Source organism: Adiantum capillus-veneris, unplaced genomic scaffold (assembly GCF_014529385.1).
Source record: "Adiantum capillus-veneris isolate H3 unplaced genomic scaffold, ASM1452938v2 Hic_scaffold_461, whole genome shotgun sequence".
Taxonomy (NCBI): Eukaryota; Viridiplantae; Streptophyta; class Polypodiopsida; order Polypodiales; family Pteridaceae; genus Adiantum; species Adiantum capillus-veneris.
Window position 1 is genome coordinate 99,900 of NW_028221547.1, and position 60,948 is coordinate 160,847.

The window sequence follows — 60,948 nt, forward strand, 5'->3', positions numbered from 1 at the left end:
CTTTCGTGCGCCATTGGCTGCGCACGTAGGAAGGCCCGCTTAACCCTTGCAAGTGCAGTTTTCTGTGCGAGCAGCACGTGGACAAACAATGACAGCCGACCGCGGCCGCCCTCAATAGCGAGCGACCAAGGCAAACTCGATCGGCAACTCGACAGCACCGAGGCTCCGAAGGCTTCCGTTGGCGCTGTTGGTTGCGTACGTAGGAAGGCCCGCTTAACCCTTACATGAAGGAGTGTTGAGCCCCCCATGAGGGTAAGAGGCCAACACTTTACCATCAAGCTATTGGCCCTTGTTGTGTATAACAAGGAAAGATAGTCTACTTGGGTTGAAAGGAAAACTAAAAGGAAAGGGAAAGCTTCAAACTTCAAGGAAGTAGCTTTACCCTTCCTTTTCACTTCTTGGAGAAAGGCAAGTTTTCCTCCAAAAATTCTTTTTTCCTCAAGGAGGTAGCTTCAAAGTGAAGAAAAAGCCTTCATAAAAACGACGAGTTTTTGTGAAGAATCATCAAAGGTGTTCTTACAAGGAACGACAAGTGAAGCGCTCAACTTCCCGCAAGGCGAGGTTTGCATGCAACGCAAATCGCAGAGCATACAAAAAACAAGACTTCAATTTCTCAAGGTACAAGTTGTCGTTTCTTTTTCTCTCTTTGCATTAGTGTGTGTTTACCATGGCCATTGAGGATATCCCACCTACACACACATTTTGACTTTGAGCACGTAGATCAAAATCAGGGCACCACAGGTACTGCTGACACTAATATGCATGATAATGATGATCTAGGAGATCATGGGCTTGTAGATATGGCTTCTTTCAAGAATTTGGAACATCGCCCAAGCATACTTGAAAGAAACCTCTCTGCACTCAATGCAAATGTTACCAATCTTACAGAGTTACTTGTGAAATTTATGAATTCATAGACAACTCAAGGAGCCACAAGTAGCACGGTTCAAGGGAACCAAGCTCGCACGACTCAAGGAGTCCAAGAGACAAGTGTTGCAGAAGATGCAGAAGGTAGCAATGAATTACTTAAGAATATCACCATTCCTGAGTTTCTCAGGGAAGAGCGTGATCGCAACAAGGATGCAATCAATACATTCTTACACAAATGGAGTGATATTCATAGATTGAGACACACCCGGATATAAAGACGGCTGTGGAAACAAGTCTTTCTCTTAAAGGCAAGGCCTATAAGTGGTGAATGACATTTCCAATAGATGCTCGTCCTCCGTCTTGGGCTACGTTTCAAGCTTCTTTCTCCAAAGAGTTTTTGGACTCCAATGAAGAAGATAGAATTGGTTAGCATGGGATGCATGCCGCATGTCTGGCCTCTCTCTCACACAGTACCTTTCAAAGTATCGGGAAATCATATTAAAACTAGAAGGTCTAGATGAATTCCAAAATATACGGGGTCTTGACAAATATTATCGTCTTCATGTTAAGACCCAACATCCAAAAACTTTGGAAGAAGCCATTAGTCATGCACAAAGATATGATGATGACCAAGAAAAGAAAGGAAATGTTCCCTACTCTAAGAATACTTTTGCTAAGAGCAATGTGGCTAAGAGCCAATGGTGAGGTAGATCTCCCACACGTTCCAAGATCCAAGAGGAATAAGAGACAATCTACCTCTCCACGCCCACAAGAGGCTAAGAAGCCTAAGCAATCATGAGATACTCCGCGTGGGTCTCTCAGCACTACTGATTTTGAGCGTGCAAAGAAACACAATTTGTGTTTTAGATGTCTTTCGGACGAACATAACAAGAAAGATTGTCCTCTTTTGCAAGGCAAAGAAAAGGCCATGCACACGGTGCAACGCCTTACATTAGCTTCATCTCCTAAATATTGTGTTGTAGAGGTTCTTCATATGGAGAAAAGCACAAGTGTTGTGTGCCTGCTTCAATGTGGCAGCCCACCTTTGGCCCCCATGATTTGATTCGCATGCATGGCACTACCAACGGACAACGTGTTCGTATTTTAGTGGATGATGGTGTGCAACTCATAACTTCTTGAACTATAAGCTAGTCAAGAAATTGAGCTTACACAGACTCCCTCCTCTCACAAGTATGTGGTGGAGCAGATGTCTGGGAATGATAAAGAGTATGGGACATGGTAGTTCAAGGGGTTGAGCTTATTGTTCAAGATCATACGATGACCCTTGAATCCAAGTTATGAACATGGAATGTGATGATGTAGTAGTTTTAGGACGGGAGTGGCTGCATGGTTTAGGAAACACATTGCACACTAGTTATGAACACAACTCCTTATCCTTTATGGCCAATGGTAAACATGTGTTTTTGCTTGGTGAGAAAAATATACCATTTGCACCTCTTATATGTACAACTGAGCTTTCTATTTTGCAGAAGAGCAAATTTAATAGATGAAGTCTTTTTGTGTTATTGCTTGTCTCCAAGTCTTGTGAATTCAGGAGCAAAGTGCGGGGAATTCTAGTAATGGTATGCAAAGTGCAATGAATTCTAGTAATGGTATGCAAAGTGCAATGAATTTACTGAGATAAACAAGTGTTAACAAATCTTAACGAGAAAAGTGCTCTCAGTAGTTTTAATTCTATAGAGCCAACGTGCAGCTGTTGTAAAACAAACATTACAGGAATTACAAGATTCTCCATCCCAGCATAACTCTGTTTACTTTCTGTTTTTTGCACGGGAAAAGCTGCTCACTTACTCACGGAGTAGTGAGTGTTGTGTCTCAAGTGATCTACACCGGGTTTTACCCCCTACACATGATGTGCAGCATGGCATAGATGTCTTGCCAGCACTAAACCGGTGAGTAAACCACCTTATCGTATGAGCGCTAAGAGAAGCCAAGGAGGTTGAGAGTTAGTTGGCTGACTACCTCGCTCGTGGTTTCATTAGACCTTAGCACTTTCCTTGGTCATCACCAATTCTATTGGTAAAAAAGAAAGATAGTAGTATGTGCATGCTGCGTAGATTATATCTCTCTCTTTTCGGCTCCACCGTGGGGGGGGGGTGAGTGTGGGCGAGGAGGGTTTGGTTGACATTAGGCGTTGGGGTATATAGGTTGGGGTCCTTAGGGGCGCGGATATTAAGAGGGGGTAAGGTAAGGCACCCGGGTAACTAGATGACCAATAGGCATAACAAATTAAGCCGACCTATATACGATTTCGGAGGGGAGGAATGGAGAGGGGGGCGGGGGGGGCGAGGATTAGCGAGGGTGGAAGCAAGTTTAGGGCGGACGGGCGGGGTACAAGGCGGGGGTATTCAGGACAGCTACTCAGAGATTCGCGGAAAGGTGCAAGGGGAGAGTAGGTGGGAAGGGCCAGGGGGGAGGTGGGGGGGAGGAAGGAGGCTATAGGGTCGTGGTCGGGGGGGGGAGGGGGGGGATGGCTGGGGTGTGGAGGACATATGGGGGGGGAGACGGGTAGACGGAGTGGGGAGGGGAATGGGAGGGGTTTTTACGGAGACGGTATCTTATCGGAACGGTATGGCTGCTTGTGTATAATTTCTTTCTTTTTTCATAAGGGTTGGGGGAGAATGGGAAGGGCAAAACGGAGACTAAAGAAGAGAAGAGAGGCCAACGGGAGTACGGGGGTTGTGGGGGGCTGGAGCGGGTGAGGGGGGGAGGGAGGTGTCTAAAGGAGCGGAAAGGGCTGAGAGGCCAGGTGCAGGGGGCCACCCATTTTCGCGGTTGAGCGGGGATTGGTTTGGGGGGTCGAGGGGGGGGACAGTTGGTAGTTTGGGGTGAAAGTGTTGGTACGGGAGGGGTGATCGGTATTGGAAGGCGTTGGCCGTTATCGTGCGGATTAGGGGTAGGGGCCTTTTTTTTTTTTATTTTTTTTTTTTATTTTTTGTTGGAAAAAAACAAGAGGAAAAGAAAAAGTGAAGTTAGTTTTAAGTGGGGGGAGGCCGGGGGCATTGAGGGGGGGGGGGGAGCGGGCGGTCGGGGGGGGGCGGGGAGGCGGCGGGGGGGAAATGATGGTACCAGGGGGGGGTGGGGGGTTTTGGTCAAGTTTTTTTTTTTTTTGTTTTTTTTTTTTTGTCTTTTTTTATCCAATTTTAAAGATATTTGTATTTTTTTTGTTTTTTTTTGCATTTTTTTTTTTTTTTTTTTTAATAATATTAAATTAAATCATTCCCAGTTTTTGTCGGGGGCGCACTTATTAACGCCTAAGGGCTCGGTGCCATTGTCGGTAAAAGGTGGAGGTTCAGTTGGGTGGGAGGAACAAATAGACGAACCGGGGGGCGGTTTACATTCTGTATTTACTTGCGGGGGTGGGGGTGGCGGGGGGGGGGTGGGGCAGGGGGTGGGGGTGGGGGGGGGAACCGGCGGGCCTTTATTGTCAAGTGGGGGGTGGGGGGGGGGGGGTGGGGGTTTTGCCCGGGGCGAGAGCAATGTCCTGCGAGGTTTCGAGGAAATGTCTAGAAGCCCGAATGCGGACGGGTGGTTGGGTGTTCGTTTGGGGGTTGGGTGGTGGGTTCGGGGGGCCTCTGGTTGGGTGGGGTTGGGGCAGGCTGGGTTTTGGTTGGAGTTGGAAAAGGATTGGTGGGGTTGGGGGGGTTGGTAATCGGCTTGGGGTTGGGGGGGGGACTTTTAGCCTTGGGGTTTTAGGGCATTGTCGTTGGGTGTTGTATTGTTTCTGGCCACCAACGAGGTTTTTGGGTTGGAGTGTCAGGTCTTTTTATGTTGTTTTGTTAAGGATAGTTTGTATGGGGTTATGATAGTTGCCGCGTTGTTATCGCCACTTAAACTTGTCTTTTTTGTTTTTTGTGTTTAATCTAAGGTCTAAGTCTAAGTTAGTTTTAATAGGGATGCCTAATGCGAATGTACACGAAACCTAAAAAAAAGAGATAATGCAATAGTTACAGTTATTCTCTTTTAGGAAAAGATGCCCGTTGACGCTTGTACATAGCGAATGCCTGATTCAGGGAAACTAAGGAAAGTCTGCAGTTATCGTTGCCGGAAGAGGATTAAACCTGGTGGTGCTCGAAATGTAAATTTTTTCATCTAGTGAAACAAGCACTAATATCTTGATCAAGCCAGTAAAAGCTGATTTTTCCTATTAAAGTGCTTTTCCAATAGCTTAGGAGATACTTTGGGGACCAAAAAAAAAGAAATCATTTGTATAAATTTGTACATCTATATCTTGATGGATTGAAAACTGCGAATGTGTGAAGGGAATCTGTATTTGTCGTCTAGGTTGATTGAATGGCGCTTTAATAGCTTAAACTGAATGTATGAAATCTGGTTCAACATCCTTACATGTCTTTTCTGATTATATCAGTTACGCGAGGACAGAAACATTCACTCGTTATGGGATTCTGGGTGTCAAAGTGTGGATTCCGTATTCCAAACATGTTTCAAAGAACAAAAAGAGACTCAATTCGGATGCTGTATCCAAAACGTACAAAGTTTTGGAAATGCTAAAAGGGCAAATGTAGAGGTTGCAGAACGGACGGTACATGACTTAGTTTCGGAGAATATGGCATTAAAAGCTGTTCAGCGGGTCGTATTCTATATTAAACCATTGAGGCAGCGCGTCGCGCTATAAGCAGACATTTCTAGAGAAATGGTTGAATATGGGTAAGAATCTTCGCAGATATTCCCATTACCCGTAAACCCACGGAAGTAAGAATGGGAAAAGGAAAGGGAAATCCTACAGGTTGGATGGCTCGTGTGGTGACAGGATAGATCTCATTTGAAATGGATGGTGTGAGTTTGTTAAATGCTTGAGAGGCTGCGACATTAGCAGCGCATAGACTATGTATGTTGACTAAGTTTGTTTAATGGTTGTAATTGCTTGCAATGTAAAGAAAAAAATAACTGCCCGCTTCGCGAAGCGAAGGAAGTGGGCGCCCAGCCCAAGACCACGGGGCGGAAACGATTCGACCACCAAATGATGAACACGGGATATGATAAAATGATGCCTCTTGATTGGAGCGTGATGTTATGCAAGCATAACAAAAGCACCTTTTGCACACAATAAAGATACTTTATAAATAACCAAAGGCAAAAATAGCGTGGGGAAAAAGAGAAAGCAGAACAGACCCGATTAGGGGAATCAGTGCAGATAGCAAAAATCAAAAGAAAAGTAGGCAGCACTGGGGGCTTATGTATGCCAGTAGGGCACTCAGCATGTACAGATGAGAGCTGAACTATGAGAGAACGCTGTGCATTGAGTTCACAGGTGTACTTAGCTGAGGAACCTGCAATGTATGCAGCATTTGTGGATAGTTGAGGGAAGGAAAGGCCTGTAATGTATGAATCTATGTGGCTGACTCGATGTATTGAGGCTTGTGGGTTACTGGTCAGCTAAAGGGCTGTGTGCGTGTGCTTAGATATGTTGTATGTGCATTTATGGACTCGGCCATGCCGCTTATAGTGTGTTTCACTTACGGTCACGCATACATATAAGTGGCTTGTTGGCTGTACTTTTCCCTACCGTTGCGGAAGCGGTTTAGCTAGAATCACAGTTGCTAGATCATACAGTCGTAAAGACAAGGAATATTATAGCCACTTGATTTACGTTTCCCATCTCGTCAAAAACAATGTCTTGTTTCCTTTTGCACTTATGCGCAGAAAAGGAGCCAATTGATTAAAGGTTCTATCCTCTAATCTCAACACGTCAAACACCCACTCATGAAGTGGTTACAATAGGCGCGCGCATGATATAAGGAATCTAGCAATAATCCCACTTCTTCAGCCGCCTCTAGCTTAATTCCTGACTTATCAAGCTCTACATCTACAGCTGGTACCACATTGCTTAATCGCATAAGGACAGACGCAAACACAAAAGAACCTTTTTTTAAGTATAAAAATCCTTGTCGTGTGTTGCAAGCGTGCATGCTTTGAGCAGGCTTACAAGGCTGTCTAGTAAATAAAGTTGTGGTTGCGTAGAGGTAAGTTATCTTATTAGGTGTGTGCGTGTTGTGTGGTGTCGAGGGAGATTCGCTTTGCTTGCAGGTTTGAGAAAATAAAGGAGCTAGTGTGAAAACGTATAAGGCAGCAAGCAGTTATCACATGTAAAATTGGCTTTGCTAACTGTTAGGATCGTTACAGCAAGAAGGCCCTTTAGTAGCTTACCGCTTGAGCCACTATGGAGTTACTCGCGACATGATGTCATGAAGCACTGCACTTGTTTGCCTATTGGGCCCTAGGAACCTTTCCTTTCTCCAATTGAGTTTTTTAGTAATGGAAACGGCAGCGGTTCTTTTGGCTCACGTAGCTTAAAGGATAGAGCATTCCTATGTACCAGGAAAGGAAACGGCACCGGTTCAAGTCCGGGTGTGGGCTGGTGGAAGGAACAAGCAAGAATGGTTCAATACGGCGTCTAACAGGTAAATCAAGAATTTCACTTCGAATTCTGGACCTTAACACCTTGCTGCTTATGGTGTTTTATGATTAGTATCGGAAACGGATGGAGAAGCAATAGAACGTGCGGAACCGCATATTGGATTACTCTAGTGCGGCATGAAGCTGCTTAGCCGAGTCGGCATATCCCACTTAGCCGTTAGCGATGCTTCGCTTGTTTCTTGGCCCGGGTGGTACGCGAAGGCAACTTCCGCATCATAAGCACCGAGTCGGTTTGTCAAGCAGGTAAGGCGAACTGCGCGCGGAAAGGAAAAGAGAAGGTCGTAAAGATGGCCTCGTTACCTATATCAGAAGTCAGAATAAATGATGGAAAGAAACTTAGTCCTCTATTTTAGTTATCTCACGGGCCAACCATCGGGGTTTCTCGGAAATGAGAACGCGTTGGCGGGTCCTGGAGTGCCCGTCAAAAGCACACGCACATACTCCGCGAGGTAACTATTACGACCAGCACCCTTTGCATTTCGGCACAGTGGAACGTGTAACCAGCCTGGAGTTCCGTTTCAACCTACACTTGTTTCATGTTGGGATGGGCAGGCTAACCGTAAGGGACAAACCAAATCCTCAGGTCAGATAGGATGGCACTACTAGCAAATACTGTCTGGCAAAGACATAGGCGCAAAGCGTGGTAGGCCCGCTAGCTAAACCGAAAGCATACAATAAAAGCAAACAAAAACCAACAAAACTACAAAAGCGTAACTAGGCAAACAGTTAAGCCAGGAAGGCCGGGTCATTTGACAGGAATGGAAAGGCCGATTTCTTTTGTTCAAGCTGGAGAGAGGAGTGAGAATAAGAAGCCAGCCTTGCCGCTTAGGCTAGACCTATGCGCCGGGCCCGAGGCCAGGGCCTTAGCAAGTTTACAGTGCAATAGACGGCGCTGCCTACAGCAAATTTGCTTTCCTCTTCTGTATCCTCAGGGGGACCTTGGAAGGGAATTACAAAACAAAGAGACAGCAACCATACACACATAAGCTACTAAATAAGATACGTTTTATTAGCGCAGCGAATAAAGGCGCCTCTACTTGTCAAAAATGACGCGAGCCGTATGCAGGGAGACTTGCACGTACGGTTCAAAGAGGGGGATCCGGCCAACAAAAACAAAGAACCGGCGCCTACCCAACTAGAGGCACAGAAAAATTAATCGAGTATAAAACGTATCTTTAAGCTTTACCTCATTCTGATCGTTTGGAGGGCGACCGTGAAGTCACCGAGTGAAGCCCTCCTTAGAGACAGAAAGGGATACTGCAAAAAAACACCCACGGCAAAACAAGTATTACTAATCGATGTGTAAGATATGACGACAACAACAGCATGTCATAAAAAGAGATAACCAGAAATAGCCAACTCTTGGCGTATCTCTAACTACGCCCCTAAGTGGCAGTTCAGTTGAACGGTTTCGTGAATGCGAGATGCTAGCGGAACGATCAGCCAGACGTGTTGGGCAGCTAAGGCTTTTTCCTTACCGCGTCTTTCCCTGTGTGTTGAGGATCCAAAGCGAGTGCACTGGAGATAAGGGAAACTAGGATTCGATATGGGTATAGCAAATATCTGAAGCGTAACCGTACACTCACACGACCTTTGCTGGGCGGGGCAAGAGATAGGAGCATTCAGTGAAACCGGTAAACCACACTTCTAGATAGATGTGTGGGACAGAGGACTCGTAATACCTGCCTACCTTTCGCTTCAAGAACCATGTAAGCATAGGGTGCTGTTAGTGTCGCAGAAGGAAAGGGGCCTAAATCAGCGGACAGACCAACGCCGCACACTTAAGCAGTGCCGGGCAGGGTTTGTGCCAGTCAGAACACCCAGATAGGGAATTGGCAATCCCACACCAAAGATGTTGCTAGAATGCACGACTTCCAGGGCCAGGGTCCTTTTGCCTTGGCCAGAGCACGACTCGATGCCTTATCCTCTAATTATGTTTGCGAGGTAAAGGAGAAAAGAATCCTTTCCCTATTAAGAAACAAACAAACCCTCGATCCACATGCTTTGTTGACTTTAGAAAATAAAATAAATAAAGGCTCTAGTCCTGAGGTCACCTAAATGCTCATGGATGATAGTTATTTGGCGAGGCAAAAGAAAACCAAACCATGATAACGAATTTTAACCCTTTTCCCTAAGGTAACTTAAGTTGGAGAGCCGTGTGATGGGTAACCATCTTGCACGGTTCGGAGAGCACCTGTGTATGTAACGCAAGTAAACGTATACAATACAGCAGCAGCTAGCATCAAGTAACTTTTAACCCTATTTACGTTTTCATGATGGCTTAAGAACACGCTTATCCCTTGGCTGTAGAGAGACCTTGTAATTGCGAGGTACCGTTATGAGCTTAATACATATGAGTGTTATTCTGCGAAATAACTTGAATCCCAAATCATTTACCTGCTTTAACTACTTATGCCATGGATGTGGGAGCATTAACTTTGTTTCCGTGGGCTTTTGAAGAGTGAGAAAAACCTTTGGAATTCTATGAAAGGGTCTCGGGAGCTAGGATGTATGCCAGTTATATATGATCAGGTGGAGTGGCATAAGATCTGCCTTTGGGCTTGAGTGGAGACACCTTTTCATTTACATAATAATTTGCTTCTCGTATTGACGAATCGGAGGAAACGCCAACCAACAACCGTATCTGGAAATAATGATTAGTGGATATCGGTACCGTCACTGCATAGTAAGCTTTGGATCGGGGATTCAGTGGTGTAATGTTAAGAGGTCGTGCGACATGAAGACATCGATAGCAATATGGGGAAGGTTCCCATCAGGCAACGGTTCTGCCCGACCTTGCTCAAGCACGCTTTGACTGTAAAGACTTGGTATGAAGCCTTGAAGACGACGTCTCTTAATCCAAAATAGAGGCTAAGGTGAGCTGAGGAAAGGGCAGCGTAAGCAAATGTGTATAAGCCCAGTAAAGCATAACCAAGGCAAGGCTAGGGCCATCTTTGACTGGTTAGTCTGATGGGCCAGCCGTGAACGGATTTACCCTTGGCCTCTAGGTATATTGAAACTGCATGAGTTCACTGGAGTAGAGCACGGTTCGCTGAAATCGGCATAGGTTAGATGCCATTGATGGAACATGATAAGCCTGTATTTATCTGTGCGTCCGTAAGGGCTAAGCATGTAACAGAGTATGGGTAAAGAAAGACCTGAGAAGCAAAGGCTGAGTCTGCAAGTACGTGACCCGCTTTAAATCGAATTAAATTAAAGAAACACAAATCGATTAAAGAAGGAGGCGGCTTTAAGCACAGAGTTTAATTGGGTCGGATAAAGGGTAAACAGCCTGTCTTTCGTAAAATTGTGGCGGTATGGAAGTATGGAGATCTGGAAATAAATTCCTACAAGCCAGGCTCTGTGGACTGGTAACTAGTCTTGGCCAGCTTAGCATAAGCCCTTAATCTATGCGTGCATCGGAGCTATCTCTTTTTTGCTGCGAAGCGGATGTAGCGTTTTGACTTTACTGGTTACGGTTGCCTGCTTTTTGCCGTAACGTGGGCCACGCGGTAAGTGGCCTGAGGCAAGCAAAAAGCTTAGGAAAATGAACCGAACTCTCAATCCAAAATCTGGTGCTATGGACGCTTACGCATAGACTATAAATGCCCCTCATCCCTAAGCGCCTGCAGACGCGTTACAGGGGCGGGCCTCCGGAAACGCATTCGAGCCGTATGAAGGGAAACTTTCACGTACGGCTCCGTTGGGGGGAAAGCTCGACAAAGGGGCCTATCTATCCTAACCGGGAGTATGCTGGGATTTATGAAAAGCAGCACCTTACGATGTTCATGACTAATCGGATTCCGACATACTAGTGGGTACTAGGGGAGATTGCTACGATCGTTATTGTATCTGTATTGAAGAGATGTGAGAAAGTATTTGAATCATCGTACAACGTCTCAATGAAATGCCCAGCGGCACAATTAAAGCTGATGATCGTAAGCTATGTCCTTTATCATGACCTTAAATGAAAAAATCCATGGAATCTCTAATTCACCATTTTAAACCTTATACAGAAGGGGTTTTTGTACCAGCTTTTTCTATTTATACTGCAGCTGAAGCACCTAAAGGAGAATTTGGTGTGTTCTTAGTCAGTAATGGAACCAATCGTCCCTATCGTTGTAAAATAAGAGCACCTGGCTTTGCTCATTTACAAGGACTCGATTTTATGTTCAAAAATCACATGCCAGCAGATGTGGTCATCATCATCGGTACTCAAGATACTGTGTCCGGAGAGGCAGATAGATAATACAATACACACAAAAAAGAAGAAAAAAAGACAAAGATGAAGGTGACGGAGGCTCCAGTGCAGGTAGTAGTAGTATTATGGTAAGTACGGGTTTGAAGGAACTGGTTCCTGAACCAGACACGGTGATATGTGAAGTTATCTATTAGTTCCATTTACAGGGTGTAGTCAAACCAATTACTGTCGATCGACGCGGTGTCGGTCGACACGGCATGATCAAATCCCGTGGTAACCCTAATCCTGTATCACCTGTGCCGGATTCTGTATCTAACGTTTCCATTCCTATATCTAACGTATCCGATCCTATATCGTCTACGTCAGATAGTTTATTGCCTGTACCTAAACCATTATCATCGGACAATTCTTTATTTGCAGCTGAGGATCAATCAAAAGAGAAATCCTCAGCCCTAAAAACAAATACATTTCAATTTTCTTCATCTTTACCCCAAGCATCGAAACCAATTGCTTCTTTGCCAATTGCTTCTTGTTTTTCTTCTACAGCTTCTTCGTTGAGTATACAAAGTACTCCTCCTATAGTAAATTCAGTAATAAGTACTAATTTATCAAGCCTAAAACTATTGTTATTAAAAGTAGTAAGTTTATTTTCATTAATATTTCATATAATAAATAATAGTTATTTAAGTTCAATAAATGAACTTAGTTTAATTAACAATTTTAATAGTGATTTAATTACAATTAATATACCTATTATTTATAGTATAGTAATAGCATTAATAGTATCATACATATTAAATTATAAAACAATGGCAAATAAGAAGTTACTATTAAAAATTTTACTTCAAGTGTTAATAACTTTTGTTTTTGTATATTTTGTTTTTGATTACTACAATATAAACTTTTTTAATAAGATTGAATCAATACCGTATCACGTAGATGAGCCTGAAACTTCTACAATAAAGCTAGACGAATCATCAGTATGGTATAAAAACCCAAAAGTTATTGTTTTGTTAGGAATAGTAGTAGCAGTAGCTGTAGCAGCAGTTGTTTACTATTTTAATGGAATTGATCCCAGTTCAACAGTATCTCAAGATATTTCAAGTTACACGGAATCTCAAGTTCTTGAAAATGTTAACTCTTCACAAGTATCATTAGGTGAAATAATATCGGAAAGGGTAAATTCTAATGAATTTCAATTATAAATAATAAATAGAACCTCAGAGGAAATATTATCTGATATTGTAGCTGCAGGAGATGTAGCCCGAATACAATTAGAACAATTAGGTAGAAATTCTACAGAAGTACTATTTAATATTGCAGCAGCTCAAATGCAATTAGAAGTTTTAGGTAGAACTTCAGATGAAATGCTATCTGATATTGCAACAGCAGGAAATGCAGCCCGGGTACAACTAGAACAAATAGGTATTGAACCTAACTACAACCAAGTGCATAATAATATTGATAGGATAATAGTTTTAATGAAAGGTATAGTTTACCTTATTAGTTTAAAATGGATATTTAATCACAATTTAACACCTAATGTAAATTCAGTTGTAAATTCAGTTCTTTCTAATGAAAGGCCACTTTTGTTTAATTCAAATATATCTACTACAAATTCAATATCAACTCAAACTGAAAATTCAATATCAACCCAAACTGAAGATTCAATATCTACCCAAACTGAAGATTCCTTTCATCAAGCATATAATATAGAAAATGTCTTAGGGAGAATGCACCAATTCTATAATGAAGCTATGTCATTAAGCGAGGATTCAGTTGAAGAGATACAGGGACGTCGTGATCTATTGGGTATTTCGGAGATACGGGATATAGACTCTACAACGCTATCTTTAGTAACTGAGGTTTCAAACACCAATAACTCTTTAATAACTTGTACAGATCAATCTCCAGTAACAGTAACAGTAACTGAGGTTTCAAACACTAATAACTCTTCAATAACAACTATCCCCTACAGTTTAACCAATCAAACTCCAGTAACAATAATAGAGAATCCAAACACCGATAACTCTTTAGTAACTTGTACAGATCAATCTCCAGTAACAGAGGTTTCAAACTAAACTCTTCAGTAACTAATGTACCCTACACTTTAACCTCAACTGAGATGTCTACCCCGATACAATTAGATGATGGCGAAAATGAAGAATAAATGATAGTTTCATTGTAATACAGTCTAGGCCCAGCTGTCCAAAACGCTATCCACTCGCAAGAGTGGATACGCACCGCTCTAGACGGCAGTACCAGGAAACCGGAAGATAACGTGGTTTGCTTGCTTGAAATCAACGATTCGACCACTAAATGTAAATGATTTCTCTATCACGGGATAAAGTGCCATTTGTCCTTGCTTGCAGAAAATGGCATATTTGACATAGTTGAAGAAATTCAAGCATAATAAGCTATCTATTTAATGCTAGACTGACGGAACCGCGAAGGCTATAGGTAGTCTACGTACTGATGAGCGTATGAAAATAAGTCGTATTACTTCATTCTCAGGGCGTAGTGAGGCAGGCCGGGCAATTTCACCCAAGTGCAAATATATTTTCTATCCGTCCCGTCCGTACGGCGTAGAGTCGGGCATGAAACGATGGGCACCGAAGAGGAGTTGAACCTCTAACTACCTGATTGCCAGGGACTCTATCCAATTGAGCTATCAGTGCGGGGGGGTTGGGTCGATAAAAGCCCAACTGCACCCTTTCCTTGTTGCAAAGCAAATCTTCTCTGCGCTACCTTCTTTTGCCACAGCTACACCACTTTCGAAGTTTTTCTCAAAAGCCATCCCAATAGCCTGTTGAGCGCTTTTCCTTCTTTTCTTTGGGAATAGGTGGAAGGGCCTTGTAGATTATGAATAAAATCAATATCATAAACACTAACCCTATAGCAGCCACAGCTACGACTATTGCTAGTGCAGACTCAGGGAATCTGAAAGGGTCAAGCAGGCCGACTGGGAGTGGGAGTAGGATTAAGTAGCTACTGAACTCTGAACGGAGATAACTGGCAATTCTTTTTTTATAAGTTTACGTAATCAAAGTTACAAAAAGGGTTAATTCAATTAAAACATAAAAAAATAAACAACCAACAATTTAATACCAGATATCTAGAGGTGTAAATAGAGCTACCATGAAAAGCAAACGAACCCTTAAAATACGACAATTGTTTAGACAAGTTCTTAAAAAAAGAGCTTTTAATTCTAGTAAACAAATAACCATTACTAGTAAAAAAGAGCATACTAACAAGATAAACAAAGCGCGGATAGTCAACAATATATAATCGGAAATCTTAGATTATGACTTAATTATGAGCGAATTAGTGGATGTGATACTTAGGCCGTAAGGGAAATGCCAGATATTAAAAACTATCCAAACAAAAGTAGCAGATAAAAGCAAAAGGAGGCAAAAACTACTTAAATAAAACTTTGTTTTATATCTTTTTTTCCATTTTTCAGAACAACTAAGGATCAAAAAGCACCGAGTTTAATAAATCATACAAGGAAAGGTAAAATAGAGACGTGATATTAAAAAAATGGTCAAATGTGTGCTTAAGGCCTCTGTCAGTTATATACAAATAAAAAACAAGTCTAGATAGGGCAAAAGTTTAGCTAATAAAAAAATGAGCTCTTTTAAAAACAGATAAAGCGTGAACCGTATCAGACTGAAGCGAATCAATATCCAATAAACGCAAATCTTCAGTTCTTCTATAATTGTTTTCGAAACAAAATGTTTCATTTTACTAATTAATCAGTTTTATTTAATTAAAATAAAACTTCTTTTTTTAGTTCTTTTCTTAATAATCATGGCTTTTGTTTTGTCTTTACTTTTTAACTAGAGAACAAAAAAACCCTTATCTGCTCCATAGACACAAGTTGTATCGTAGAAAACAAACTTAAAAACACAATAAATATTCTCTCTTATATTAACAAAAGAGCTCCTTTCAAAGCGTCGCCGCATCCTTCTTCTTTTGACGCCGGTGAGGCCGGTTTACTAATGTTATTCTTATCTTTTTTCTTTACTTCTTTTTTTGCTTTTTGATTTTGTAGCTTATATAGATAAAAGCCTCTGTCTATGCTAGCATTAGCTTAGCTTTTAGCCCAGTTAACGGAAGATCTCAAGAGTAATTGCCTGTCCACCGAGCTGGCTGTATAGCATCTTTTGAGACAAAATCGCATTGCCCTTGGCGGATCTGCGACTGACAAAAATGAATCACGCGCCAGCTCTGCACAGACTTGGCCCCAGCAATTATAACCATATACACAATTACGGTTGTGTGTACTTAGCGCGGGGCGCGGAAACAAGCATAGGCTTTTGCATTGGCTTGGTTATGTTTCTATAAAAAAGAAAATAATGATTAGTTTCCGATTAGCGTTTTGCCGTTTCCTAATCAACGTAAATAGAGCTTGATGGGTCCTTGGCCCACTCTAAAAGGAACTGCTAAGGTAGGCAAGAAGGTAATCTCGTCTATGTAATCGTTTGAGCCGAGCCCCTCATCTCAAGAATGTTCGTTATCAACTTGACTGCGTCGGTATTTAGTAAGTCTAATGGTGTACTAGTTGGTTTAAAGTCGTTAGGCAGGGAAAAGTCAATCCAACGAAAAAGGTGGGTGGAGTAAGGGGAAGCAAGACTGTCTAGTCATTGCTGACGGTGTGGGTAAAAGAGAGAGATTTTGTGCACGCAGTTAAGGCCATTGTATAGTTATGTTGGTTTTTTTTAGCCTAGGCAAAGCCTTAAATATACGTTTCGCTATCTATAAAGGCTAACATCTTTTTTGAACTGCCACTTATTGGGATGGGAGAGGCAGGATTCGAACCTACGTAGAAAACCTTCAACAGATTTACAGTCTGTCGCTTTTAACCACTCAGCCACTCTCCCTGTTTTTTCTCTTGCGTGTCACTTAATTGCCCACTGGAGCACTAGGCACTGTTAATGGCGGGTGGGATATCCGGTAAGCAGGTCTTTTTTCAATACTCTTACACATGCATGCCCTTTGATATGCTTTTAAATTACACGGCTGACTTGGATTTGATACTCTTGCTTAAGCTTTTGCTAATGGCTTTTTTGGTTTTTTTTGATTCATAGGTTTGTTTTTTTCCTTAAACTTACGTGTAACTCCTTAAGAAAAGGAAACAAATTCGCCTACTACTTCATCTGAGTCAGCCATCTCAGACGACGTTAAAGAACTTAGTCTTTATCTATTAATTCATTTACGTTACCTCCACTTTAAGTACCTAAGGCTACTTTATCTTCAGCCCCTGCTAAAGGCTGGCTTGTTGAATACCCGAAGAAGTTAAGATCAAAAAGGAAGACAAAACTACGTAATAAACAGCGTTATAGCTTTTTGGCCTTGGATTGGGTTAAAGGCAATTATTCTGGCCCTTTCTTTATGTCGAAAAGAGTTTCTAGCAAATACAACGATTCTGAATCTAAAGACAAAACGGAATCCTACGGGCCTAACATAGACCCTGAAGACTTTATTTTCATAAAGTTAATAGAAAATAGTAAAGAACTTTGAAAAGAAAGCCGACCTATAGTTTACATGCTATCATTGAGATCACCCAGCGCGTCGGGATTGCCTTTTGGGACTGCACTTCGGGGCTCAACCAACTAAACTCTCGGTGTCTACGGCGTTAGAATGAACTTCGTGCCCAAACGAGCACGCAGACACGAGGCATACCCTGATTAAATAGGGTGTTGTTTGTGTTGGCTGGAAACATGGTCAACGTGCTATTACATGCGATGCAGGGATTTTATCAACGTTCATTTCATAGGGAATTGGTCGTGGGTTAAAGTGCCCCGCTCACCGGCCAGCGGATCAAGATTCTTCCATAATTCTTCCATACTAGTGTGTGCTGTGCGATTCTATTGACTTAGATCACAGGTTGGAGATAAGTAAACTTGAACCGCTGGCATCTGCTATAAGGTAAGCTGCCGTTTCTTAGTCCTATCTAAAAGATTTTACCATACAGGCAATAGACAATGACTCCTCTCTAAACACGGCCTACGACTTTCATCGTACCGCATTCTCCAACTACCCTTGAATCAAGCAAGCAAGCAAGCAAGCAAGAGGGGCCTTTGAAAGAAAAGGAATAGGCTAGGGACGGAGTCGAACCGTCATTCTAGGATTTGCAGTCCAATACATTGCCATTATGTTACCTAGCCAGTAAAACGTTAGAGGTGACCTTAGTAAAGGCCAAGGCCACCCGTTGAAATGATCTCAAGCTTTTTTTGCCTGCAATGCCGTTTTATGTAAACCACATAGTAGCAAAACAGTAATTAGTAATTAAGGAAGACTAACCCAACTCCTCGGGACTTGTAAAGCCAACTAGCTACCAACACGACTTGTTTATGCCTATTGAAGAACCTTCTAATGCTGATTCGCGGAGAACTATACAAGACATACGAAATAACTAATATACGAAACGAAAGCGACCAATGGAAATACGTCAGTTTCTTACTCATGTAAATAAACTATTTCTTAGCGACGGCGACGACTTTTCTAAAGCCTTATTTCAGTTATGGTCGATCAATCGGGTTGAGAGTTCCCTGCCTGACCGCCGATTCAGAACCGCCCGTGACAGTTTCCTGTCATACGGCTCCCCGCATCCCATCAGGTAGGGGTTCTGGAATGCAAGCTCCCCTGCCCTCTTCCGATCGTAACAATGCCCATATAGCAACTGCCGCAGGTTCTTTTAGCAGCTCATGCCTCCCAAACAACGTAAAATGATGCAATCTCTTTTTACTTATAATGTCCACAGGCAAGAAAAACACACACACAAAAAACACCTACGCCGGCCGCGGGTTCTACTTTCTTGTCGCTTTAGCCTTATCGACTAGCTAGAGCCATTGCTTAGTGGATAACTCCCAAAGAAAACTTAAATAGGGGGCCATAGGACCATTAGCGTATCTGAAAATTAAACCTTCGTATCTTCTTCATTTTCCCTTTAAACGACAATTTCCTTTATCCAGCCGGCTTTTCTGTTGCGTTGATAGATATGTAGATCGCTTTAGTAGCGTCATAGCGAAATCAACTCAAGCAAAAGTAGCTATTGGGTTCGAACCTCGCTTCCGGTTCACCTTTAGGCCATAAGGGCCTATGCTCGTTTAATCCGATCCCTACTACTAGAAACCCGCCTTGAGAGGTCACGGAATCAGGCCATACTTTCACTCCCACTCTTACTTTTGCTTTTGCTTTCATTTTCAGAGGTATGTCTATTCAGCAAATTGGATCAGATTGTCTATCCATAACAAAGCAAGTGCTACCTGTGGTTTAAAGGCAAGGCAAGGTCTTTTATACCTTGCTAATCCTAATTTGCGTGCGCTTTCTATCAAAGAATGTTGAAGTATAGTTTATTGGCTGCTTTCTTTTTTTGAAAATTGAATGCAATGCGGGGACATTTCAGCATGTCCCGATAATTACTACGGGCCTTTGCTTATTGTCCCATCCTATTCCTGTTCACCGTACGGTCGGCTCTTTTGAGTGCGACTTCAGAGGTGTGCAGGGTTCTCCAGTTCCGGGATTCCATACTTCCTTGAACCGGGCCGTAAGGCTTCCGCTCTACGCCGGAGGCGCGCTCGAGGAACGGGAAAGGACAGACAACCCCTTTCCCTTGGCCTCTGTTCCATGCTTCGGGCGCAGGGGTCTCTCCTGCCTTCCCGTTTCGACGCTTCAAACGCTAGGATTGTGGTTGCCTGCTGTTCAGTTTAACTTAGGCTTAGCCTTCAGGAATGCAGCACCGCCACTTGGCACTTATCTAGACACCTTTTATTCCCACCCTGTCTCCCAACGAAGACAAAGAAGAGATGGATATCATTATGCGCGCCCTTGCTTGAGATTTCAAGTTCCCCATAAAGGGTTCTAAATCCCTTTCATGCCCAGCTTCATGCTTTCGGATGCCATTCCCCTAGCACATAGGCACGCTGTTACCCCGTTCTCGAGGAAGAAGGACTTTCACCTTCATGGAAACTCAGTTCGCTAACTCCGCCATCCGAGCGCAAATGAATGCAAAATGAGCGCACAGATACGACTCAACGTCTTAACCTATGAACAGGTCACGCTACCTTATCGGAAAGATTTCTATCCTAACAAATGGCTTTATAGGGCATTCATTTCAATTCATATTTAGCCGCAAGCTTTCACAGTTTTTAATCTCATATATTCTTATTAGACACCCACATAACCTTCTCTAATGACGTATGATTAAACCCCGACACATAACTTAACCTTTTTTCATGACCCTTCCACCTGCCCTTTTCATATCTCTAAAATTTCGTACATTTTGGATATGGCGCTTAAAGTAAGTCCCTTTTAAAATAAAGAAAAACTCATATTAGTGGCGTTGGCATTTTTAATTTTATCCCCTGCGATGTGCGTGCTTTAAAGGCACAAAGAATCGATCGTACACTTAAGCGGTTGAAAGATCTGGGCTGCACGCATAAAGAAAAGCACAGATTGCGAAATACGCCTACCATAAATTAATTGCTTCGTCATTGTAGAAGAGTAAAACGTCACAAAATACGTACTTGAGCTTTGAATTAACGTCTCTAAAAGTTTGGGGTATGCCCGCGTGTTTCGACAAGAACACTAAAAAAACCCAATTTAGCTTTATGCAAGATAGCCAAGGCACGTTTAAGCAATTGAAGGAATATTATTGCTTACATCCTTGGCGAGGGTTATAATTCATAGGAGCACCCCGCGGTTATGGCTAGAGGAGGTAGGGTAAAAGATTTGTTAGGTGTCAATTATTATTGTATTCGAGGAGTTAAAGATTCGTAGGGAATCCTGGATTGAAAATGAGGCAGATTAAAACATGGTACAGAAAAACCTAAGAATTCGATACGAATAAAAAGGTCAAATCAAAGAATGGTTGCTTTTTTCGCTTATTGCCTTCAGATCGATTTAATTTCTTGGGAAGACTTTCAAAATGACCGGTAAGAACTTTCGGAACGGAAAGCCATCCGCTTTGATCCCATTGTAAATATTCATGCGCCCATCTAGCAGGGCTTATCTCATCTAGACCCAAGGGAGGCTGTAAAAAAAGCACATATAATTACTCAGATAAATTAAGCTACATTTGGAGGGTAGATGATAGAGAAAAAAGATTAATCAATAAATTAGTCCACTTTTGTATGATTGATGGTAAGAAAACAAAATCTCGTGTTATTGTTTCCCAAACCCTTTCTTGTCTTTTCTGAACTGAACCCGATGTTCATGTTATTCTACTTTTGGCGTTAGCCACAGAGAATGTCAAGCTTACTTGCGAAGTCAAGAGAGTGAGAATTGCAGGGATTACTCGTAATGTACCCAAGATTATTGCCAAAAAACGTTAAGAAACCTTAGCTTTTCGTTGGATTATGGAAGCAGCTATCAAATAACGTACTATAAGCAGAAATAGCTAGAGTCTAGATTAATGTTTATCTGCTGAGATACCGGATGCTTATTAAAAGAAGGGAAATGTTCGTAAGAGAAGGGATGATCCTCATAAACCGGCAGAGGCCAATAGAAGTTTCGCGCATTATAGGTGGCGGCGCAGTAAACAAAGTAAAGTAAACAAAACAAACAAAAAACAAATAACAGGGATGGGGGCTTAATGAAGTCCATCCCCCCGCACCGATAGCTCAATTGGATAGAGTACCTGGCTTTGAATCAGGTGGTTAAAGGTTCAAATCCTCTTCGGTGCCAATGCCACAAAGAACACGCTTCTAAAGGGCAAATGCAGTTATTCAATCCTATTTGTTACTTACCTGTTGCCATTGCGTGTCGCCAAACCAAAAAACACCCACGGCACGGTTTAACGTTAAGGAAACATCTTGTTGTAACTGGCATGCATTTTCAACAAGATGTTTCCTTTACTATGGAGATACCTATTAACTATATAACTTTGGGCCATTAAACGATTCTACTCTTTTTAGCTTAGCTACAAACAAAGGCAAGTCACTTTTCGGCTAAACGGAAAGGCAAAAAAACCAACCAATAAAATTTATGGCTAGCAATCAAATTGCAAGAAAAGAGGTAAGCTACGCTTTGGCTTTCGGAAAAGTTATGAATACAAAAACAAGAAACTAGCAATAATAGCTACATCAACAAAAGAGAAAACCACCCTTTACTTCGGAACGACTGCCAAGGTATGCATTATGATTAAGTCTTTCGAAAAACCACCAACGGGGCATCTGCATAACACATGCTAGATTGGGTTGTCTAGAAAATGAATCTTATATACAGTGTTGTGATTGCTTCATATTGATAAGAAGTCTAGAGAATAATTCGAAATGAGAATACATAAATAATTACCAGTCATAGAAACAGAAACACATAAATTACGCGAGAAGGTGCTTTGGTTGAAATTTTACCATCCACTCGGGGTTTAATTAAAAATTATATTTCATTATTGAACTGGTTTAGAGTTAATTGCCAAACCCTAGTCAAATCAAATTAGGCCTTTATTAAAAAAAATACATAATTACACGCATAAACGAATCCAGACCAGACGTGATGAGATCGAATCAAAAGCATAACAGAAAGGCACCATGCGCTACCCTTAAGAGGACAGGAAAGCACATAACGCTTCCCCCATCTCCCACTCGGCCGGCGGGGGACACTTAATCAAAAAAGGAAAAAATGATAGCTACCCTTTCCACCGTGCCGTATTGTTATGCATGTAAAGGGACAGGATCACACGCACTATCTGTTTGGCTATGCTGAATTCTGTCGAAATTTGCTTTTGTTTGGTTTATGCTTTTGAACAGGCAACACCTTAGATTGTATGAAAAAGCAGCCACATACACGAACATAATGCAGTGTGCCCTTCGTATGAAATCGCAGCACCTATATAGATAGTTGATCAAAAGAAACAAGAAAGAACTAACCACGAGCCGAAAGCCTACTTAACCACGCCAGCCTACTGCCTACTCACAGGTAACATCAGCTATATGGTATATTCTATGCGCAAAGCAATCAATCATCGTATATATGATTGATAACGTTGACACTGGGGCATACCCATGACACGGTACCATTTTTCTCTGATGTCACAGACGCTTTGAGCAAGGGAAAGAAACTAAAAAATCCACGGGAATAAAAAAAAAAGCACTAAAGAGGTTGACTAGTAGTAACAAGAGGTCCGTTGGGAGGAATCCATCAGGGCGTATCACGGTTTTTTACTGGGGAGGTGGATTGAAGTGATTGTAGTGAAGAATCGATTGGAAATGAAGCGCTTCGTCCTTGGGCATTGTGGAAAGGATCGAATATGACCTAAATTGTTCCTTCCGGATTGCTTCAGTATGATGGATTGAAAGGGTGCCACACTTTGAAAAGGGCAAAGCGCTTTCTAAAACTAAAGCGAGGGCGCCGTGAAGATGGAGAACGCATAGCGTTCTCTGGGCGCAGAGAATCAAACGTAAAGCGCAGGAGAGTTTTCGGTAAAACAAAAAGAAAATTCTTAAACCTAAGCATAGCTTTAAAGGACGGCTAAAGGCAGATGAAAGGCCGAAAGATAGGGCGTGTAAAGTAGATCGTACACCTTCCGTGTGACCCGTTGCGTTGGTCCTAAGCAATGTCTTTTGCAAAGCGACCCACGTAGGCAACGATAACTTTGACTGGATGCGGGTACCCAGTCCCGCCAGTAGCTGAAATGCACGACTGCCTTGATAAAAGAATGGCCACCTTTAAAGTTGCAAAAGCAAAAGGCCCGGGCCGTAACAGGATGAACCAATATAAATGAGTGTAAGCTTCGTAGCCTAAACACGATCAGTGCTAACCACGCATACCGAAGGCCTGTTATTATAGTAGCAAGAGAAGTCAAAGCGGTGACGATTGAAAGGTTGTCACTGAGCAGCGTTCCCAGTCGTACGAGAAGAGGGGTTAATCGGCGAGGCCATACGCTCGTGGAGCTTCTCGCGAAGTATAGCTCACATCCAAACATCTGATTGAGGAACGGGGCAATGCCCATGGAGCTCCGGAAACGGAAGGCCTGCCAAGCCATATGCCCGTGAGTGCAGCGGGATTCTTCAAAAAGAATAGGCTGACTTGAGGACTTAGGACCTTAGCCACGAATAGCCAGAGATGCGTGCAGACAAAACAGAAATTATAGCGTCCAACCCAAGGCCTCGACCAAATGTTCAGGCCCTCCAATCGAGCAGGGATTGCAAGCAAAGTGGAGGATTTAAGTTCTTAAGAAGAGCCGTGTGAGGCCTATAGCTCATGCACAGTTCAGAAACCGAGCCCTAACAGTAATGGTGCGGTTTAGGCTAACACTTATGTATTAGCTAGTTATTAATTGGAAGCAGGCAGGATGGTGATGAATTATGATTAGTCTAAACCTTCAACCTCATTTAACATAGCAAATGAAGGTTGAAAGTGGTTAGAAGAGAAGCTTCTATGGGGGAGCCGTTAAAGTGGTTCCTGGCTACGCCCTGGAGGAGACTACGCTGACCCTTATAGCGATAGAAAATACGTACTCGATTCATATTTTTAAATGGTGGGAAATTGTATACCATTAGCCCATATAGCTAGGGGCGCATGGATACATAATATCGAATGGAAGCCAGGTTAAGGCGTAGGGTTAACTTGAGCTGCAGGAGTCAAAGCTAAAATAATTGAGAAAGAGAATACATAATGTATTGCGCGGTCACCCTTAGGTGTTCACAAACCTATAGATTTATAATGCTGAGCTACTATTGGTATGGTGTCTAATCCCAACCATGGCATACGTAGGCTTAGCAAAGCAGGGTAAAGTCGGTGGTTAGGCAGACGCCCCATTGTTTGAGGTGTTGCTATGAATCTGGTTGATTATCCCTATGGAGGAGGCGAAGGGCGCATGAAAGGAGGTAGACCTTCAGTGTCACCCTGGGGAAGGCCCACTAAATGTGGATTTTGAGCAATAGTGAGGAAACACAGAAATTAGTTTATGGCATGATTCGTATGGAAAGGCCCTTTTGTTGATGCTTGCCTGTTAGAAAAGACGAAAAAGATCAGGGGGAGAATCTGGTTATGTAGATTTTCCATTTCGCCGTTATTTAAGGGTTGCTATGCAGAAATTCATAACGGGCGATCTTTTATTCGTTTGAGGGTTATAAACGAAAAGGTTGGTCATAAATTTGGAGAGTTTGCTTCTATATGAAAGGCCTCGAGAACAACTAAGATCAAGCCAAGATAGAAGGTACGATAATAGGATACGGCATAAAAGGTAAATCCGATTTCAGTCAGACTTAATCCAAACTACCATTCAGATTCAAGTCGGTTTAGTGAGGGCGACCGCGGAGTCACCGAATGAACTGCCTGCTGCATGTCGGTCGAGGCATTGCAGATGTCCACAACAAAACAGACACAACTTATTCTAACGCTAGGAAACCGCAAGCAACAGCGGAAAGCACGCACCTCAGGAAACAAAAAGAGAAAACCAAAGCATGTCGTAAAAAGAGCACACTAAGCCTAACCAATCCTTAGGCTTCGACCGTGTCTCTGAAGCACAGTTGAGTGTAAATACCACGAACGCGAGGTGCGGGAGGGATACCAAGCCTAGCTTTTCAAAAAGAAAAGCAACACCACGCCTTCTCTGTACATGCGCTGATCGCTGGCGCATGTACCCAGACAAGGAGGGCTCAAGCCCTTCAGGAAGCCCTGCGGCTTAGGCCTAAAGCGCACTATGCTTCAACAAGTGAGAGTATTCGGTAAAACCGGTGAACCACGCATCTAACCTGCGGGCAGACGCGTGGGGCAGAAGGCTCATAGTACCCGCCTACCTATCGCGGATCCCACAATAAAAAAACGCAGCCCTGCGATGGAAAGAAAGGAGCCTAAATTAACGCACCCACCCAATAGGGACGTTGCACGCTCAAACAGTACAGAGATATCGTTTGGATGAAACTGAACAGCTATGAATCGTTTTGACACATGCCGATTGGCTTTGTGTTTGCCCTTCGGCAGAGCAGAGATTAAGTCATCATTGAAACAAGGGAAGGAAAAACAAACCTCAAGACTTTAATGCCTGAGCCGCCTGATTGAAGTGAAGCTAGTCATTAGCAGGCACCTCATTTGGATAGAATCATTTTAAACTCTATGAAATAACGTAAGCCAAGGCCGAAGGCTTTGACTGAAGTGTTTTTTCTTTCTTTTTACTGACCCACAACCAAAAACACATAAGTAAAAAAGCTTCACGTTTTCGAAAGGCAGGGTGTCAGAACTGTCAGAATCAAGCAGCATCATTGCTAGCAGAGAAAAGCAAGTGCACAGCGTAAGAGGCTTGGCTTGCAAAGAATCAAGCGCTTCTTGGATTATAAGTCCCCGAGCCAAGCCAGGATCTACTGCATGCAATATAGGTAACTTGGGTTAAAAAGCTGTGTGATGGGCAACCATCTTGCACGGTTCGAAGAGCACCTGATTTAGTCTGCGTTGGTAAATGAAAGTTCTTTACACGGCTTTTTTTACAGCCAGACAGAGTAACTCTTGACTCCATCCACTGTTATGGAAAATCGTTGTATTAGGATGTAGATTCTAGATATCTTTTCTATTCAATTTTTCCCAGGATTTTTTCTAAAGAAGAAAACAAAAAAACTAAAGAAGAGAGAGAGAAAACCAAGGGAAAAAAAAGGAAAACTGAAGGAAGAAATCGCAAAGTTGACCTTCGTCTCGGTAGGTGTATTATTCATCATTTCCCTAAAAGGACATTTATTCATGTATTCTTTTTTCCAGTTTAATGACGCCCACCATTATTTCCCGGTTGACGACACCGTTGATGACGCTAATCGAGAGGGCGACCGGTCTAGTTCCTGCATGAAAACATTGTACAAGCTCGATTATGTATTGTATAAAGGCGTTGCACTTACTCTTGCTCGGTAACGAACACGGGGACCAAAGCATGTGCGGCAAGGAGGTTAAAGTTTGAATAACTTTACGCGTAAACTAAAAAGTCTACGCAACTTAACAGCATAAAGCAAGCCTGCTTTTGGTATTGAGATGAGGGCAAAGCTTAGCGAATCGAAGTTCCTTTCGGGGCTGGCTACCTAGCGATAGTTAATCATTGACACGCTTTGCGAATGGGGAACGCAAACACACGCTACCTTGCTTTATGCCTACTGAGGGTTTTGATCAATTGGGCTAAATAATCTTCCCTTAACCCACCCATTGCACAAAAAGGAAAGGATAAAGCAGGTTACCTATGTTACTGGGGACAAGACACTAAATGACATCCCAACACAGGGCATTCGATCAACAATTGGACAAGCCATGTAGGAAACAACGGTGAGATCTTCTGGGAGGAAAGCCCCGAAGAGAGGTCAGAGGGCCCATACTACCTGCCTACCTTTGCCGGAACCGGGAAGCACACATTTAGCGAATGCCAAGTAAAAGGGAAGGAGCCTATGTATTTGTTACGCTTTGAGAGCCGGAGGGAAGAGGGGTAATTTCCTATACCTGGCCTCTCATCCGTCAAGTTAGAGAGCCGTGTGATAGGTGACTATCTAGCCCGGTTCAGAGAGCATTTATGTAGCCTGCACTAGTTACGGGAGGGAAATGATACATAGAAAATGCAACAAAATTTGCCGCCTTTCCTATGCTTTGCCCTCGTCAAGCCGATGAAACGGGGCTCTGCTTGCCTTTTCTCATTAGGCGCAGGCGGACTTTTAACCCTATCTCACAGACCGCAAGGCAATAAGAAAAAGAAAAAAACGAAAAGGATTACTGAAGGAAAATTACGAAAAGGCCTCCGAAACCGAAAACTTCCGTCGGGCACTTATTACGCCTCTGGCCGTGTAATACTTTCCTCGTATGAAGAACTAAATTTATTCTGACCCCACTACGGTTAACATAACTGATAACAATCTTTTGTTTTTTTCTTCTTCTCTATTATCTTTTTTTTATGGTAAAGACGTCGCCTGACGCTCTGCCTGGGGTAAGTTTGCAAAGAGAAAACTGCGTAGGTATATAGGGAATGCTTTACGTAAGAAAGCTAAGAATCCGCGTTGTTAGTCTAAGTCTAAGTCTAAGTCTAAGTTTAATAGGGATGCCTAATGCGAATGTACGAAACCTAAAAAAAAAGATACATGCAATAGTTACAGTTATTCTTCTTTAGGAAAAGATGCCCGTTGACGCTTGTACATAGCGAATGCCTGATTCAGGGAAACTAAGAAAGTCTGCAGTTATCGTTGCCGGAAGAGGATTAAACCCTGGTGGCCTGAAATGTAAATTTTTTCATCTAGTGAAACAAGCACTAATATCTTGATCAAGCCAGTAAAAGCTGATTTTTCCTATTAAAGTGCTTTTCCAATAGCTTAGGAGATACTTTGGGGACCAAAAAAAAAGAAATCATTTGTATAAATTTGTACATCTATATCTTGATGGATTGAAAACTGCGAATGTGTGAAGGGAATCTGTATTTGTCGTCTAGGTTGATTGAATGGCGCTTTAATAGCTTAAACTGAATGTATGAAATCTGGTTCAACATCCTTACATGTCTTTTCTGATTATATCAGTTACGCGAGGACAGAAACATTCACTCGTTATGGGATTCTGGGTGTCAAAGTGTGGATTCCGTATTCCAAACATGTTTCAAAGAACAAAAAGAGACTCAATTCGGATGCTGTATCCAAAACGTACAAAGTTTTGGAAATGCTAAAAGGGCAAATGTAGAGGTTGCAGAACGGACGGTACATGACTTAGTTTCGGAGAATATGGCATTAAAAGCTGTTCAGCGGGTCGTATTCTATATTAAACCATTGAGGCAGCGCGTCGCGCTATAAGCAGACATTTCTAGAGAAATGGTTGAATATGGGTAAGAATCTTCGCAGATATTCCCATTACCCGTAAACCCACGGAAGTAAGAATGGGAAAAGGAAAGGGAAATCCTACAGGTTGGATGGCTCGTGTGGTGACAGGATAGATCTCATTTGAAATGGATGGTGTGAGTTTGTTAAATGCTTGAGAGGCTGCGACATTAGCAGCGCATAGACTATGTATGTTGACTAAGTTTGTTTAATGGTTGTAATTGCTTGCAATGTAAAGAAAAAAATAACTGCCCGCTTCGCGAAGCGAAGGAAGTGGGCGCCCAGCCCAAGACCACGGGGCGGAAACGATTCGACCACCAAATGATGAACACGGGATATGATAAAATGATGCCTCTTGATTGGAGCGTGATGTTATGCAAGCATAACAAAAGCACCTTTTGCACACAATAAAGATACTTTATAAATAACCAAAGGCAAAAATAGCGTGGGGAAAGAGAAAGCAGAACAGACCCGATTAGGGGAATCAGTGCAGATAGCAAAAATCAAAAGAAAAGTAGGCAGCACTGGGGGCTTATGTATGCCAGTAGGGCACTCAGCATGTACAGATGAGAGCTGAACTATGAGAGAACGCTGTGCATTGAGTTCACAGGTGTACTTAGCTGAGGAACCTGCAATGTATGCAGCATTTGTGGATAGTTGAGGGAAGGAAAGGCCTGTAATGTATGAATCTATGTGGCTGACTCGATGTATTGAGGCTTGTGGGTTACTGGTCAGCTAAAGGGCTGTGTGCGTGTGCTTAGATATGTTGTATGTGCATTTATGGACTCGGCCATGCCGCTTATAGTGTGTTTCACTTACGGTCACGCATACATATAAGTGGCTTGTTGGCTGTACTTTTCCCTACCGTTGCGGAAGCGGTTTAGCTAGAATCACAGTTGCTAGATCATACAGTCGTAAAGACAAGGAATATTATAGCCACTTGATTTACGTTTCCCATCTCGTCAAAAACAATGTCTTGTTTCCTTTTGCACTTATGCGCAGAAAAGGAGCCAATTGATTAAAGGTTCTATCCTCTAATCTCAACACGTCAAACACCCACTCATGAAGTGGTTACAATAGGCGCGCGCTGAGATAAGGAATCTAGCCAATAATCCCACTTCTTCAGCCGCCTCTAGCTTAATTCCTGACTTATCAAGCTCTACATCTACAGCTGGTACCACATTGCTTAATCGCATAAGGACAGACGCAAACACAAAAGAACCTTTTTTTAAGTATAAAAATCCTTGTCGTGTGTTGCAAGCGTGCATGCTTTGAGCAGGCTTACAAGGCTGTCTAGTAAATAAAGTTGTGGTTGCGTAGAGGTAAGTTATCTTAGGTGTGTGCGTTTGTGGTGTCGAGGGAGATTCGCTTTGCTTGCAGGTTTGAGAAAATAAAGGAGCTAGTGTGAAAACGTATCAAGGCAGCAAGCAGTTATCACATGTAAAATTGGCTTTGCTAACTGTTAGGATCGTTACAGCAAGAAGGCCCTTTAGTAGCTTACCGCTTGAGCCACTATGGAGTTACTCGCGACATGATGTCATGAAGCACTGCACTTGTTTGCCTATTGGGCCCTAGGAACCTTTCCTTTCTCCAATTGAGTTTTTTAGTAATGGAAACGGCAGCGGTTCTTTTGGCTCACGTAGCTTAAAGGATAGAGCATTCCTATGTACCAGGAAAGGAAACGGCACCGGTTCAAGTCCGGGTGTGGGCTGGTGGAAGGAACAAGCAAGAATGGTTCAATACGGCGTCTAACAGGTAAATCAAGAATTTCACTTCGAATTCTGGACCTTAACACCTTGCTGCTTATGGTGTTTTATGATTAGTATCGGAAACGGATGGAGAAGCAATAGAACGTGCGGAACCGCATATTGGATTACTCTAGTGCGGCATGAAGCTGCTTAGCCGAGTCGGCATATCCCACTTAGCCGTTAGCGATGCTTCGCTTGTTTCTTGGCCGGGTGGTACGCGAAGGCAACTTCCGCATCATAAGCACCGAGTCGGTTTGTCAAGCAGGTAAGGCGAACTGCGCGCGGAAAGGAAAAGAGAAGGTCGTAAAGATGGCCTCGTTACCTATATCAGAAGTCAGAATAAATGATGGAAAGAAACTTAGTCCTCTATTTTAGTTATCTCACGGGCCAACCATCGGGGTTTCTCGGAAATGAGAACGCGTTGGCGGGTCCTGGAGTGCCCGTCAAAAGCACACGCACATACTCCGCGAGGTAACTATTACGACCAGCACCCTTTGCATTTCGGCACAGTGGAACGTGTAACCAGCCTGGAGTTCCGTTTCAACCTACACTTGTTTCATGTTGGGATGGGCAGGCTAACCGTAAGGGACAAACCAAATCCTCAGGTCAGATAGGATGGCACTACTAGCAAATACTGTCTGGCAAAGACATAGGCGCAAAGCGTGGTAGGCCCGCTAGCTAAACCGAAAGCATACAATAAAAGCAAACAAAAACCAACAAAACTACAAAAGCGTAACTAGGCAAACAGTTAAGCCAGGAAGGCCGGGTCATTTGACAGGAATGGAAAGGCCGATTTCTTTTGTTCAAGCTGGAGAGAGGAGTGAGAATAAGAAGCCAGCCTTGCCGCTTAGGCTAGACCTATGCGCCGGGCCCGAGGCCAGGGCCTTAGCAAGTTTACAGTGCAATAGACGGCGCTGCCTACAGCAAATTTGCTTTCCTCTTCTGTATCCTCAGGGGGACCTTGGAAGGGAATTACAAAACAAAGAGACAGCAACCATACACACATAAGCTACTAAATAAGATACGTTTTATTAGCGCAGCGAATAAAGGCGCCTCTACTTGTCAAAAATGACGCGAGCCGTATGCAGGGAGACTTGCACGTACGGTTCAAAGAGGGGGATCCGGCCAACAAAAACAAAGAACCGGCGCCTACCCAACTAGAGGCACAGAAAAATTAATCGAGTATAAAACGTATCTTTAAGCTTTACCTCATTCTGATCGTTTGGAGGGCGACCGTGAAGTCACCGAGTGAAGCCCTCCTTAGAGACAGAAAGGGATACTGCAAAAAAACACCCACGGCAAAACAAGTATTACTAATCGATGTGTAAGATATGACGACAACAACAGCATGTCATAAAAAGAGATAACCAGAAATAGCCAACTCTTGGCGTATCTCTAACTACGCCCCTAAGTGGCAGTTCAGTTGAACGGTTTCGTGAATGCGAGATGCTAGCGGAACGATCAGCCAGACGTGTTGGGCAGCTAAGGCTTTTTCCTTACCGCGTCTTTCCCTGTGTGTTGAGGATCCAAAGCGAGTGCACTGGAGATAAGGGAAACTAGGATTCGATATGGGTATAGCAAATATCTGAAGCGTAACCGTACACTCACACGACCTTTGCTGGGCGGGGCAAGAGATAGGAGCATTCAGTGAAACCGGTAAACCACACTTCTAGATAGATGTGTGGGACAGAGGACTCGTAATACCTGCCTACCTTTCGCTTCAAGAACCATGTAAGCATAGGGTGCTGTTAGTGTCGCAGAAGGAAAGGGGCCTAAATCAGCGGACAGACCAACGCCGCACACTTAAGCAGTGCCGGGCAGGGTTTGTGCCAGTCAGAACACCCAGATAGGGAATTGGCAATCCCACACCAAAGATGTTGCTAGAATGCACGACTTCCAGGGCCAGGGTCCTTTTGCCTTGGCCAGAGCACGACTCGATGCCTTATCCTCTAATTATGTTTGCGAGGTAAAGGAGAAAAGAATCCTTTCCCTATTAAGAAACAAACAAACCCTCGATCCACATGCTTTGTTGACTTTAGAAAATAAAATAAATAAAGGCTCTAGTCCTGAGGTCACCTAAATGCTCATGGATGATAGTTATTTGGCGAGGCAAAAGAAAACCAAACCATGATAACGAATTTTAACCCTTTTCCCTAAGGTAACTTAAGTTGGAGAGCCGTGTGATGGGTAACCATCTTGCACGGTTCGGAGAGCACCTGTGTATGTAACGCAAGTAAACGTATACAATACAGCAGCAGCTAGCATCAAGTAACTTTTAACCCTATTTACGTTTTCATGATGGCTTAAGAACACGCTTATCCCTTGGCTGTAGAGAGACCTTGTAATTGCGAGGTACCGTTATGAGCTTAATACATATGAGTGTTATTCTGCGAAATAACTTGAATCCCAAATCATTTACCTGCTTTAACTACTTATGCCATGGATGTGGGAGCATTAACTTTGTTTCCGTGGGCTTTTGAAGAGTGAGAAAAACCTTTGGAATTCTATGAAAGGGTCTCGGGAGCTAGGATGTATGCCAGTTATATATGATCAGGTGGAGTGGCATAAGATCTGCCTTTGGGCTTGAGTGGAGACACCTTTTCATTTACATAATAATTTGCTTCTCGTATTGACGAATCGGAGGAAACGCCAACCAACAACCGTATCTGGAAATAATGATTAGTGGATATCGGTACCGTCACTGCATAGTAAGCTTTGGATCGGGGATTCAGTGGTGTAATGTTAAGAGGTCGTGCGACATGAAGACATCGATAGCAATATGGGGAAGGTTCCCATCAGGCAACGGTTCTGCCCGACCTTGCTCAAGCACGCTTTGACTGTAAAGACTTGGTATGAAGCCTTGAAGACGACGTCTCTTAATCCAAAATAGAGGCTAAGGTGAGCTGAGGAAAGGGCAGCGTAAGCAAATGTGTATAAGCCCAGTAAAGCATAACCAAGGCAAGGCTAGGGCCATCTTTGACTGGTTAGTCTGATGGGCCAGCCGTGAACGGATTTACCCTTGGCCTCTAGGTATATTGAAACTGCATGAGTTCACTGGAGTAGAGCACGGTTCGCTGAAATCGGCATAGGTTAGATGCCATTGATGGAACATGATAAGCCTGTATTTATCTGTGCGTCCGTAAGGGCTAAGCATGTAACAGAGTATGGGTAAAGAAAGACCTGAGAAGCAAAGGCTGAGTCTGCAAGTACGTGACCCGCTTTAAATCGAATTAAATTAAAGAAACACAAATCGATTAAAGAAGGAGGCGGCTTTAAGCACAGAGTTTAATTGGGTCGGATAAAGGGTAAACAGCCTGTCTTTCGTAAAATTGTGGCGGTATGGAAGTATGGAGATCTGGAAATAAATTCCTACAAGCCAGGCTCTGTGGACTGGTAACTAGTCTTGGCCAGCTTAGCATAAGCCCTTAATCTATGCGTGCATCGGAGCTATCTCTTTTTTGCTGCGAAGCGGATGTAGCGTTTTGACTTTACTGGTTACGGTTGCCTGCTTTTTGCCGTAACGTGGGCCACGCGGTAAGTGGCCTGAGGCAAGCAAAAAGCTTAGGAAAATGAACCGAACTCTCAATCCAAAATCTGGTGCTATGGACGCTTACGCATAGACTATAAATGCCCCTCATCCCTAAGCGCCTGCAGACGCGTTACAGGGGCGGGCCTCCGGAAACGCATTCGAGCCGTATGAAGGGAAACTTTCACGTACGGCTCCGTTGGGGGGAAAGCTCGACAAAGGGCCTATCTATCCTAACCGGGAGTATGCTGGGATTTATGAAAAGCAGCACCTTACGATGTTCATGACTAATCGGATTCCGACATACTAGTGGGTACTAGGGGAGATTGCTACGATCGTTATTGTATCTGTATTGAAGAGATGTGAGAAAGTATTTGAATCATCGTACAACGTCTCAATGAAATGCCCAGCGGCACAATTAAAGCTGATGATCGTAAGCTATGTCCTTTATCATGACCTTAAATGAAAAAATCCATGGAATCTCTAATTCACCATTTTAAACCTTATACAGAGGGGGTTTTTGTACCAGCTTTTTCTATTTATACTGCAGCTGAAGCACCTAAAGGAGAATTTGGTGTGTTCTTAGTCAGTAATGGAACCAATCGTCCCTATCGTTGTAAAATAAGAGCACCTGGCTTTGCTCATTTACAAGGACTCGATTTTATGTTCAAAAATCACATGCCAGCAGATGTGGTCATCATCATCGGTACTCAAGATACTGTGTCCGGAGAGGCAGATAGATAATACAATACACACAAAAAAGAAGAAAAAAAAGACAAAGATGAAGGTGACGGAGGCTCCAGTGCAGGTAGTAGTAGTATTATGGTAAGTACGGGTTTGAAGGAACTGGTTCCTGAACCAGACACGGTGATATGTGAAGTTATCTATTAGTTCCATTTACAGGGTGTAGTCAAACCAATTACTGTCGATCGACGCGGTGTCGGTCGACACGGCATGATCAAATCCCGTGGTAACCCTAATCCTGTATCACCTGTGCCGGATTCTGTATCTAACGTTTCCATTCCTATATCTAACGTATCCGATCCTATATCGTCTACGTCAGATAGTTTATTGCCTGTACCTAAACCATTATCATCGGACAATTCTTTATTTGCAGCTGAGGATCAATCAAAAGAGAAATCCTCAGCCCTAAAAACAAATACATTTCAATTTTCTTCATCTTTACCCCAAGCATCGAAACCAATTGCTTCTTTGCCAATTGCTTCTTGTTTTTCTTCTACAGCTTCTTCGTTGAGTATACAAAGTACTCCTCCTATAGTAAATTCAGTAATAAGTACTAATTTATCAAGCCTAAAACTATTGTTATTAAAAGTAGTAAGTTTATTTTCATTAATATTTCATATAATAAATAATAGTTATTTAAGTTCAATAAATGAACTTAGTTTAATTAACAATTTTAATAGTGATTTAATTACAATTAATATACCTATTATTTATAGTATAGTAATAGATTTATAGTATCATACGTATTAAATTATTAAACAAGGGCGAATAAGATAGGTACTATTTAAAAATTTTACTGCAAGTGGTTAATAACTTTTGTTTTTGTATATTTTTGTTTTTGATTACTACCATATAAACTTTTTTAATAAGAGTGAAAGCGGTCCACTGAAGCACTCAAAAATATTCAATTAGGTGCATGCCTTACTATATACCTTGGGTAGCTTAGCTTGGGGTTTGCATGCCTTGCAATAAACCTTGGGCAGCTTAGGGCAAAGGTTACGTTACGGCAAAATAAAGCGAGGCAGGGTATGTTTGTCATTTCATTCCGTTTATAACTCATATCAAGGTAACAAAATCATGGGGGGGTTGGGTTGGGAAAAGCCCAACCCCTGGAAATGTTCTCTGCGTTACCTTAGCTGAGAGCTGCCAAAGGGTTTATTACACTACACCATTAAGTACTGATGATAGTGACCACCAGGGTTATGTTAATGAAGGTTTATTGCATCATTTAAGTGAATACAAGTCAAGATTATAGAAACATAGGCTTATGGGATAGCTACACCTGATTCTAAACCAGTTAATGCAAATACGATCAAAAGGGGAACAAGATGTGCTAATAGCAAAATACCCCTCATGGATAGCATGGTCCAAGCAAAGCCACTCAAAATCTTGACTAAACTATGACCAGCCATCATATTAGCAAATAAGCATATTCCTAAGCTTAGTGCACGAAAACGATAGAAGATTAACTCCAAAAGTACTAAAAAAAGCGCTAACAGCAAAAGGACCCCTAGCAGTAATAAAGGACTGAAAGGATGAAGCCCATGTATTTAAGACCCTACCACGGTAGTTCCAAAGAAAAGGGAAAATAAAGGACCCAAAATAATAATAAAATAACTTGTTACCGTAAAACTATAGGGTATCATACCTTATAAATTGCAAAATAATAAAAAAGTAAAAGTAACAAAGATTAGAGGAAAGAACTATTATTTCAAAACGCCACTAATTTATTCGTTCACTAGGTTAGGCACAAAATCATAAGTCATCTCTACTAAAGATTACCAAGCATTCAGTATTAAATGTCCTCCATCCGAGGTCACCAAGTGAACTAAAAGCAGGATTAATCCAATAGTAGATAGCATAGATAAAGAGGAATTGATAAATAAAAGATACGGATTTCCTATATGGATGGGAATCAATGGAATGATGGCAAATTGTTCCGGTGGACTATAAGCCGTGGTAAGTTGAAGGAGTTTATTTCGACATAAATGAAAGGGGTTGTTTTTGTCTTGGCATTTTTCAGTTTAATAAACCAAACCCCTTTTGCCTTTCGAGCAATTCTTTTCTTTTACTATCAAAGACGAGAATGGGAATGCTAGGGTATTTTGAGTCATAGGGCAAAAACGGGACACTTTTGGTTTTGCGCTATTCCCTTCTTAAGCTACCCGTCTGAAGCAGGTAGGCCTAAAAGACAGTAGCTTACCCTATAGCAAATGTACACTACTAAAATGCCATTGCAATATGTTCGGCTAGGGTTAGATTTGTTTTGCGCTCATTTAGGGACTCGGGTTGTCGGCCTGAAGCCTTAAAACCGCGTAAGATTTACCTTTCTTGAATGAGCGGAAAAGGCTATGCTCTTTTACTACACCAAACTAAACGAGTAGCTATTATGTATTTTGGTACAGTTTTTTCTTTTTAAAGAAGAAACAACAACAAGAAAAAAGGAAGAAACCAACGAGTCTAAAAGTAGTACAACGAGTCCAAATCCCTAGCAAAAGAAATAAGTAGCTGGCCATCGCCAAAATTAAGTCTGTCTGCGTTAGGGCATAAGTGCCGGTGCAATTTATGAAGGTGTGACTCTTGATTAGAGAAGGCCTTGGTCTCTTCTCCATAAGCGGAACCGCCAACGTCAAGGCCGGTTACGAGATTCCGTACCCCGGCAGCCTGGGATGCCGTCCGTGCAGCCATCCCTGAGAACAAGGTAAGTCAGAAAGTAAAGAAACCTGCCGGTAGCGCAATACGTAATGTGAAGGAACTGGAGATTACCACGCACTACTTATTCTCAGGGACCAAAAAGAAGGCCAAAGGCGTAAACTGGTTAACTTAATTCCGCCAGCCCGTAATTTGTAAACAAATTGGTGACGCAATGCATAAAAACAAAATGCTACAAACGTTAGACGGCGATGGCAGTAGCAAGAGTGGAATAATTTAATAAGAATATCGCGGATTGGATGTTCATACTCGTGGAGCGACAGAGTGCAAATTGACTGTTCACACCCGTAGCGTAGAGCAATAAAGTTTGGGGGGTTTAATTAAACCGTTAGCGTTTGTCTTTGTAGAATAACAAAGGGTGGGTTGTTTAGAGCAAGTGCAATGGACAACGGAGATGGCATAGCTATTGGCCAATTAAGCTATGCTGTTTTCAAGGATAAGGAAAGACATAAACTGTTTGTACACCCGCCCGCCGTATGCCGACCTTCTTTGAAACATTTCCGGTCGTCTTGGTAGATTAGATGGAGAAGGTGTCGTAAGAGCTGATGTACCATTTGGACAGGCAAAATCAAAATAGAGTGTTAAGCAAGTAAATGTAACCTACGAATTTATGGCGAATTAGCCTTAAACACCAAACTACCATCCAAAAGCTCTATCGATATTACTAGTTTCAAAAAGCAAACTAATAAGACAAGACAAGACCTTTTTCAGGACCAGCAAGCGCACACTACCTTTTAACCTAACTTTTCTTTTCACTCCCTTTTGCTTGCTAAGAAACTGCCATGAATGTCGGGAACAAACAAAAGGAAGCAACAAAATAAAAGTACAATTTACGCACGAATTAATTTTATTTGCTACTTTAATTTTGAGCGTTCCGAGTTCAGAACGAATATTAATATATAGTGAGGAAATATTAGTAGTTGTTCGTTTAGTGGGTTTTGTTTCCTTTAGTTAAAAATACCTAAATGACATTTTCAAAGCGACTTTTAGGGCAAGAAGCGAAGCTATTTAAACAGATTTATAGCATTTCCTTAGTTCCTAAGAAGCTCTGTGGTTCGAGTCTAAGGAATAACATGAATTACTATTACTTAGTTTGCGTCTGAGTACGTAAATGATTGCGGAATCTTTTTTCAATGGGATAGTGGAGCATTATGCCTTTTTATACGAACAAACGGTATAAGCTTTGTTGTGTTAAGAAATGGAACTTGAGTTGAAAGCACCGTTAGCCATTTGGGAGCATTCCTGTCTCTGAGAATAAGACAAGACAGCGAGTCGTTTTCGCTTTCTAGTCAGTGACGAATTTAACAGCTTTTTTAATGAAACGAAACATCAGTCTACACTGATTTAACCAAGCATGGTTTTTTTAGAAGGAGGGATTTCGACTGAAGGAGATGTTTTGGAAGAGAAGAAAACAGAATTAAGTAACACTGCTCTTTTTTTGCCTTTCTTCAGTTGTCCCGGCCTCCCGCACTTTTTCATATCCTTTGAGCCGGTGGCCGTTCTAAAATTAGTATTCCTATTCTTTATAATTATAGTATTTCTTTTCTTTCTCATCTCTAAAATGGCCCCCCTTCCTCCTATCCTTGAGTCGCCGAGCAGATCGCCGGCTGGTGGAAATGGAAATAACAACAACAACAAATGCCGCCTTTGTCGATTTGTGAAGGCACTCGCTAAGCAGATCAAAGGATGCTTCTGTGGCGGCGGCAGAGGCTAAGAGTAGTTTCATGCATTATAGGTGGCGGTTCAAAAAAAAGGTAAAGTGAACATGTAATGAGCTGGAGTCGAGAGCTGTTAGACACTTTAGCGGCACACACCCCACCCCACTGCAAGGCAAACTCAAACGATCTCTTCCAAAACATAAGATACTTCGCCGAGCCAATGCTAGACGCTTAAGCATATGGCTAAGCGACCCTACTATCGGCTATGACAAGGTCATCGCCTAAGATCGCTTAGAGGAAAACTAATCACTATGCCCATCCATGGCATGCGCTTGCTGGACCAGGTGAACACTCCCCAAGAAGAAGAGAGTGATTCGTTTTGTAGCAAATAGAACTTTACGATGACAGGGATACTGTTAAGACACCCTATACAACAACAGCTACATTAGAAACAACAACAACAAAGCTAAAGCCAAATTATAAGCTTCAACCACCGTTTAGCCCTTTTCGATCTAGCGCACGCAAAAATCCTATATTCTACGTACATATTACGGTGCTATGCGTGCAACATGTCTTGTATACAGTGAAACTTCTCTTATTATATTAGGTACCGATTTAATACCGATTTAGTCTAGTAATCGCGGTATCTAAGAAGTGTTACCTACTATTGGATTTGAACCAATGACTCTCGCCGTATGAAAACGATACTCTAACCCCTGAGTTAAGTAGGTTGGGCTTCCAGTCTTATAGCAGCCTGTTCTATCGAGCCTTGAAAGTCTTTGCCATTAAATCGATTTTCTGTTAAAAAGCCAAAGCCTCAATTTTGCTTATGTGTCAGATGCTATCCCTTTTAAATGTGGTATCAGCAAGCATAAATGCTTTAAGCCTGGGCCAGGCGTACAGCGGCCCTGTCACCAACTTACAGACCAGCAGTAGACCGTGCAATGTACACACCACTGCAGACAATGGCCACATTATTGATGACTCATCACTAAGTGCAATTCTAGTGAGATTAACTAAGCCACTGGCTCTGCATTTGTATTATGTGGCTTGCAGGCAAATGAAAGCATGGAATATATAGAAAAATCTCTACAGGCTGCCAAAGATAAAGAGGCTTTCTTACATTACCCTGCCATTATGGAGGGTCTTAATCCGATAATAGACGATACTAATCTTACCAGTGTGATACATGGCTCTACGTGGGATGGGACACCCTGCCTTAGCCTCCCATGTTGACAATCCTTGAATAGCCCTAAGTAGTAAATACTGCATAGTAGGGGTAATAGTATACTGCTTTATAGGACCCCAAAGGAGACTTAAAGCCTTACTTTGGACCGAAGGGAGCTGCTATTAGATTGAAGGAAGCTCTGCTTCGATTAAATTGAATAAAACCGCCCATTTGCAATGCATTTATTAAGCCTTGCTTTGGACTGAAGGGAGCTGCTCTTAAACTGAGTGAAGCTCTGCTTCGATTAAATTGACTCGTTGCACTGCATATGTCGGTGGGGATTTCCAGCTCAATGAACCCCAAAGTAATTATCTCGCGCATTAACAGTAGGGCCGGCAATAGCGTTAGAAAAGCACTAGTCGAGCTCACCGCATCAATTGCAACTAGGTTGCTGCAGCTCTTGAAAGGCAGGCACCTAACAATCCTAAAAGTTATCGTATTGTGCAATCGTAGTAGGGAAGGGTTATAGAGAGTGCCTAGAATACGAGGAATTTTAAAGACACAGTAACGGAAAGCTGTAATCAAATTCTTTTTTATCCGTCCTTTTATCAAAATTAACGTAGTTGTGTATAAGCCTGAAGCAATGGCATAGTTCACTAAAAAATCCCCAAGACCAATCGTTAAAAATAATGAATTGCTGTTGCTGTTAACAGCATCTAACCAACCAGGTAACCACAAGCTCCGACTGGCATTACATTACTTGCCGGACTATCTTAGAAGATAAAAGCACGTCAAAACCATACGAAGCTTTACTATGAGCCAATTGGATCCACTGAGCAAATACAGGTTCAATTAGAATCTGTTTTTCCGGAGTCCTAAAGAAAAGGCCAATATGACGTCGTTGTAAACAGAAAGACCTAACGTATGAAACCCCAAAAAGAAGCTAGCCTAACTTAAGTAAGATATTATTGCTTCTTTGTGCTCTAGCATTCTTGCTAAGACATTATCTCTATTTTGCTTAAAATCGTAATCTCTGAAAAAACAGATGGCTCCGTTTTAGCTTTTGCCATAATAAACCCGGCAATGTATTAGTGATGTGTATATAGCGCGCGCGGCTTGGGTTGTAAAATCCTGTGCTATGAAAGCATAAGCGGGTAGGAAATACATATATTGCGCGACGAGGGAAGTGATGACCTTCAAAACAGCTAAAGCGAGTCCCAATTGAAAGTGAAGGGAATTCTTCATCGTATCGTAAAGTCCCTTGTGTCCACGTCCCAACCTGCCTCCTGGGGAAATAGAAGCATCTAAAATTTCCTTCATGCTATATCCAATACCTTTGTTAGTCCTGTACTACTGGCCAGCAATTACAAACACAACGGCTATTGCCAAGTAGTGATAAGCAATATCAGTTAACCACAAACTTTGAGTCTGCAAATGCTAACTTAAAAAAGTTAGAATAGCTGTTTCCACCCCGCACAGTGCTATTGAACAAATGAGTGTTGGAGTCGGGATTTTGTGCATAAACGCTCCACTGACCCGAAAAAAACGGTCCTAATCCCTGGGGATGCGAAGCGGTAGTTAATAAGTCGTTCCATCTAACATGTCCGCCCTTCGCTTCGGGAATAGCTACATAAACCAAATGGCCTATCCAAGCCTTTGAACTCACTTCAAAGAATCCCGAAAGGTGGTGATTAAGCCGAGATTCAGCCTTTTTGATCCGAAAAATGAGCGTTGGCTAACGTCTACGGGCTTGAAACTCTGCGTAGATGGAATGGCTGCTGTGGATTGAATCTGCGGTTCATCGAAGCCGCGAACAGGATAGGTGACAATGTATGCAGAAACGAAAAGGATGTGTAGTACAGGGCCAGGCACAACGGGAGCCGGCTAACAAGTTTACTTCGGTCCGTAACCTTACGCTTGGTTGGGTCGTCCCTTGCCCCACAGCCCAGTGGCCCTGTTGAGCACAAGGCCTCGTTAGTGAGCGCCGACTCGCGGATAGAGCCCGCTTTTTTGCCCATTCGCGCCAGGCCCTGCAATCAATAATCCTAGGCCGCTTTGGCTACGAAATGAAACGATGCAAAGGCTAGACAATCAATGATCCGGTAACCTTACCCATATTACGCTAATAGGCAAGGACTGTGGGCCTTCAAGATCGCTCTGCTCTAGCTTACCTTTGAACAAGCCAGCAATGCACTCAGGGAAAAGCGAGTCATTGTAGCCAGGTAGAGAAGGGCTTTGCCCTTTCGGTTAATTTCGAAGTAGCGAAAAGAAATTGTCAAAAAAGAACGGCAAGAATCTTTGTCTTACCTTTCGACAACGCCATCCTTTATTTAATCTATTCGCTTTAAAGTTCATTTTGCTTCGCTTGCGTGAAAAGTTTAACCATAAACTTATAATTTAAGTCTTTACTATGAAATAAAGACAATAATCCCAAATCAAAAAAAGAAAGGGTCGTAGATTGAATCAATAAGGATCTAGAGGCCAATTGGGTCCATTCAAGCTCGAAGGGTCACGCCTTAGAGAAAGAATGGTATAGTTTGGGCATAAAAAGTGAATTTCATATAAAACTGCAATTAAAAACCCGGATGCCCGCACAACTAAGAATAGGTGACTTGCTTAAATCTAAAGAACCAGGTAAAGACAAGTATGATGGCATAAAAACTAGTGCAGTTCCCTTTACAAAAAGTCCCTCCAGTTTACGATACGCCAGTTCCAGAGGGAAATACTTCCTTTTCGAACCCTCAAGCACAGCCCAAGGATTGGGTGTTTTTTCTTCTTTTCTGTCGTTTTTCAAAGTTTATGATTTTGCCTTGCATTTTAAAGATTATTCCACTATACCATTACAACGCGTTGTGATTGGCTCGGTATGGCGCAGAAGGGGAACCAACAATAGCACTACGACTACGAGGTCAGGCCCAATGATTTCTCTATCTATCACTAAGGAAAGCAAGCAAGCCAGCTTTCCCCTCCGGTCGGCGGCAGTTTAGCAAGCGCGCTTTCAAATGGATGATGTTAAGGCTACAAGTGGATGCAAGGGGCAATTTAACTGCACAACCTAGCCACTATAGATGGCCCCTTTAACACAACCAGGCCGAAGCGGAGTGATCTTTTTTGCACACAAACAAACATAATCATTACATTACTATAAGTCTCAAGTCTGGGTGTAGCAGGACTTGAACCTGCGACCATTAGATTAAAAGCCCAATGCTCTACCAACTGAGCTATGCACCCAAATGTTATTGCATTATTATTGCTATTAATTAGCAATGAAATAGATTTCTATGTAGTAATTAAACAAAAAAGAACAACTCTGGCTTGAGCATATCACGATGGCATTATAGTAGTATACATAAATGAATGTTATCTAGGTAACTATCGCCAAGATTCCTTAGCCTCATTTGCTTCATGTCAACCATTAATACTGAAACAACAATTTTGCCAATACAATAGCCAAAATTTCAACAATGGCTTAGTAATGTTTTATAATAACTACGTAGCGGGGTCCCCATTCTTGTTTCGGATTAGCTCAGTCGGTAGAGCAGTGGACTGTTAATCCATGGGTCGCAAGTTCGAGTCTTGCATCCGGAGAAAATAACTAAAACACCGTGTAAAGTTTTAATTTCATGCACGGTTCTAAATGAGCGGAAAGATCGAAAATCTCCTTTTCGACTCTGACTCTCCTACACCAGTCGTTGCTTTTTTTTTTGTTACTTCTAAAGTAGCAGCTCCTTAAGTGATTCTTTGGCTTAATTTTCCTACATTTCCCTAACAAGTGGCATATGGTAGTAGGATTATTGGCCACTTCTAACATAATATTAAAAAACAAAATTGCCGTTACTCAAATAAGCAAACATGAAACGTATGCTAGCTTATCCCTCTATAAGCCAAATTATATCTATTATGATTGGAGTATTTGTTGCAGACCCGGAGGTTATGCAAGTATAATAACTCATACGTTTATTTATATACTTATGCACCTAGGAACTAAAGCTTTAACTTAACTGCTCTATGCCAACACCGTCTGTAAGGACCGGACAGTATTGCTTCCCCTCTGGGGTTCGGCTTTAGGCCAATTCTGGATCTCCTCTACCATCTTGCCTTTGTTTTTTGCCTTTCTTTCCTTCTCTTTCTCTTCTATTCCTGAAAAAGAAGCAAAAGCAGCTGTTTCATCACATCAGGAGGTTGGATTGTTTTTGGCTCGAGAAGACGCAAGGCAATGGAGTTTTGCTTCAAGTTCTTCGTTTAAAAGCACTATAGCACTTATGTTCCTCTTAATGGGAATAAAACATTTTCATGTTTTGACGGCTTCACCCTTTCTGCCTGGGCTTTCTGTGGCATGACATCTCATTCGGCTAGAGATTTTCTAGCTTGACAACCACATCACTCTTAATTTAACTTTTTACGGCTACTTAATTTAAATGTGAAACATGGTCGTATCTCATTCGGCTAGAGACTTTATTGCCTGATATCTCATTCGGCTAGAGACTTTATTGCCTGATATCTCATTCGGTTAGAGAATAAATTGCCAGATATCTCATTCGGTTAGAGAATAAATTGCCAGATATCTCATTCAGCTAGAGAATAAATGGCTTGTTGCTCTTTCTACTAGAGAATAAACAGTGGAAACTTATAAAATAATTACTATTAACCATGATTTACTCTTCTTTTATCCCAAAAGCTTCTTATATTATGCAGTTTAAACGCTGCAATTACTATTACGATCGTATTGATTTACGGCCCATTTACCCTCCAACACAAATCTATAGCTATTCCCTGCATCTTACTAAAACGTATTACTCTAACCATAGCTATTCCTTGCATCTTACTAAAACGTATTACTCTAACTATACTTTTAACCCCAATTTAAGTGTTTTTAAACCTTATAATTGTTTAAAAATACATTTTATTAAAAAAAGAAACTTAAAAACAAAACAAACAACAAAGCTTTAAAATAGGCGTGTGTTATAAGGTGGAATAGGATAGATCAATAAGCACTAATGCCCAGAGCTGAAACCATATATCCCAACCAACTGAGACATGGTAGAATAAGCACCTTTTTAAGATCTTTTAGGCAAGAGCTAACGCAGCACCTAACTAAAAAGGCTGTTATCTTACCTACCCAGGAGATGACGCGTCTTGTCTCTTACAAATGAAGTTTTTCCTTTTTTTTAGCGCATTTTTATAAGGGTGTTTCTATAGCATAGTTATGCTAGCACGCAAAAAAGCTCATGCCTAAGTAAAGCGGTTAGCTAGCAAAAAAAGCAAGCTGTAGGCAAAGACAACAAAAGCCTACCTACCCTACCATTTACGTTGGGTGTCGTTGGATAACCAAAACATTTGGTAGAGTTTCTTAACCAATTTAGGGCCTTAGCCCCAGACCAGTAGATCTGGGTCAAGACAAAAGATAAGTTTTTTATACTATAGATGTGGTTCCCAAACTACCCTGCATTCTATTCTATGTAACCCATGTTTGTAATAAACAAAACAAAACATACAAAAACTAAGCCAAACAACCATGCTCAAAGCCTTAAGAAGAAAAATGACAATAAAAAGAGTCGAAGCCATAATAGGCCGTTGCTGTTATCGTTGTTATAACGCTAATTTACAGGTCGCAAGCAAGATTGTTGCCGATCAACCCGTCCCCGTTGCTGTCGCAGGTAATGGAGGATTTCAAATTGCTTCCCTCCCATTCTTTTTTTTCTTTGAATTATTGTTTACTTACATTTCTGTTGTGATAATAGTTTTGGTTATTGTCATTTTCACAGTCATTTCCTTTAGACATACAAACTGGAAGGTGTAAAGATGGCTCTTTTTTACGAACCGGTCTTTTTTTTTGTTTTTTAATAATTATTATTAATTACAAAATGACGCTTGTAAGAAAAGGTAAGCAAAATCAACGTTTTAACTAATCCTTGGAATGGAACGGTTAAAGATTTAACCTTATCCTAACTCACAAAAAAGTAGCATAATTGGCATATTTAAGATGTACGGGTTTTTTGAGTTGAGGTGGATAACCAATCTATCCGATTGGTTCGTAAGACAGCCGCAGAAGCGATAGCACCGGAGAGCTCAATTACCTTTCATGCCCTTTCACTGGTTTTCACCATCCTAGCTTTCTTTCACTTTTTAGTGATAGTGATTTTATTTGTTTTTTTTTGTTTTCCCTCTTTTTTTTGCATTATAATATATGATTTCGCGGTGGTTTACGTAGGGTCCTATCGACCCATAGAACTCTACGGAAAGTGTAGACGGAAGTACAGGAGTAGTGTTGACGGAGGGTGTTGGCATTTTTGTTTTCGCCGTTGTTTAATCATAAAACACAAAGAACAGCCATGAATATTAGTATTAATAACCGCAAAACAAAGTTTTAAAGTAACAATGAATTTAGGTTGTTGTTTTAATTTTAAAAAGCCCCCAACAAACTCCCCGCAGGCTCCAACCCCTGGCCCAATTAATGAGGTTCCCCCCATTAACCTACCGCCAGCAGAAATTCGCCCATTTGAAACCGAACTTACTTTATCACACTGGGTTAAAGAGACGGCGCCGTCAAGTACATCCGCGGTGCCGCCGCAGGCTGCAGAGACAGCAGAGATAGTCAACCTTGCTTCACCTTTCGAATTCTTAAACTTTACTGTAATTTACATGATCGCCTTGGCCTTGATCATTCTAGCAGTCATTTACAGAAAACGTATAAACTTTTTAGTGTAAAGATGGCTCTTTTTCACGAACCACAAAGATATAGGGACTCTATACTTAATCTTTGGTGCTACGGCTGGAGTAATGGGCACATGCCTTTTGGTATCAATCTGTATGGAATCAACATAACCTGGCCACTAAATTCTTAGTGGAAATCATTAACCTTATAATGTGTTAATAATTGCTTACGCTTTTTTAATGACATCCCTTCCGGTTACGCTGGCGATGATAGGTGGATTTGGTAACCGGTTTGTTCTGATTCTTACAGGTGCACCCGACATGGCATTTCCATGATTAAATAATATCTTATTTCGGTTGTCGCCACCTTCGTTGTTGCTTCTATTAAGCTTAGCTCTAGTAGAGGTGGGCAGTGGCACTGGGTGGACGGTTAAAAAAAAAGGCCGTGCCCTGTGGAGACGTGGGGAACAGTAATTCCGCTCGATGCGGGAACGTCCTCGCTACAAAGAAAGAAGCCAAGCCGGGCCGCAGACCTTGAAAATCCAAACTACTGTATAAATCTTTACCACGAAAGGACAACCTGCTTGGGGGGATTTGCCCTCCCATCAGAGACTCAATGCGGAATATCTATCACTCCGCGGATGGCTCGTAGGTATGACAGATAAAGATAGCTGTTTTGGCATCATGCTCTAAGACGCAAGTACGGCTTAAGTATCCTTATTGCCTAAAGCAAGTACGATCCATGGTTTACTACGTTACGTCAGGAAGATGCTTGATGTAGGGTTTGTCGATGCGCATAAGATCATGGAAGTGTATTAAATCGAAGGATGCTAGCTAAGCCATCTGCTATAAGAATAATTGGGAAAAGTTTGAACTGAGAGATTGGATTCTCCAGAGCAAGGGAAAAGCTTTGTGACAGGGTGATGGATAAAGGTACAGTCTAATCCATACGGAAACATATGGCGTATAGTATTGAGTGAACATAACGCTGCTGAGGCTATTTAACACATGTGCTATCCCCCTTTGAGTAGTATAACCAGTTATTCTGGAGGAGCTGTTGATTTAGCCATTTTCAGTCCCTACCTATTAGGTGTTTTCTCTATTTTAGGCTTCATTAATTTTATAACCATTATCCTTAACACGCGTGGGCCTGGAATGACCATGTATAGATTACTTTTATTTGTTTGGTTTGTTTTAGTGACAGCATTCCTACTTTTACCATTCCTTCTCGTGCCGGCAGGTGCAACTACCATGTCATCAACCGATTGAAACTCTAATATCACTTTTTTTGACCCTGCTGGAGGAGGGGACCCTATCTCATACTAGCATCCTCCTTGGCTCCCTGGTTATCTAGAGGTTCATATCCCCATTCTATCAGGATTTGGTATCATTAGCTACATTGTTTCTACTTTCTTCAGAAAACCTGTTTTTGGTTATTTAGGCATGGTGTATGCCATGATTAGTATTGGAGTTCTCGGATTTACTGCTTGGGCTTATTATACGTTTACTGTAGGCTTAGACGTGGATACACGTGCCTACTTTACGGCGGCCATCATGACTATCGCCGTGCTTACTGGAATCAAGGTTCCTAGTCGGATTGTTATCATGTGGGGAGGCTCGATATAATACAAAACACTCATGTCATTTGCAGTAGGGTTTATTTCTCTGTTTACTATAGGAGGACTTACTGGTATAGTTTTGGCTAATTCCGGGATAGACGTTGCTTTATACGATACTTACTACGTGGTTGCATATTTTTATTATGCATCTTTTATGGGAGCTGTTTTTGCCTTATTTGTAGGGTTCTATTATTGGATAGGTAAAATGCCTGGTCTTTAATACCTAGAGACTTTGGGTTAAATTTATCTTTGGATTACTTTCTTTGGAGCGAATCCGACTTTCTCTCTCATGCATTTCCTAGGTCCTTCGGGTATGCCATGTCGCATCCCTGATTATCCAGATGCTTACGTTGGATGGAATGCTTTAAGTAGTTTCGGCTTTTATGTTTTCGTATTGGGGATCCCTTGTTTTTTTATAGTAGTTTTTAAAACTTTGAGCGATGGGAACAGGTGTGCTCCAAGTCCTCGGGCTGGTGAATAGAATTCAACCATATTTGAATGGATGGTCTACAGTCCTCCAGCTTTTCATACTTTCGGAGAACTTTCAGCTATCAAGGAAACCACAACCGTTTCGAGAGATCCCCCCGTGGTTTTGTTGATGCCTTTGCCAGTCGGGAATGTCGATCTCGGTGTAGTCGATTTGTATCGTCCAGTGATCAATCGACTTCATGCAGAATCTCCTTGGAGATATGCATTCGATCATTGCGAAGAGCTCAAAACCGTCATTGAGACCTTTCAACAAGGGCGGCTATTAAGGCCTGAAGATACTTATGATTTCATCCAACAACTGTATCCCGAACAGTTGAACTCGTTATTAGGGTCAATATTTAGCAGTATTCGCCCTAACTTGGATGTATTTGCTAAAGCACAATACTTAATAGTATCTAAAACTTTGGAAGAGCAAAGTTCGAATTGTTTCTTAAAATTCATTAACATTACACACCGTACAGTAATAGACATGGGAATTGCTATTCCCGATCAGGATTTAGATCAGATTATTGCGACTGTACTTCCACAGGTTCGTCCAGAATTCACCGTAGCTGTTACTAACGACCTTTTGGTACACATCATACCGCTGTTTCACACTTACGAGAAATTATTAGCCTTCATAAGTTTCTTAACTTAAATGGTTTAATATAAATGAGTACAAAACAGAACTTGAAAATACAAACTAACGCTGGGGGAAGGTCCGATCCCTTCCCTTCCCGGAGGTATGGCTGAGCGGCTTAAGGCATTGGTTTGCTAAATCAACATACAATACATTGTATCATGGGTTCGAATCCCATTTCCTCCTACACTTTTCCTTGATGATTATGCTGAAGTACAGTACAGAATCGAAAATTACAAGACGCTCTTTCCCTATGATATGATGGCCAGGCCGTTACCTGAGCACTCTTCCCGCCGATCTTACCTTGGTAAGAATGTAACTGTGTCGTTGCCTCTGTTCCGTAACAATGAACAGCAAAAATAGACAATCAAAGGAAAAAGTGCAGTGGTCACCCCATTTGCCATCCCTTCAAAATGGCAAACCAAACGACACATAAGTCTACTTTGATAACTGTAACGGTAGCCGCTACCTTTACCTTATCAACGCTTTTTTGTTTTATTAACGCAAGCAAGCAATTCTATTTTTGCTTTCGTTTGCTTTCTCTCTTTTTAGAAAAGCAGCAAAAACAACAAGCTATAGTAGCGCTACAGCAGCTATAAAAGTAACCCAATCCCAGTCCTTCACGTTAAGCGGTCTCCTTTTCATGCTTTAGATAGCATAGCATCTCAGTCTCCTGCATTTATGTTATGGCCCTCGATTTCCCCAGCAGAAAGGGAACCCAACCCTTTAGTCTCTTTTTACCCGTATATAGTGGACCTAAAAGCATGAAGCCTTACTACGAGCCCTTCAGACATGTATGCAGCAAGTCTTTCTAAAGGATCTCTAAACACAGACGCCGATTTATGAAGATCTTGCATTGCTAGCTCTGCAACCTCCATCTTTTCTTCAAATAACGCAGCAGCACATGTGATAAGAAGATTCTTCACACGACTGCCAAGATTCAATGCTTTCAACAAATGCTCAAAGGAAAAAGAACCATGCTTTAAAGCTGTTACTGCACTTATTTCCATCTTGGTTTCTTCTGGAGCTACTGAATCATGCACCAGCTCCTTTATATTATATGCTGCTGTTTTTTAGTCAAATGATGGAAACACCCAACCATACCCGTAATGATAAAGACAAATGCCAACACGTAAGCCACTATTATTGCAATCAGAGCTCCTAATTGGCGCAAGTGGTGCAAGGACAAGCTATCTATGAAGGTATGGGATGTAGTATGGTGCAATGTCTGCATAGAAACGCTAAGGTTGCATCTCTGCTCTGGAAGTTTAGAATTTTGCTTAGCCTTAAGGGGTGAACTCTTCTCATGGTAAGCACTGAACCCAAGCCATACTCTGTGCATAGATCTTCATGCAGATGCTTGAAAAACGCAGGAATACTCCCTTTCCTGTGAACACATTTGCTTTGCACTAAGGTCAAGGACCTCTAAGCTACTGGAGTTGGCAAGGGATGCAGGAAATGGCCCTGTAAAGTTGTTAAAGCTCAATACAAGCTACTGGAGTTGGCAAGGGATGCAGGAAATGGCCCTGTAAAGTTGTTGAAGCTCAATACAAGCTTACGCTTGAAAAAAAGAGAAAGGTTACTACACAGTCGATAAAGTAAGCCAACCGCAGGGACTAAACAAAAAGGCGTCACTTAGCTAGTTATTCAGCTAAAGAGGTGCTCTCTCTTTCCTTTCGCAGGGACTAAACAAAAAGGCGTCACTTAGCTAGTTAGCCAAAGAGGTGCTTTTTTGTATATATACAAGAGATTAATTATGTTCTTATCTAACGTCGTCGTGTGTTTAAACGATTTCAATCAGCGCAGCGGGTTTCTTTCTTCATTAAGCTCAAGTGGTGTGGTAAAATAGGACTAGGTGTTTCTTGGTTAGCTGCATTTTCGTTATGATTGTAAGCTTTACATAGATTCAAGGCTTTCCTTTCATTCTCACTTGCCTTTTGCATATCTTGTTCACAGCTCGATGGCCGTACTAAGAATATAGTAAACATGCGCCTCGATAAGGCGCGGCTAGGACGGCTCGTTGGTTCTTCCAACGTGCGTTTCCTTAGGGTCTTGGTTTCACTTGTCTTCATCCCGCATTCGCATGAGTCAGTTTGAGTGAAGGGCTGCTTTGGTTCCGCACGCTAATGCGTTGTTGAGTACCCTTTTTTATTGGCCTTCCGCCGTAGGTTATCAACCTACCCTTGGTACGGAAATGGGATTACTGCAGGAAAGGAAAGGGAAGGAAAGGAAAGGAATTACTTCCACCAAGGAAGGATCAATAACTTCCATTCAAGCTGTTTACGTACCTGCGGATGATCTGACTGACCCAGCCCCCGCTACGACGTTTGCACATTTAGATGCTACAACTGCGCTTTCAAGAGGCTTAGCAGCAAAAGGTATCTATTCGGCCGTGGATCCGTTGGATTCGACGTCAACTATGCTGCAGCCTTGGATTGTGGGTGAGAAGCATTACAAGACGGCATAAAGGGTTAAGCAGACTTTGCAGCGTTACAAAGAACTTCAAGATATTATAGCTATTCTCGGATTGGACGAGTTATCCGAGGAGGACTGTTTGATGGTAGCTAGAGCACGAAAAAGAGAGCGTTTTTTCTCTTTTTTCTTTTGGATTTCTATTTAATATGCTAATCTGTATACGAATGGAGACGATCGGACTTGAACCGATAACTTCATGCTTGCAAAACATGCGTTCTACCGATTGAACTACGCCCCCGTCCTCGTTTCATGTGCAACACGTATCATGTGGGCAAACAAAACACAAGAGAGCTATTGCTCATACGTGCGTGCCTATAGCCTTTTTTCTACAGAGTTTAGACTTTATCCAAGACACGGCCCCATTTCATCACACTGTCAATGAAAGAGGCTAAATGTCATAAAGTAAAGATGTGTCGTTGGCAGCAAGCAGTAATAGTTCACGAATCTTTTCTCGGTCCACCATTTTGATTGTATCGGCGTTAGGGAGGGGATAAGCCGTCTTGTCTTCTCGGAAGGGAAGCCTTGAGGCCAAAAGCGAAGCGAAAAGAAAAAGGTTATGGATACAAGAGATGAAAAACCGCAATCTTGGATACAAAAAACAAAAAAAGTTTGAAAGATGAAATTTCAAAAGCCACCAACCGATAGTTATGGCTTCTTTTTTTCGCACTTAGATTTTTGGATAGATGCCCTTATACAGGAATACATCCGAGAAGAAGCGCTTGATAAACAAGAATTGCTTATCCAAAGATTCGCAGTTCTTATAAAAGTCAAAGAAAACCTGAAGGCAAAAAGGAACTAAGCTAGTGGCCCCGCTTTTCCTAGTTACTTATGAAATGGCACGTTGTCTATGTATTCGAGTGGTCTCATTGAATCTCTTCGGGGGTCTGCCCCCTGCCCCCATATACATCTTAATGATAATAGAAGCGTCGAAGGCCGATGCGTCGAGTAAAATCCAGGCCAGGGGAATCGCACAAGTAAGCGAAAGGGGCACGGCACCGAGTTTATCTCAAAGATTGTTTATCAACAGTAACATGGCTGGGTATTCATAACTTTTTCTTGCGTGAAACCACTTGCTCTGCTTTAGGTCGCTTCATAACTTAACTGGTTCGTACATAGCACGAGGCTTAATAAATAGAATAGGATTTTCTTTTGTAAAGCGTTTAAAATCAACGAGACTACAAACAAAGAAAAACAAAGAAAGAAAAAGAAAGCAAGCTGTAAGCAAAGAAAAAGAAAGGAAAAAGGAATATTAAGCACCATCCATTACCACGCGAACCACCGGGTTCATAAAAAAACTAGGGTAGAGTGTTAAAATAACATTCTACATGGTATTCTGGAAAAGAACTCAAACAACTAAGGATGAAACAAATCAACGTAATAGCTAGGTTACCTAAACGGGTGAAGCTCTCTGTCTTTAACCATTTAGGAATGCAATCATTGTTCTTTAATTGGCTGCTCCGCTCGGGCTTTCCCTCCCCACGAAAAACCCTTTGCTACGCTTGCATCTTTAATTGGGCTTTCTCTTCACTTGCCTTTGACCGTGGCTCTTTAGACTCTTAAAGGCATTTTCGTTAATCCTACCATTACGTTGAATGTAAATGCATTGTACTAATAAAAGATATAGCGCTTAATCGCTCGGGCTTTCCCCGGAAATCCCTTCGCTTGCCATTACAGGGGCTAGCTTTATGTCGTAGGAACAAAGGTGCTACTAAAGCAAAGGAAGAGCTAGTGCAACTTGTTAATAACAACTTGTTTTCTAAGGGTAAATAGGGTTTAATTATTAACCATAATAGATTCTTTGTTTAAGGGTTAAATCGTTAATTTTAATGGCCTTTAATAGTTCACTATTAAAGTAAAGTCGTATAAGCCCTGGTCCATCACCTTATTGTCTAGCAATGCTTGGTACGTTGAGGCGAGACGGGCGACTCGCTTAGATCACCCAGCGGCAGTGTCAGGCCTTTACTGCTAAAGGATACGTCTTTACATTTAACAAACACTACACTACCAACAGTTCAGTTCCCTAGCCCCGGTTAGTTAACGTCAGGACAACTGTGAGAAGGGTCTCCGTGCCGTGCATGAACCGCCGCGATGCAATCATAGCCATAGACAACGCCAAACAGTTGCAGCTTCTTCAGTTCAGGGATACGAAGCAATCAGCGCTAAGCAGCAGCTTCGAGAATACAAAGCAAAGCCTCTACGTTCATTGACTGGACAAACAGTTATAAAATACGTATCTTCGGTGGTTGAAGGGCAAAGTGTTGACTAACGTCTACGGGCTTCAATTTTTTCATACTGGCCCTTCCCTTTTGCATGACCGAATAAGCGAGTAGCTATTACGTATTTCGGTATAGCTATCCCTCACTAATTCGTAGTTCGGTCGAGCAGTCATAGAAATCTATCACGGTTCATGATTAGACTTCATTCCACCTTGCAAAAAGTGGCATAATTGGCCCCGGCTAGAGCCGCGGTAGCTGCAGAATCGAGTAAGTAGACCACCGTATGGACAGATAGGCTTACCAGTCGACCGCCTTTCTTGCTACTAAAGCAGTGCCGCAGGCAGTGCTTGCTTGGTTGCAGGGATTTCAAAATACCTTTTCCCTGCCGCTCGGACGGACAATTAATTACGTTTCCCTGCCTCCCATTAATTACGTAATATAGAGAGTTGTTTCATTGCTCGGACGAGGAAATTAAGCAAACGACACCCTATTTGATCAAGGTATTTTGAAATCCCCGTGTCTGCGTGCTCGTTTGGGCACGAAGTTCACTCTAACGCCGTAGACACCGAGAGTTTAGTTGGTTGAGTTTCGAAGGGTAGAGCGGTAGCCTACGTTATAGTTCGTACAGTTCTTCGCTTCGAGGAGCCATAGTTGCCTACAAATAAGAATCAATCTGCCCACATTCTATCTCAAAAGAGCTTTGCTTTCCTCGCTTGGCAGTAGTTTAGTTTTTCGCAGCTCATGTAACTTAAAGGAGAGAGTCTGTGAAACGGCACCGGTTCAAGCCCGGTCATGAGCCAAACTGGATCGGAAGGATCATCTACTACTCTGTCATTAAGTTGAGCACTGGTATGGTGACTGGAGATTATTGGGGCAACCCTTTTCCGGAATGTAAGATGATCCGCCTTGCCGTGGCCATTCCGCTTACGGTTATTGGCTTTGCCAGTAACTAACTAAGAGATCATCAACAAAAAATGATGAAAAATAACCTATTCGAAACTTCAAAAAGTCTAACTCTTTCGATGATTAGCCGTCGGGGGGTTTCCAGTGAACTACCAAAAAGAAAAATCCCTTTTCGTTTGTTCGTTAAGAGTTACCCGTACGGTGTCACTCTAGAGTGACTCGGGAGTTCATATCGAATGTGTTTTCTTAGTGGTCGCCATTTCAATGTACGAATTTGGAAGGAATAAGCGGGGGCAATTTTTTAACTTGTTACTTCTATTCTTCCAATTCCGACAGTTCAGAAGACAGGCCGGAAGCGGAAACAAGCCAGCAGCCCGCCGAACAAGGCTCGACGCCGACAGAGAATTTATCGTTTCCTCCTCCTCCATCATCTTCGGGGGCGCCGTTATGGGAAGAGGAGTTTGGAGGGGATACTCGTGAAATCAAGGATGACAACTCCACTCCAGAAGGAGACAAGGCCGGACACGAATTGAGCTCAGGGCCGTCAAGCGAAGTTGAGGGAAGCCCTTCGTCATCGAAGAACAGGAAGGAGGAGGGTACTAGCGAGGCTCCCGAGACTAGCGAGGCAAAGAGCCAGAGCCCCTTTTCTTGACAACAAGAAGAGGAGCTGCTTTCCAAGCTGGATCACCTTGCACAATCACAAGTGCCTAAACGTTCTTGGTGGAACCGGGTTTTGTGTTTCTGTAGGGGACCAAAACCGGAGGAAGACACTCCTTCCGGAAATGAAGGGAACGGTCAGGATACTGGGTCGGGCGATAATGACCCCGGAGAATAGGAAGCACTGGGGGGAATTTCCTGGCTTTGCCCCTTCCTGCTTCCCGAAAAAGAGAATGGCAAGGATGAACCCGAGAATGAGAAAAGGAGCAGCAGTAGGTATTGGAAACGTATTTAGTCCTTTGACAAGCCCTGTGGCGTGAAATCTATCATTAGCCAAACAATTATTCGGTCTCCAGGCTTTGCCTTAACAAAAGCTATTGCCCTGTTTGCTTTGATGATGGCCTTTTCGATATTCTTCGTATTTTAAGGAAATCAATAAACAACCCTGAAGATAAGTCTAGATAAATAACGGTTACTTCGGGGTGGCCTTTGCTTTGGTCCCCCCAACTAGGTAACATAATGGTAATGCGTTGGACTTACAGTCCTAGAATGATGGTTCGACTCCATCCCCAGTTTTTTTTAAGTAAACCCACTGTGGCATGACGGTACATGACAAGGGACCCTAGCTTAGAATGCAATGGATGTATGTGGGTTCCCCCCAGCTACCTACTCCTTTTGCTAGGGATTTGGACACGCGAGGAGGAGGCTCTGTTGCTAGCCCTTATTGACATAGAGCTACTGCCTTGGCAAGAGCTGCTGTCTTCGCTATGTCAACCGTGCATAAAGAAATGCCATAAACGTTGAAAACAAAGAAATTGCTAGAAGAATGTCGATTGATTCTACGACGTAAACGAATCATGATAATTCGTTGCAACTTGAAGTCCCGCCTTGGCAACCGCTACGTAGCATCCCAGGTTCAGTAAGCACATAGACTCTTAACAAGCTATGGGGCCGGATCATGTTAAGATGAAATGCCATTTGACCTCAGGTGCTGGCAAGGGCATCTAGCCAATGCCTTCCTGGCATGCGTGAATGCTGGGTTGTGAAATTAATCGTTTAAATGCAGAAGCCAACGATAGCACTATGACTACGAGATTAGGTCAGGCCCAAGGATTCCTCCCTTTACCGCGTCCTTTTCTATCTATCTATCACGGATTACCCTTTTAGCATTTGACCATGCCTATCTATTCGTAGCGTCTTAAAAGAGCTTTCGAAAGAATAGTCGTTTAATTTGTTTTTTTGGATTCGTCCGGAGAGAAGCAGTTAGTCGATTTACGCGTGCCGACCTTTTTTTAGAGCTTCGGTTCTTCCGCCTGAGCATCAGTGGAATAAGGACTACATGGCGCTAGCCACACAAATTCTTTGCTTTAAAAGAAAAGTTTTGTTTGCCTATATGATACGTGTTGCACATGAAACGAGGGCGGGGGCGTAGTTTAATCGGTAGAACGCATGTTTTGCAAGCATGAAGTTATTGGTTCAAGTCCGATCGTCTCCATTCGTATACAGATTAGCACATTAAATTTATAACTAGGCTAGGAAATTCAAATTGTAATGAAAACTTCCCTGTTGCCTGGAGCCCAGCACTACATTGGCCGGGACGCCTTACCCCTTGGCACGGCACCTTAAGCTAGGGAAAACCCGGCTAACCGCCACCCCGAGTCGCTGCCGGGGCCTGGTCAAGCGACTCAACGACGAGTGCACAGCGGCAGTTAATGCATGCTACATGCTCTATAGGCTCTTCTGGCCAAGGGAAAGCACCTACTTTAACCAAAAGAGCTCAGTACGGCACCTGTTCGCTACCACCTATACAGAATCGGTGGGTTACCCGCTTTAGGCTGTAGCCGAAGAACAGGCGGGGGGCTGCTACCATAGCCAATCTAAGGCGCGACCTTGAGGGGGTTCTAAGGGCGGCAATTGACCGTTTAATCCTCTTAGAGGAACTCTCCCTGAGCAAGGTAGACATGGTGGCTTGCCACACTGGCATATACGCCGGGCCCTCTAAAGCACCCGAGACATAGGAAGCCTACATATCAGGGTCCCTTCCCTATGTGAGTACATATTCCTTTGATGGGCTAGACATTTCGACTGCCCAAACCCAAAGCTCAAGCGCTGGCATTCATAAGGGTCAGTTTGCTTGCTGTTTTAGAAACGAAAAAGTTTTCTTGTCGAAGAGTATCTCAAGGATCGAAGAGTTTACATCTTTTCTTAATTCTTCACGAAAGTCGAAACCGTATTTTTCTAGGGCTATAGCGGGAATTGGGCTTATTTTAGCTTTCGTTGAAGTAATTGTTTTTCTATTTGTCTTAATCGTCGGCTTGGTCTATGCATGGCGAAAAGGAGTTATTTTGCAGCGTGGCTTCTCATCTAGTTTAATAACAACACTTTAAAACAAAGCCTATATCGTATCCTATACGTCACGTTACGTATTATATCATTCCTGACTTACGCAAGCAAAATACTTGATAACTACGACCCGTATAGGATTTCAACTCGTTACTACTTTAGCTACCCATCTCTTTAGATCGTTTTTTTACCCGGCTATACGTGCTCATGCTAAGGTGTGTGTCGTACGCGCTTTCGTGCCATCCCTTGCCCCACCTGGGGTAACCATACAACATCGTTAGTGGAATCTTGAAAAGAGATTAGTACGAGGAAGCCCATTGTCCTTGCGGCGCTTTTACCTCTCGCCTATCAAAGTGATGTTCTTTCACCCGGTAGAAGAACTTGTCTAGAGAAGGATTTCCCGCTTAGATGCTTTCAGCGGTTCTTCCCTACCAACTTAGCTACCCGGCGCTGTTACTGGCACAACAACCGGAACACCATAGGTTGACCTAACCCAGTCCTCTCGTACTAGGGCAAGCTTCTCGCAGTTCTCTAAAACCAACGGTAGATAGGAACCGAACTGTCTCACGACGTTCTAAACCCAACTCACGTACCACTTTCATCGGCGAACAACCGAACCCTTGGGACCTTATTCAACCCCAGGATGTGATGAGTCGACATCGAGGTGCCAAACGACTCCGTCGATAAGAGCTCTTGGGAGTCATCAGCCTGTTATCCCCGGCGTACCTTTGATCCGTTGAGCGAGAGCCCTTCCACACGGGACTCCCGGATCACTATGGCCGACCTTCGTCTCTGTCCGACTAGTAAGTCTTACAGTCAGGCAGGCTTCTACCATTACGCTCATAAGCTGTTATAATATTAGCTTGAGCCTACCTTCGCACACCTCCGTTACTCTTTGGGAGGCATCCGCCCCAGATAAACTACCCACCTTGCAATATCCCGCTTCTGACAGCAGCGGCGGTTAGGCATCCAACGACGAGAGAGTGGTATTTCAAGATTGGTGGCGACATTGCCATCACCTCCCATCTATCCTACACATTAAATCAAGGATGTCACTGCAAAAGTATAGTAAAGGTGCACGGGGTCTTACCGTCTAGCCGTTAGTACTCCGCATCTTCACGGAGAATTCAATTTCACTGAGTCCATGTTGGAGACAGCGGGGCAGTCGTTACCTGTAAGTCTTGCTAAACTTTTTGGTTTAGCTTGGGCTTTCTCTTTACCCAGGCCTTTTTCTCAGTTCCAATAGAATAAGCCATAGCGGTAAGCCTGGGCGCTTCATGTAAAGTCTCTGGGGATTGGACCTCTGCTATCCAGTCTGGATGTTCTGGAGCAAGTGCATGCTTTTCCATTCCCCAATCCTGCGGATCGTCCATTGTGTCATATCTAAGTCCTTGAAGACAAGTGCACTTAGATCTTTAAAGTGTTCCCGCATGTAATGTGGCCTAAAACCTAATAATTACTTAGAAGGCTGGCGTAACTTACTGTGTACACCATTCATGCAGGTCGCTACTTATGCGACACAATAAAGTTAATCAAACGGCAATGGATGGTATTCAGTTCCATGCCATCCTCGCCTATGGCCTTATAGTCGCCTATAAGTTCGGACTATATCATCATCTCGAAGGATGTCTGGCGTGTGGTCGTTGGGGATCGAGTTTAGATCTTGGAACTACGTTCGCGGGCGCACGGCGCGAGGCTACGAAAATGGTCAGCCGCGGGCTCGAAAGACGATGTATTTCCAACTTGCTATCCTGCTGATGGTCCGCGCCACCAACTACATTTTCCATTCAGCCGTGGATAGGCCGTAGGTTGGTTGAAAGCGCTTCGCGCTGTCGACAGCCAGATTTTTTTGATTTTATCCTGTTCTGTATGAGTATTGGATACTGAAATTCGGGCGGATGTCCCAGCATATTGCCCGATTATGTTGTCGAACATCTCTGTCAAACCACCCCTTTGTCGGGGAATTTCGCTACCTTAGGACAGTTAGAGTTACTGCCGCCGTTTACCGGGGCTTCCATTCAAAGCTTATAACACTTCTCCTTTTTACCTTCCGGCACCGGGCAGGTGTCAGACTCTATACATCGTGTTACCACTTAGCGGAGTCCTGTGTTTTTAATAAACAGTCGCTACCCCCAATATGTGCCGCTTTCCCAATCCTTCAATAGGAGAGCACCCCTTCTTCCGAAGTTACGGGGCCATTTTGCCGAGTTCCTTCAACATGGTTCTCTCAAGCGCCTTAGTATATTCTACTTGTTCACCCGTGTCAGTTTGGGGTACGGTTGGTTTTGCATTTTAAATGTTGAATCGCCCTCCCAATTCCACGAAGTTTTTTCCCGGGAGTTTCAACCCTGCAGCCGGAGTGACTTTGTAGCCCCCTGCCCAATCATCCAATTCACGAGTTTAACAAACACGCATGGTTCAGTAGTTAAAGCAACTTCGTCGCTTTCGTGTACCCATCGGACGTTGCCCTTTCGGGGTTCCTTAGGGACCGATTCACTCTGCGTAGATTGACTGAACGCAGAAACCCTGGAACTGGCAGGCGATCATGTTTTTCACATGATTTCTCGTTACTCATGTCAGCATTCTCACTTCTGGTACCTCCAGGTGTTGTCACCAACAACTTTCCTTGATTGACAGAACGTTCCGCTACTGACACTTGAAAAAGCTTCTTTCAAGGTCTCGTCGCTTCGGTGAGTCACTTGAGCCCCGAGACATTTTCAGTGCCATGAAGCTAGACCAGTGAGCTATTACGCTTTCTTTGAAAGATGGCTGCTTCCAAGCCCACCCCCTGGTTGTCATCGCTTGATCACTTCCTTTTCCACTAAGTGATTGCTTAAGGACCTTAGCGTACGATCTGGGCTGTTTCCCTTTCGACTTTGGATCTTAGCACCCGAAGTCTGTCTGTACAAACCCATGGCCTGTATTCGGAGTTTCCTTGGGGTCGGTCAAGCTTTGGGCTACCCTAGCCCATTGAGTGCTCTACCTCAAGCCATAAACGTTATACGCTCTACTTCAATAGATTTCGCGGAAAACCAGCTATATCCGATCTTGGTTATTCAGATAGGTAAGCCCGGAACGGAAGAGCTTTCCCCCCTCTTTGAACCGCACGTGCAAGTTTCCT

General features: G+C 42.6%; 1 protein-coding gene, 1 long non-coding RNA gene, 4 other non-coding genes and 2 pseudogenes across 6 annotated transcripts; 4 read left to right on the forward strand and 4 right to left on the reverse strand.

The window, feature by feature from the left end:
• The first annotated feature begins 7,026 nt into the window (after window positions 1-7,026).
• On the forward strand, window positions 7,027-13,713 carry LOC147416787 (uncharacterized; annotated as a pseudogene).
• Window positions 13,714-16,330: 2,617 nt separating this feature from the next.
• On the reverse strand, window positions 16,331-16,413 carry TRNAY-GUA (transfer RNA tyrosine (anticodon GUA)). Its single transcript has one exon. It is a non-coding gene; the product is annotated as a tRNA-Tyr (tRNA).
• A 4,732-nt stretch (window positions 16,414-21,145) lies between these two features.
• Window positions 21,146-21,219, forward strand: TRNAQ-UUG (transfer RNA glutamine (anticodon UUG)). Its single transcript has one exon. It is a non-coding gene; the product is annotated as a tRNA-Gln (tRNA).
• A 1,348-nt stretch (window positions 21,220-22,567) lies between these two features.
• On the forward strand, window positions 22,568-24,019 carry LOC147416790 (uncharacterized; annotated as a pseudogene).
• An 18,991-nt stretch (window positions 24,020-43,010) lies between these two features.
• Window positions 43,011-43,083, reverse strand: TRNAK-UUU (transfer RNA lysine (anticodon UUU)). The gene has a single exon. It is a non-coding gene; the product is annotated as a tRNA-Lys (tRNA).
• Window positions 43,084-48,377: 5,294 nt separating this feature from the next.
• On the forward strand, window positions 48,378-49,333 carry LOC147416792 (uncharacterized). Its single transcript, XM_086508049.1, has one exon. The coding sequence runs from the start codon at window positions 48,628-48,630 to the stop codon at window positions 49,249-49,251; it is 624 nt and encodes a 207-aa protein (XP_086364175.1). The 5' UTR covers window positions 48,378-48,627; the 3' UTR covers window positions 49,252-49,333.
• A 2,540-nt stretch (window positions 49,334-51,873) lies between these two features.
• TRNAA-UGC (transfer RNA alanine (anticodon UGC)) lies at window positions 51,874-51,946 on the reverse strand. The gene has a single exon. It is a non-coding gene; the product is annotated as a tRNA-Ala (tRNA).
• Window positions 51,947-57,541: 5,595 nt separating this feature from the next.
• Window positions 57,542-60,745, reverse strand: LOC147416794 (uncharacterized). Its single transcript, XR_015187488.1, has 2 exons — window positions 59,317-60,745; window positions 57,542-58,999 (listed from the first exon to the last, which is right to left on the reverse strand). It is a non-coding gene; the product is annotated as an uncharacterized LOC147416794 (long non-coding RNA).
• Window positions 60,746-60,948: the final 203 nt, after the last annotated feature.

Bases quoted from the DNA above. Each gene is read 5' to 3' on its own strand.
- LOC147416792 (XM_086508049.1), top strand. From the start codon at position 48,628: ATGGTCTACAGTCCTCCAGCTTTTCATACTTTCGGAGAACTTTCAGCT.